The sequence below is a fragment of the Uloborus diversus genome, chromosome 4 (genome assembly GCF_026930045.1).
Source record: "Uloborus diversus isolate 005 chromosome 4, Udiv.v.3.1, whole genome shotgun sequence".
Classification (NCBI taxonomy): domain Eukaryota; kingdom Metazoa; phylum Arthropoda; class Arachnida; order Araneae; family Uloboridae; genus Uloborus; species Uloborus diversus.
The window spans coordinates 158,326,054-158,398,142 of NC_072734.1; the positions used below are offsets into that span (position 1 = coordinate 158,326,054).

At 31.9% G+C, this 72,089-nt stretch overlaps 1 protein-coding gene across 1 annotated transcript; it reads right to left on the bottom strand.

The window, feature by feature from the left end:
- Window positions 1-12,979: 12,979 nt before the first annotated feature.
- Window positions 12,980-46,292, bottom strand: LOC129221389 (dopamine receptor 1-like). Its single transcript, XM_054855861.1, has 2 exons — window positions 46,179-46,292; window positions 12,980-14,329 (listed from the first exon to the last, which is right to left on the bottom strand). Exon 2 carries the CDS (start codon window positions 14,279-14,281, stop codon window positions 13,103-13,105), a length of 1,179 nt encoding a protein of 392 aa, XP_054711836.1. The 5' UTR covers window positions 14,282-14,329; window positions 46,179-46,292; the 3' UTR covers window positions 12,980-13,102.
- Between the last annotated feature and the right edge of the window lie 25,797 nt (window positions 46,293-72,089).

The window sequence follows — 72,089 nt, forward strand, 5'->3', positions numbered from 1 at the left end:
GTCACATGTGAATCTGTCCTGCTGGAAACTTCTTCAGTGGATCGAAAACGTGAAAATCACTAGGGCGAGGTATGGACTGTAGGTGCATTTCCCTGTGAATTGCAATGGGCTAACTTTCTCTGAAAACGAATAACACTTCGCTCCTTATAAGCTGTGGACGTTTGAAGCACAACCGTCATCTTAAATGACTGATAGCAGCTCCGCTCTTCCGAGCAAAAAGCAGATTTTGCTGGTACGGCTCAAGGAACTGTCACTTCTGAGAATGTATATGTTTGCTTTGTATTCACAGACATATTTTCACAAAAAACAAATAGGCGCAAAGACCTTTTGATTTGCCCTCGTACTTGCTCAATTTCGAAAAAAGGTCTGACCGCCTGTAACAGACACCGAAAAATCAGATGGATATCAGACACCGATCTGATGATACTGTAACGGATCCGGCGCGACTTCCACTTTCTTGAAATGAAGACACAGTTCTTGATAAAAACACGGGAGCTTTATTTACACTATGTACAGGAGAAATCGTTAACAACTGCTAAATTATTCATCAGCAATTAAGAAATTATCACACAACACCGTAAACTCAACGTTTACACACGTATTTACTTCCAAATACGAAAACAACACAGCGAAATGCCTCGCAATAAACAGAGCTAATACACTCTCAGAACAAAATCTCAATCGAAACTCAACTTTTTATCCATCGCTAACGGCTTATATACACACCGAAAAGAAATCTCTCAAATATTCCACACGCTTCTGGAAAATAGTAGACCGTTATCAAATTTTATCAATGAACAGAAAGGAAATAGGGGGTCGTATACTTTAGTCATATGAAAAGGGGTTGTATATTCATTACGGGAAACTATTTACAGGTTACGTTACTACAATGATTACTATTTACAGGATTTGTAACAATACGCAGTAACAGATAGGATGAAGAAAGGATGAGTAATAGACAAAATTCCCTTTTTATCTTCAAATTGTGCAAGGTTTATTTATTTTTAGAACTAAAGCATTAATAAATTCAAATGAACATGGAGCACCAGCTGACCTCATCGTGGCTGTTCATAACCTTCCTCCACTGCCTTGTAAATAGCAACTGGTTCATAAAATTCACTCTGATATCATTAGATGGTTGTACCGTATTCAAGAGCCACAGCAATATCAGTTTTCCTCGTCTAAAAGGCTTATCATTTAAATCCAAACTTATGACTGTCTGTTACTGGTGACCTGTCTTCACGTGCTTAGCAAAATTTGCCGACTTAAAGTACCGTAGTCAAGAAAGTACGAGATGGTCAAGAAAGTACCGTGTTGTTTTCTATTACTAAGAAAAAGTTGACAGTGAAAAGATAAGTCATAACTTCGCCAGTTTTTCAGTGATTCAATTTTTTTTAAACGGTTTAGCTAAAAGTCTTGTTTTTAGAAATATAATAAATGAAAAACCGTTTGTTTGACCAATTTTTACTCATTTGAAAGCCCCTTATCCCATTTTAAGACACGATCCCACGACCTGGAATGGTAGAATTACACAACACATGGCGCGGGAAACACTACACAGTTTTAACTTGATTTGAGTTCAATTAAGAATTTGTACCAATAATATGACTTATGAGGCAGCGAGAAGTGAATTGATGTTAGTGGGCATTTTCAAGTTTTGAGTAAAGTACGTTTAAAGACGACTTCCTAGGTAGGCTTTCATTAATTTTGTTTCCTAAATCATGCTGTACAGATTTACCTACCAGCGCTACTAGTACTATCTTTTGCCCCAAGACAGAGGAGAGGTTCACCTACCATTTATACTGGTTATCTACAAATTTTTAGTTTTGCTACTTGCATCCCTTTGCTTCTCATTGCCTCATTTGTACTTCGTTGTTGGACCATTTGATTTTTTTTTTGCATTTTTGTCATCTGTTGTACGTTGGCTTTATTTGGTTTCAACTGAAAAAAAAAAATCGCAAACAAAAGTTTGAACATCGATGTTTTGATCATTTCAATATTGCATCTCTAGTCTAAAGCATTCAAAGCAAAATGTTAAAGTAATACTTAAATTCCTATAGAGACGCAGAAGGCTATCGTAATACGAACTGCTGTCAGAATATTCGAAAGGCGATTAAATACTTTTCGGAAGGAAGTTAAGAAAGCATTCCTAAAAGAAAAACTATTTCTCAAAAGTATGATCCACCTTAAAATGATAGCATTATATTCTTATGATTATTATTATTTTTTTCCTTGCTGAGAACAACTTCTAGAACAATCTCCAAGAAAATTAAGTGAAAATAAAGTTTCAAACTTTTTCTAAAAAAAGAAGAGTACCTTTTGTCAAAATATTTTTCTGCGGGAAGTATTCAAATACGAATACAAAACCAGAAGAGATAGATTTTCTATCCTGACGCGAAAATGTTCCTTACTTCAATGACATGTTTTCCAAAATAAACGATATCTTCTTTGAGCTCCCTTGAGAGGATGGCCCGAGAAGATGTCTTTCCACGGAGTGCCACTGACGTTGACTACCTGTTTGAACAATGACGCCACATTCAGCTATTGATAATGGAAGGGGAGAGATACAGAAATCATTACTCATCTCAAATGATTTCGAGAGCTTCCTGAGCCCGCGATCCTTTATGCATGCTGAATATATTTTGGAAGTATGTGATGAAATGTGTTTATAAATTTAAAGGAAGTTTCTTAGCGTAGAGTTATGTCTCACGAATAAGCGGGAAAAAACATTTGGTATTCCTTTAGAATATTTTTGACAGATTCTTTTGGTCCCCCCTCCCCGGGCAGGAGGTGCAAGGAAGTGTTCTTTTAGCCCTTTGCTGTTGAGAAGAAAATCAAAAAATGTTTATTATACATTTTTTTAAAACATATTATTATACTAATATTTTATTACACATATTTTTTTTACTAATTATTTGTACTAATTTAAAAAAAACTTCAATATTTCGGTGTTTATATAATATTTAAGTTCGTTCTTACACCCCTTGGCTTTTGAAAATAAAATTAAATTTGTTAAACGCTGAGAAACTTCAAAATACTTTAAAAAAAACTACAAAATTAATTTAAAGGAAGTTTTGTATTATAGAGTAATGTCCCAAGAATACGCGGGAAAAATACATTTGGTAATTTTCTAGAATATTTTTGCAGACCCTTGATTTTAGTAGTATACAAGTAACAAATAGAGAATATACATATAGCGGTTATTATACTGCAAGATATAAATTTCTATATTGATGGGGAAGAAGCATACACAAAAGTATTAAACGAGTTTTTAAAATTATTATTCGAAAGGAGATAGAGATAGCTAACATTTCTATAGTAAGTATGATTGTCAATAGTTAAAACTAAATAAAATAAAATAAACTCTGGTAAAACGTCTGATTGATTTTCGTTAAACTTGTAATATAACTACTTTGAAATAGGACGGAGATTTATTTTTGAAACTAAGATTTAACATTTTAAACAATTGATTGGACGGAAAATTTTCAAGCGAATGTGTTTCAAGTTTTGTACTACCTGAAAAAACAATTAAAATATTAAAATCTTTTAAAAATATCTTTCTTTAAATTCTTTTACTAGTTGTAGCGGATTTGATTTTAGTTCCTAATTTATGTGTTTACAAAAAATTAATTATTTTCATTTGAGGTCTGCGGTGGTAGAGAAAAGTGTTAAAATGACGGACTTTTTATCTGCAGTAAAACCGATTGTTAAAGACGAAAAATACCTTCTTAAACACTAACACTTTGTACTTCAATAATAAGCTGTGACAACTGACGTTGCACTTTAAAAGGGATGCAAATGTCATTGGATATACTTATGATTTTTATTTGACAAGTTGCAAAACATTAGTTACTTTATTGTTTCATCACACTTCCGCCTGTTACATTATAGGCATTAAACCTTCCAAGCATGAAATGGATATAGCGAAGACTTGCATGCATTAAAGCATTCATCTTTTGCAAGCTTTCACGCGATGCAAAAAAATAAAACTTTACCTTCTACTGCGTTTTCTCTTGCGCTGATACCATAGAGTAAAGAAATTTACATAGAGAGGCCCCGTCTATGGTGAAAAGGAGATGAAATTGAAGCCGCAACTATGGGATACAGCGTGCAACGATGATCGGGGTTATCATAACATGATCGCTTCGCGAGAATAGTTTTCACCAATCTCGCAAAGACACCGAATAAAGTAGCTGGCGGATTTGTTAGCAATTTAATTCATGTTTTATGCAATTTCAAAAACGTACTTCATAAACTTGCAACAATATCTAAACTTAAATTAACAACCAATTGAGATTCAGTAACGGAAGGTTTTGAATCAAAATGCATCTTAAGATACACTGGTGGACAATTGCTAAGGACGGATTCCAATGGGTTATGTAGTATGTCTTGCTTGGAAGCACAGGAGCGACGTACGGCCATCGATCATAATCGTACCCATACCATGACACAACTTGTAGGATACTAGTCCTTTTCTTTTATGTTTGTCGATTTGTATGTTGTACCACTCTCATGCTAGGTTAGTTGTCGTCCACAATTAGACGACAGACTGAACCTGATTTCATCTGAGAGTAGTACACAAGCCCAGTTCGACTTCTCTCCAATTGCGATGCTGAAGACATCATAACAAACGAGCGAAATACTGACTTGTTCACAATGGAATGTAACAAAACAAATTAACGGGCGTATAGTCTTACTGCATTCAAACGTCAGGCTACAGATTTTCGGGATATTTGCTTGCTAGTTGTAGCAGGGAACTGTTTTGCTACCTCAGTAGCTGTGATGCGCTGGTTCCTTTTCGTTTATAGCACTAAATACCAATCTTCTGCTGATGTCGTATTGCATACACGACCTTCCTCGTGACATTTGCTGCACATTCAATTTGTTTGAATTGATTTCTAAACTCTTGAAACAATCCTGTGGTTGACGTCAAACTCCTTGGCAACATCTAAATTTTTCTACCCTTCTTCGATGTTGCCAACCACACGGCCTCCCATAAAATTATCTAAGGGATGTTGGGAAGACATACCGAAAAATGCAAGTGCGTCAGTTAATTCTTTCCCGTCAAACTTAGATTTGAACGACAATGGTCATCACGCGCCTAATCCTTTATATCGCTTATCAGCTTATCACCGCTATCGCGTGACCAGCAACGTCTTGAGTCTAAAATTTGCATACTCACAACACGTCTTACTGTATCCCGAACTTATCTTAATTTCCATGCTTCCTTGCCTTCCATTTTGTGGTTGCTAACGCTGCTATTGCCATCCGTCCTTAGCAATTGTCCACCAGTGTATTTAGCAAGAAGTTAAGGATCTTAAGATACAGTGGTGTAACCTCTGGCTTCAATTTCTTAGTCTAACGGGACCTCTCTATGTAATTTCTTTGCTCTATGGCTGATACTGGGAAATGAATTTACATTGCGAATAATTTTTATGTGTGTTGTTTTTATTCTACTGTTCAGTGTTTCAATGTTTAACGCAAAAATAAATACAACCGTCTGAAAAATAATTAATTAAATATTTTTGCATTCAGTGTATTAACCTTGCAGGTAACTCAAAAATAAAAAGCAACCCTTTGCTTTGTTCACACAAATTGTAGTGCACAATAATTCTATTTGTACGTTACAAAGGCATATGTCACTCTCCAATGGAGTTGTTTCATCTAATCGAAAATTTGAATTTTTTTTCCTTGGAAATTTATCACTTTTTCCCCCCTGATGAAATTATGTAATAAATTTCGGCTCTAGATGTCATTTTGTCTTGTTAATATTCATTTATTGCGATTTATACTGTCTTCTGATTCACCGTGTTGCTTTCCTCGGATGACTTTTCATCCAAAAGCTCATACTTCTTTGCATTGAAAAAGGAGTTCCTTATAACTCCGAAACACGAGTCTACAGTAATTTGAAATTTTTGAGCATCAAAACGTTGTTAATTCATTCATTGGAAGTATAACAGTAACAAAATAGTTGTTTCAGATGCATGAACAGGGAGAGACTTGTGATGATATTTGAGATATTTTATTATGAATGACTCAAACAAAAGAAGAATATAGCTCTAAAAGTCAATTTTTAGCGGTATCGCCTGTGGATCCTACCCTCCATATGTATAAGCTGTCTATAAGTTTCTATTATACAATATTTTTCAAACGTCATAATGTAAATCAGAAAATAATAAGAGCACATTCAAAATTATTATACGGAGTTTTTTCTAGTATCAAAAAGGGTTTTAGACGCTTAAAACAATACAAATGAACTGTAAAATACAAATAAAAATTTTTATTTCCGAAATTGATACACAAAATGTCAATATTTACACAGAGCAAATTAACTCAAATACACAACATATATGTTTCTCTGAGATGCATTTAAGTACATAATGAACGTATGCTTAAAAATATAAAGGTAAACTTGCATTTAATTTTGATTTTCTGAAAATACTGAATAATGCAGATAAAAGTTTTTGACAACCTTAATATAATTTTTAGTTTCATAATTGATAATAAGCTCATAAATATCTATCTAACTATAATTTTCAAGCTCAAGCATTCATAATTTTAAGTCATTTACAAAGATTAGAGTATTTAAAAAATAATGTGCTATGAAGTTTTGTTTACGGCTTTTACAAAGAAAATCATTAAGGGTGCTAACCCGTAAGTCATTCATTTCACGCACTTGTACTAAAACAAATCTTGACGCATCAAATTTTAATCTAATGAAAGATCTAAATGTAAAACGCAAAACAGAGCTTTTTTTTCAAAATTTTATTCAACAAAAATGAAAATGAATTGAATTTTATGAATCGATAAAACATATTTAAAACATTAACGAATCCGACTGATTTCCTGCAAGAGTTTTTCGGCTTTTTCCGTAAAGTAATAAACTAGAAAGAATTTTCAATTTCAGAAATTCGTGAGTATACACCTCCTGAGATAACATCAAAAAAAGATTTTCGCGGTTAACCGTTGATGATAAATTAGGACCGAAGAAAAATCTGTTATTAACTTTTAATGTTGAAAATAAAATTTGCCAACGAGAGCTAGCTATGGATATAAATTCTCCATTAAGAGCGTGTTCTAAGAACTATGTATAAAGATGCTTTTGGAATTTCTCAAATAACAGTCAAGCCCGCTTATTAGAATATAAGTTAAAAGAAATATCCCGTTTTTTGTTATACATTTTCAATGTAACAAGTCGTTGCTGCCTATTTTTTTTAATCCCGTTTAAGGAAATATCTGCTAATTAGAATAATGTCTCGTGGAAAATTGGGTTCGGCTGTATATGTTTTCATGTCGAGGGGTTACTATTCCTTTGGAATTCTTGAGAAAATCGCCATTTAATTAGAAGAAAGTACACGTTTAAAAGAGTGGTCTAGTATAAGGGATAAAATGGAAAAACGCATACAGAAATCGACAAACATAATGCTTTCTGCATCAAGGCATTAATTTCTTCTACCTATTAAAAAATAAATAATAAATAAATAAATAAATAAATAATATTTAGACCTCGAAATTGGTGTTTTTGTTTTTCTTTTTTTATTCTAACCGAATATAAAAGCTCATTTGAAACCGAACATCAATTGTTTTAGAACATAAAGTATACTTTGATTGGTAAATTGAAAGTTGAAGTTGTCGTTATTCGTTGTGCATTTTTCCACACAGATAAATTTTGTGTTTGAAGTTAAAATCTATTTTTTTGCTCTATAAAAAAAATCCTCTCACCTCAGCATTAACATTATTTAGCTTTAAGCTCCATATTATTCTTCCTGAATTAGTTGATTTAAAAGGTAACCTCTCAATCATATTTCCTCTGTAAGATTTCAAATTCATTTTCTTCAGCAAGGATGATTCTTTAGTCTTATTTAAAGAAATACGCTCTATTGCAAACATAGTAAAGGTACTGCTTCAATTACAAATTTTTACAGAGCATCTTCGAGGTAGATGTTTAAAACATCTTTTAAAATTTCTGATGTATTTAATAAGAAATACATGTCTAAAATTCAAAAATAATTTTTAATACTGTCATTGGCTAAAAAATGAAAGACTATTTATATCCTTTTTACATATGAGGCAGTAAGAAGCAAAGGGATGTAAGAGGCAAAATAAAAAATTTGAAGATAACCAGTACAGATGGTAGGCGAACCTCTCCTCTGTCTTAGGGCAAGAGATGGCCTTGGTAGGTGCTGCTATACAGCATGATTAAAAAAAAATCAATGAAAGCCTACCTAGGATGTTATCTTTAAACGCGTTTTACTCATAACTTGAAAATGTCCACTTACATCCCTTTGCTTCTCACTGCCTCATTTATGATATTGCTCAAAAACATGTAAAATAAACTTGTAAAATATTTTGTAAACCAACTTCTGCAAATGTTTGCAATTTTGAGCACTTAGAAACCTATGGAGCTATATTCAGAGTAATTACAATTTTTAACTACTAAAGTTATTTTATGCCTTAACTTTAGTTTGTTGATGTTGGGAAAAAATGACGAATCTAGGTCAGTGATGAATCTTCGATTTTTCCGAGAGGAAGTAAAAATTTAAAATAGCCGCCATCACCCATTTTCCTTCAACTATCTACAGTGACTCCCAAAAAAGTGTTCGTACACCTACGAATTTTAATGAAAGTCCCCTATCCATTGGTTAAAATTAATATTTCGGAATTAGTACTTTATAAGATCTATGATCAATTTTTAACAAAACTACATGCAATTTTTTTTTTAAATTATTAAAAGTTAATTTTTTATATGTTACATTTTTAAAATTATTAAAAGTTAATTTTTTATATGTTAAATTAAGTTCAAATCTGGAGATCAAGGGGGTATTTTCTAAACTTTCGGTCAATTTTCGAGGCACTAGACACAAACGTTGAAAACCGTGCGCTTCTTATCGTTATCTTGATAAAAAAACAAAGTTGTTTCCGATAACCAAATTTTTGGCTAAGAGTTTAAAATTGTTTTTTAAAATATTTAAATAAACAGCGCAAATCATTATTTTATCAAAAAATTCCAAACTACCAAGTCTTAATGCTGATGTCCTCCCCTCACACACACTGCACCCTCACACAAGAACACCTTCACCGTCCTGATTAACTGATCCAACTAAGTTCTTAAGATTAAGTTTCTATTTTTTTCTTCTATTTGCAATTATACAACAATTTAACCAAAAATGTTGAATTCATTGTTATCTGTAAGTAAGACGTAATCTCAAAACGTTTTTAGCTTATTTATCATTGATTTTGCGACGTAAAGTTAAGCTTTCTGTTTTTCGCACGACCAAGAAAATTTTTGCGGGAAGAGATCGCATTTAATCCAGCTAATCAGAGAACTTGGCGAACAATTTTAGGTGAAAATTGAATGTAAAATGTTTCATTTAACTCTGCAGAAACGTTTACAGCACTTAAATGTGTGTTTTTCATAAATTTTTAAACTCTAAATTTCCGATCACGCTTTGTCAACTTTGCTGATTGACCTTTTCTTACCTTGTTTTCGGTACGGTTCGTTTCTTTAAAACATTTTATCAAGCACTTTACTATAGAATGGAATAAATTAACTAATTTAGAGAAATTTAAAACCAATTTTCCGCTACTCTGAGGAAAATTTCGAATGGTGTTTGCTGTTTTTTACGAATACCGGCCATTTTAAAGTAATAAGCACAATATTAAGGAATAAATAAACAAAAAATTAGATCCAAATGACTTTTAAGGGTCAACACATTACAAAAAGAATAAAAAAACGACATGTGATAATTTTAACCATGAATTTATAAGAAAATAGTTCAGTGTACGATGACTTTTGTGTCGTGTTATTTCTGTCTCTTCGTTTTTTGACCCATTTCAAAAAGAAGATCCGTCAAAATTAAAAAAAAAAACTACTGTGTTTTTTTTAGGAATGACATAGGAATGATGTGAAAAGATATTGGATTTCTATTCAAATTCAGTTTCGCGTTATTTTGGTTTTACTAAAAAATTTCAAAGTGTTCGAACACTTTTGGGAGCCACTGTATGTCAAGTTTTAATTTATACATAAGTATAAAGATAATAAAAAATAAAAACAATTTATAAAACATTAGATTAATTTGATAATGAGAAATTATTTATTTATATATTGTTCAACAACACAATTTTGAACTGTTTGATGACGTCAGAGGAAGGGAGGAGATGGAATAATAGGAAGGAGAGGAGATTTTACCTTCCTTTAGAAAAAATTTTAAAACTGAAATCAGTTTTAAGTTATGTTTGGTGACGTTAAGAAGTCGAGGGCTATTTCTGGAAGTTTTCCGAAATTGTCAAATGTTTCTAGCTCTAAAGTTTTACAAATTAAATTCTCGGCTATTTTTGGAAAATTTCAGGAAATAGGGAGCTCTTGGGGTGTCCTTCGAAAAATTTTCGACGTTGAACCACGAAAAACATAATTCTAGGCTATTTTTGGTGACGTTGAGACAGGTAGAAATTTTTGGAGAGATTCTACCGTTCTACTTTTGATGATAACAGGAGACGTAAGGAGTTCGACAGCTCTCTTCCAGATATTTTTCGGCATTGAAGTTTTAAAAGCAGCATTTCAAGCTAACTTTGGTGCCATTTAGTGAATAAAGACGGTTCGGTATATTTTCCCTTTACATTTATCCACGTCGGAGCGAGAAAATTGCAATTATTGGTTAAATGTACGCATTGATATAATTTGCATTACAAGTGTAAGCAACTTCTTACCGGCAGGATAATTAATTTTTTGATGATTATTTTATTTATGATGGTGTAACTTTAAAATATTACGATTTATTAGTGTTCTTTTTTATGCTTTTTTGTGTGAATAAAATACATGAGAAGATGCGTTTGAAATTTATGTGAAACTATAATTATTAGAAACAAAGAACAATCGACTGTAAGAGCATAGAAATTCAATATTAGAAAAAACAAAAACTCGTTAAGAAAAAAATGCAATCTTTGATTGCAAAAACTTTTATTTGTCAGAAGTAAAATCAATTTTTTTTTCTTTCATTTGTTTGAAAATTATGTGGAACTGATACTGTTACATTTTCACTCGATATATTTCTAAGATGTAGATGGAAGTTCAGGTTAAAACAGAAAATAAAAACATTACAGCGAAAATTCGAGCATACTTATTATATTTGACATTTATGCACATTTCAAAAAACATTTTCATACAATATTTTTAGTAGGAAAAGTTTTTTCATAATATTATATTCACAAAATAGTAAAGATGTTTGTAAAAATGTCAGAGGCATTTCCATTACTGTTTATAAGGGCAGAAAAGAATTATGTATAAGAAACTGTTCTATTTTTATTGCTCTATAAGCTCCTTGATGCTAATAAATAAATATACAGAAACTACTAACTGGTACTATTATGCTCTACTAGGAAAATATTTTATTTATAAATAGAAGGACAAATGGTATTAACAAATAACTCTCATTTTTGAAGCTCAAGCATCAGTCTAAACTTTTAACATGCTGGTCCCTTTGCAAACACACAACACTATCATTACTCACATTTTACGCCACATCTGGAATGTATAGATTTAAATAATGATCATTTTTTCTGAAAAGATTGTTCACAATACTGAATTTAAGGTGAAATTTGCCAACTTTTTCTGGCAAGCGTTAGCCAGTGAGGTGGTTATGTTGATTGAGTTAAATCAAGTGCTATTTTTATGAAAGCGTTATGCATTCAACAAAATGTCAAAAATATTATGTCCAATGCGTTTCCTGAAGTCCTGCTTACACTAAAAACAAATATAAGTTTATGCTTAACATTTAACATTATTATATGATTCAAATCCGAGATACGTATAAGTAATTTAACGTACAGACAATGATTAATATATTTTTTAAATTTTTGTTTCCATTGAAAGTATGTATGTATACTTAGTTGTATTGAACAGTTGTACTTCGTTGAGTTATTATCATTATACTGCCGTGGGACTGTAAAGCGCAGAATCTGCAGAAATACCTTTTCGAGATAATTGAATAAACGTGTTTTGTATTCCACTGACAATAGGAATATGTTGGAAATTGAGGTCTTTTTCTTCGTGATTTTTTTTCAGCGGAATCCAAAGGAGCATGCATATATAATAGAGCTAAAATACAATAGATGACAAAAAAAAAATGCAGATATTGTGCTTTACTTTTCCTTGTAAGTATAACTTTCTGTCGTTGTAGATTAGTAACAATTTCAGTGTAACTCAGAATATTTTTTCATCAAAAATAAAAAAAAAGCTTAGAGTTTCCAATTTGTCAATTTTCTGAAATGGTAAAATTTTATTACACAATAACTGAGTAACTGAATACGTATTGACGAAACAAAAAATTATCATAGTTTTTGCATTTCACAGCACCAACTACAATTAGAAATTCTAGTACATCTTCTATTTTAGACGTTGCAATATGAAAGTCTTTTGACGGGTGTAAACTCAAAACGACTTTTGTGACAATGTTTTGAATGTCAAAGAGTATTGGAAACATTTTGTATTTCAAGTTTCAATACATTTCGGTTTATCCCTAGTTTCGCCGACATTTCAAACTTCTTTAACCAACCCCTTAGTCTGTCAAAACCCTTTAATATATCAAAAGGTATGATTGAAAAGGAAAACCGGAGGGGGGGGGGATTTCGTGTCGGCGAAACTGAGAGACCCTTTATTTCAAATCGTAATAAAAACATAACAATGTGTTATTTTAGAGCTGACGGATTTGCTAGAATTTTGTGAGAGTAATTTTGGATGGAAAATAGCTTTGTAAATTTTAAATTAATTATTGCAACCTTTTGCTTAATAGCTTATTTTCGAGATTATTTAATGCATTCTAAGAAACATTGAATTACATACTGATTTGCCGTCTTTACTATTTTATAATTCCGTATTTAGCTCTTACGCAATTATGGCATAACATTTGAACTAAAACAGTTACGTAAAATTCTGCATTCGCATTCAAGAGCTTATTGTGTCGTTAAACTCTTTTATTTTAGACATCCGAGACATTTTTGGTTAGCACAAAATTTTAGGAAGGCAAATTTTATCTTAAACTCTAAATAATACTCATGAGGAAATTGTCATGAATAAAATTATCAATTGTTTTATTGCTGTGATATCTTAAACGTCAGATGATTTTCCAGCCCATTCACCCTGCATTTCAATCCTGTTTATTGGATCAGGGTTTAACGGAGAAGATGGCGGTCGTAGATGATTGTTGCAACCAGTTCCTTTCATGGTCCGACGGAAGTCTTGTCTATCCTGCGAAGAACCCTTGCAAATCGTCCCTGAACAGCACTCGGCTTGAATGTAGGTAAGAAGAATTCTACGAAATGCGTCTCTAAACTCTGAATTGAAAATGCTGTAAATTATAGGATTCAGAGCAGAATTGCAGTAACCAAGCCAAGAGAAAAATTTAAACACCAAGTCAGAAATACACGACTTGCAGACAGCGGCAACGATGTTGATGCAAAAGAAGGGAACCCAGCACACGAGGAACGTTCCCATAATAAAGCCTAAAGTGATGGCAGCTTTATGATCCATGTTATGATGATGATTGCTACTGTTGCAGTTTTTTGTGTTTGCTGTTTTTGTGACGGCACGAATGTTTCTAACATGCTTCTTGGCATATAAGTATAACCTTGTGTATAATGCCACCATGACCACGCATGGAGCATAAAAGCTTATTATGGAGGACACCACAGCATACACAGGTGTCAGATCAAGAGCGCACGTAGGTCGTAGTTCCTCATCCAATGATTCAGCCATTTTCTTAGGCTTGTGCCATCCCAGGCTGATGGGGAGGAAAGACACCAATGCCGACATAATCCAGATACCAGCTATGGACATCAGAACGACACGTCTAGTCATCCATCGGCCATACCGTAGTGGATCTTTTATGTGAATGAATCTGTCCAAGCTTATTGCACAGAGATTCAGAATGGATGCTGTGGAGCACATGACGTCAAATGCTACCCACGTGTCACAGAACTGTGGACCAAACATCCAGTATCCCATAAGGTCATTAGCGAGTGCAAAAGTCATGACAAGTGACGAAACTAAAAGATCGGCGACGGCCAATGATATAAGAAATAAGTTCCCCAGCTTGCGTAGTCTGCGATCTGTAGAAATGGCCAAGCACACTAACAAGTTGCCCGTGATAGCCATGAAAATGATGATGGCTAATGGAATTCCAACCAAACATTTGGTAGTAATGTCCCAGGAATCATCCAAGCCGTCATCTGTAGATTCTGACGCGTCAGACGAAGATCCATTTTGAAGGCCCAACGCTTGGAACATGGTCGAATAACTCTAACTACATCTTGAAACAGTTATCCGTGTAGTCCTCTGAAACAAAAAACACATGAATGAAAGCAAATGCTTCGAAAATGTTTATATATAAAACATTTAAAATACATAATTCGATTAATTAAATGTTCAAGTTAATGAGAAATTCAAACCAGAGAAAATAAGGAATTTAACGATTTTTATTTCGAAACAGCAATGTAATTAGGAAGTAATATTAAGAAGTAACAACATAAAAAATATTTAGTAACTACTCTTTTTGCTCGTACGCACATTGGTACAGATCCCGTGACAAAAGTTTTCTAAGTCTATTCAAGGATAGTTAAAACAGATATTTTAGTTGTAAATATACAAGGTGTCCGAAAAGTATGTGACACATAAAATATCATCATTAGGTTAAATGTGTCAAGGACTTTTCAGACGCTTAATGTAACGAATAATTTTTGAAATAGGAAGTTTAAATAGGTTGGTTACTTTGAAATCTGAGATTGCAACTTTTAGTAGCAGTATTTCCTTTACTTTGTTTAATGAAATGATACTAAAAGTAATTCAGTGTAGATTAGTTTTAAACTTCTGCCAATTTTTAAATGGAAAGTTGGGACATTTTTAATTTAAAATCTATAACTTTAGTAATGGTAGTTATTCAATTCCATGCTTAACGTGGTAAGAGCACTTGAATGATTAAAAACAAAAATGGCTGAAATTTACATGTTCCCAAGTAAAATATTCATTTAGCTTTTTTTTAAAAACAGAAACACTTGTAAAATTTATGTTATTATGTTATGAAAGTTTGTTATTATGTTATGAACATTTATGTTATTATATTATGAACATTTATGTTATTATGTTTTGAACATTTGTTATATTATTACGTAATGAAAAATTATGTTGTTATTATGAACAAACTATTATTATATTTATTCCCTAATTTTGCTTTTGCATTAAGAAATGGTTTTACTTTTAATTTAAAAAATGCATATTTTATTTTCAGAAATTAGTTTTAAATGCTAAAAAGGTACACTTAAAATAATTTTTCAGTCTAATCCAATTTATCAAGGTATTTATCTGTTAATAGAAAATTGTTGTCGATATGAAGGAAAGTAGACTTGTTTAGTTCTATGAAACAAATATTCATCTTTAATTGGTTGAAATATCTAACAACTTTATCTTATTTTTAAAACTGCAGTTTTGTTAAAAAGCAATTTTATTAATGAAAACCGTGTCTTTTTAAAATAACTTTTAGCTTATTAATTAATTTCAGAGTTGGGAAAATTTCACTTTATCACCCAAACCAATGTCCGTGAGTGTTAAATATTCGAGATATTCGAAGCTTCCCAAGTGACATAAAATGTATTTGAAATTTAAACGAACTTTCAACCATCTTGAGTTTTATCACTCCATTTCAATAACATATAATAACTTTGAAAGGCTTTCAAATTATGTTTGGAAAAATGGGAAGATAGTTTTGTAAGCTGAAGTTGGAAATAAGCTCAGACTTTATAGCCAAGAAGAAGCATAAAATTAAAATCTGAAAGTAAATAATGACTGTTATATTCGAAGCTGCATTATTTGATTTTCATAACCTTTTAAGCTCGCCATCAAATCATATGACAGATATTTTAAAGATAAAACTAGGGCACCAAGCATTCTAAATTCTACTTTCATTTATCAAAGTTTTCTCGTTTTATGAAGTTTAAACTAATCTTTATAAGTTGTTTTTTAAAAGAGCAGGCATAAATACGTTTTTCTTCTTTTTTAATGATACTCTGTCTACAGATTGTAAAATTTAATAGGATATTAAAAAAGTTTTATTAAAGTTTTATCACAGCTTTGCCTCAAACAGTATATTTTTCGTAAAGTAACTACACTTGCAAGAATTTTATGCAGAACCAGGAATCAAAACACAAAAAATAGGAATTTCAATAAAGTTACAGTAGTTTAATTTAAATATATACAGTCCGTCTCAAAAGTTCAGACACTATGCATTATTTCACATTACACTCAAAATTGTGTTTTATTTATTGAGAAAATGCATCGAGATGAATGAAATAACTGCTAATTTAGTTTCTGATTGATACTAATAACGAGGAAAAAATATAGTGTGTTTTAGTTTAAAATTCAGAAAAATCTGTAGTCTCACAAATATAGACACAAATCAGCTTTAATGCAAATTTACTGAAATTTGAAAGTGATGCTTCCATTCACGTGACGTAACGATGAAGTGTCAAAGAGATACTTAAAGTCAAAAACTGCTTTCTTCTGAAATTTTTCGTAATGCTGAGATCTTCTCAGTTAACATTGAATGAAAACGCATAACATAGCAAATGAAAGTTAAGGGCTCGAGAATAAATGTCATTGCAGCGAGTTTAAATATGTCAAATAGAAGCATTTACAGAATTCTTGCAAATAATGATAAAGTGCAACGAAACCGAAAACAAGAAGTTCCGTCTAAAACTAAACGAACCTACTTTCCCGTATACCCATACCTACTTTCTAATATCTGATCAATATTCTCAAAAGTAGCTAAAATCGCAAATTGTTTCCAACATAATTTTTTAATATTTTAAGCTGATCTCTAGGAATAAAATACGCCTCAGGCATCAAAAAAAAAAAAAAAAAAAAAAAAAAAAAAAAAAAAAAAAAAAAAAAAAAGCTTAAAAACAAGCGAAAAAATAACTAAGCAGTACCTTTTAAACAAAGCAGCTATAACCGCTTTCAAAAAGAAAAAAAAATAATTAAAATTAGTAAGATTATTTAAAAAAACATCATGTCAAGAAAAAAATCGTTTGTTTTTCCTTTGTTGCCAAAAAATATTTTTTTAATGAATTAATGTACTTTCCAAAAAAATAAAAACAATAAAATGTCAACTTAAAGAAATAATTTTCATTGTAAAAAAAAAAAAAAAATTGCCTGCTCATATCTTTATGCAGAAACATAAAGGACTTCGAGTTTATCCACCGAAAACTGAATACATAAATTAAAACTTTAGAGTGAAAATAAAAACAAGTCACATTAACAATAATTATTTCACAGTTAAAACCATGGCTTCGGAGTCGAAGTCAATCTCATTTTGGGATAAAAGAGTCAGATTCGGGAGCCGAAGGTGGAATTGATCATTTCCCTTAGAGTCTGCCACTCTAACGATGTTTATGGAGCCGGAGTCGGACTTATTTTGAGATAAAGGAGTCGGAGTTGAATATCCAAGAAACGGAGTCAGTTATTTTTCCTCTGTGTATAAATTTTTGCCAAACCTACGAAGTCAGAGTCGAAGTCGGGGAGTCTGTGTCCGACTAATTTTAGGGCACAGGAGTCGGAGTCAGGTTCCCCAAAGTTCTCAGAATCGGAGTCGGGAGTTTGTCGTCAAGAGCTATTTCCAACGAAATTTGTTTGAAGTAAATCCGCCTTTAAGTGCGGAATCTACATTGACTTTCAGTTTCCCCGTAGGCGCTAATGTTAAGGGATTTTTGAACTGGATTAAAAGGAAATTGAAAACGGAAAATTGAACGGAAAATTTTTCAGATCAAAAAGATTTTTTATATACATGTTTTTCCTCAAAAGCTTTTTCCTACAAAGTTTGTTTGAACCAAAATCGCTTCTTCAGTTCAGAATTGCTTTGAATATGCCCGTAGGCGCTAATGTTAATGTTTTTTGAACTGTTCAAAGTTAAACCAAAAATAGTTCGAATCAAAAAGTGAAATATAATAATGAGGTGTACTCGCCGAGATCTTTCGAACCAAAAAAATTTGTTCGAATCGAACTATTCACTCAAAAGTTATTGGTGGGGGGGGAGGCAGACAGACAGATCGACAAGCATTTTTTCCCATCTCAATACCCTACTTTCCAATTTTTAATTTTTCGATACTTATTTTTCGCGACATTTTCAAGATGCATTTTGCCTTCACTCATACTTTTTCCTTCTTTCTTTGACTTTTACTGGGAAAGTAGGCTAAAAACAATCTGGAAGGCCTCGTTCAACAAACAAACGATATGATAGACGTATACATCAAATGGCGTCTCAAAGGGGTGAGGGTCTCTCTTTGGGCAAGATTAAAGTAATTTTTGGACTTCAAGTTCCAAAAGACACGATCCACCGAAGAATTAGAAATTGCCCTCATCTTATTTTGAAAAAAAAAAAAATGGTTAAGAAACAAATACAACGACCAGCAACAGGCTCTTGGCCCAGCTAGGCTGGTTCTAGTCAATTTATTAGTCCCCAATGAAGATCAATGGCCCTCATAAAGCTATTCAACCCCTTGCTTATTATCACCTCTTCCGGTAAGCTGTTCCCAAGTGCCCACAATCCTACCTAAGTAGTAGTTTTTCCCTTATTTCCAGGTTAGCCTGAGATTTGAATAACTTAAAACAATGACCCCTCGTCCTGCTTTCGGTGCAAAAATTTAATCCATTAACATCATTCTTTTTTAAACACCTTTGACAGATCGTCATAAAATCAAATGATTAGAATGGGCGAAAAAACACCTGTATTTTGGAAGTAAGAGGCTTTCTGTCATATTTTCTGACCAGAAAAAGTGGAATTTCGATGTCCCGTATATTGGCATGATTTGATAAAACAACCAAGATCAATTTTTCAGCAGGCAGCAAGGTGGAAAATCTGTGATGGTGTGTGGCTCATTTGGGTTCAACGGTCAAGCATCATTAGCGATTCATGTAGAAAACCAACATCGACAAACTATCAGGAAACATTGAAAAACAATTTGTTGCCATTTTGTGACGTCATCGGTGGACCAGACTGCATATTTCGGAAGTAAGAGGCTTTCTGTCATATTTTCTGACCAGAAAAAGTGGAATTTGGATGTCCCGTATATTGGCATGATTTGATAAAACAACCAAGATCAATTTTTCAGCAGGCAGCAAGGTGGAAAATCTGTGATGGTGTGTGGCTCATTTGGGTTCAACGGTCAAGCATCATTAGCGATTCATGTGGAAAACCAACATCGACAAACTATCAGGAAACATTGAAAAACAATTTGTTGCCATTTTATGACGTCATCGGTGGACCAGACTGCATATTTCAGCAGGAAAACGCATCCATACATACATCAAATTCCACAAAAGCATGGTTCAATCGACAAAACCTTCATGCTATGGAATGTCCAGGGTTAAGTCCCGATTTAAATCCATTCGAGAATGTTTGGGGAGTTCTGAGCCGCAGGGTTTATGCAAATTCGAAGCAGTATTTCTTCTCCATCGAGGAACTGAAAACTGCCATAGGGAAAGAATGGTACAATTGAACAGGAATTGCTACAAAAACTTGTTCAATCTATAGAAAGTCGAGTTTATGATCTTACTTCTGGGAAATGAAACACGAATACGCATAAAAATTATAGTCTTTACTAATAATAAAGCTCAAAGTCTCTCTGTCTGGATCTCTGTGAAGCGCATAGCGCCTAGACCGTTCAGCCGATTTTCATGCAATTTGGCAAAGTTAGTTTGTAGCATGGAGGTGTGCACCTCGAAGCGATTTTTCGAAAATTCGATTTTGTTCTTTTTCTATTTCAATTTTAAGAACATTTTCCGGAGCAAAATTATTATAAGATGAACGAGTAAATTACGAAATTACCATGACGTGGAATGGAAGAGCAAATGAACATAGACAATTGGCGAGAAATTCGTAATCCATTATTTGTAAACATACAGGCGACCCGAGTGACCTTTTAATTTTCAACAACGGGCAAAGCCGTGCGGGTACCACTAGTTATTATATATATTTCAGCAGTTTTTCTAATTGTGACTAAACTTTTGAGACATAAAATTTCTATGATGTTTAATTCTTTTATTTAAACTTTTTGTGCATAATGCAAATGCAACTTATTATTACTTTCATCTTATTTTTTGTGCTGATAAAAAATAAATAATGAAGTAATTTTTGATCAGTTTTCAGTTTTTTATATTTAAAATGTACGTTTTGTTGGGTGATTAAACTTTTGAGACGGACTGTATATTTTATACTTTTTGAAATTCGTACATTTAGTCTTTATTATTCGCCACAACCTCATTTTACGAATCTTTTTTAATTTGGCGACGCGAATAGGAAATTTAAAATTATTTTGTCAAAAGAAAGATCGCACCTTGCATATAAAATAGTCATCATTATAATATTAGTGGAGTTCAAGTAAAAATGTACCAAACGTCACAACAAGTAACCGTTAACACATTTGCGTATTCAGCTACGGAAGAACGTAGCGAGGCATCTAGAAATGCGAATGGAATACGTGAAATACGCGAATGGAATGTTCGGCTTGGATCGAAGCATGCATGGACGCTCGCATGCACAGGAGAGATCAGAGGCTCTTACAAAGAGCGCCGTCCAAATAACCGTCTTTTTCGACGTACGAGGTTCGCTACTTGTTGAATTCCTCGAGCAAAGGGGAATCATTAACTCCGACGTGTACTGTTCTAAAGTCTAGACAGGGTTATCAAGAACAAAAGACCAGCGCTGCTTACGAAGAGTGGTTCTGCTTCATGATGAAGCGCGTCCACACGTCTCCAGGTGGTGCTGGCCAAGTTCAAGTGGGAGCAGCTTGACCATCAACCCTTAAACCCGGACATGTCTCCCTGCAATTCCATGTGTTTGATTCTTTGAAAAAGCATCTGAAAGGGAATCGCTTCAATTTGGACGACGAACTCAAGAACACTGTAAAGGACTGGGTTTCGTACGGCAACAGAAATAAGTTCAACAAGGAATCTTTCGGTTATTTAATCAGTACGATCGTGGTGTTCAGGCCTATGGGGCATACCTTGAATAAAGTCCTTATTTAGACCCATGAGTGTCTAATTTTCATTTGAGCATCCCTTGTATTAAGTCAAAACCAGAAACTGTTCAGCCCCGGAAACGGATGTGCACAAACTAAATAAAGGAATAGTTAAAATAAGTGCGATTTTGCAATTATCGTTTCTTTTGCAACTTAAGCGAAAATTTTGCATAAGATACCTATTTTTGGTGCAAAAGTTTCTAACATACTTTGAAGTTTTATAGTGGGAACATTGGTAATTAACGGTGAAGAAAAACACATGATTTAGCGGCTGGTTTTGCTTGTCAACCGCCCTTTTGAGTCTTACAAGGAGAGGTTACGGTCTCGGAAATTCAGATCGGGATGAGATTTGGCATATTAGTAGTATCCCTTAAGGGTACTCTCAGGGTAAAGTAATAAAGCGCACTAGCCATAAAATTCCGAGAAAACAGCCTTTAAAGATTTACGCGCAACTTATTAACTAGTAGAGATTGTTCGTAAACAAGCGCCCGGTGGTCATGTGGGCAGCGCGCTGGGGTTCCATGCGGTCAATCCGGGTTCAAATCCACTGCGAGTTTTTTCATTTTTGTTCATTTATAAAGTGACTATTACCGCTTTTTGCAGTTTGCAAAACTCTATTTACTATTCTCACAAACAAGTGATTACACATTTTTAGATATTATAAACTTTGACGAAGTAAATGATTTTTGCAATAAAAACATAATCAGTTTCTTTGTGGATGAGTAAGAATGTTGTTTTATTGCATATAAGCAGGTAGTCAAATTTTAAAAAAACCTAACCGTACTTATCGAGCAATGGTTTTGCTCCTTGATTCTGTTATTTGTAAATTTATCGTCTGCTGTATTTTTCATTGAATATTCAACTCTTTATTTTCCATCTATTATTGTTTGCAATGTTCATATTTGTTTTCATCATTAAATTTATTTATCGTCTGTACTGTATATTAGACTGGAACATTCTATACCGTGAAAAAGGATTTCAGTTTTTAAAATATTGTGAATCGAAATGGTCGGTTATTGAAGTAATCCTGAAACAAATAAAATCTGTTGGCAAAATGGATCAAAATTCATTGCACAAGGAATTGTTGAAGCAGAGATTAAAAGATGCGGTCGTTTATTACGAGAGCTTGCTTACTGAAAACCATTTGATTGCAGCAGAATCATCTAGTTCAATTTCTCATGAAGCAGTGTTAATGGGCGAAGAAATTTATGAACGTACTATGGATATGCTGGTTGAAAAAATATTTGTAACTGATGACGAACTTGCTCATGAAAATGAAAACTGTGAGGAGGAACCTTTTGAGCAAGTCGAAATTCAAAGCTCATCAGCTGAATACGAACCAAAAGAGGAAAAAAGAAGAGAGGTAGAGCATCTTCCTTTGGATTACAAAATTAAAGTTGTGAACATAGCAACGGCTCACCCCTCATGGAATCTACAAACCTTACAAAAAAAAGGTTAAAAAAATGAATATTTATCGCAATGGGAGAAAGAAATAAAAAATGGAGGAAATCTATTAGATCAATACGATGTAATCAATTCTTGGACATATGATCGTTTTCTAGAAGCTCGAGAGAATTATCAACAAGTTACTACTTGGAACTTGCAACAGTGGGCTTTAGCAGCAGCACGACAGTTTACAGATTTTGAATTTAAAACATCTGACAGTTGGGTAAAAAAATTTCAAAAGGAAGCATGCCATTCGTCAGCGAAAAGTCACAAAATTTGTTTCAAAAAGAGAAACTGCGACGATCGAAGAAACTTTGGCTTCTGCAGACACTTTTGTAATCCAGACGTTAAAGTTGATACCGAATTTCAAAAACGATTATGTTATCAATGCTGACCAAACTGGTAAGTAATTAAAAACTTATTTTACAATCTTCAGACCAAGGGCGGATCCAGCTTCTGGTTTAGGAGGAGGTCATTTTCGGAAAGGGAGGGGTAAAAGGGTAATTTTTGTGCGAAATGGGAAATTTTTTTTCAAAATATGTCCCAAAAATGCAATTTTATTCTATATTTGGTCATTTAAAAGATGGGTCATGACCCCCCCCCCCACAACCCTCTCTCTGGATCCGCGCCTGATTTTGACAAAATATTTTAATTCCCATTTCCTTTTTCCAGGATGTCAGTATCAGTCGGCGTACAACAGGACTTTGGCTCGAAAGGGAAGTAAAACTATTTTCGTCAAAAGGCACGACATGAATAGAGTAATGCATTCATATACAGCTCAATATTCTTTTACCCTGTCTGGAAAAGTTCTGCCCTTTGTATTTGTTTTTTTACAAAAAGCAACTGGTATTTTTGGCCCCCGAATTCAAAAAACAATTGATAAATACTAACAAAAATATAAAAATGTCATAATAACATCTTCGAAATCAGGGAAGGTAACGACAAGACTATACATCGAATTTTTAAACCGTTTGCTTGAAGTTTTATGTGGGAAAGGAAGAATTTCTATTGATTATCGACTCTTCGGGAGGACAAACAAAACCTGAACTATACGACCAAATTTTCCAGGATGATGAAAAATCTCCAACTTTTCAGTTAAAGGGATTCCACCAAAATGTACTCCACTTGTTCAACCTTGCGACGTCTATTTTTATAGACAGGTAAAGAATTTAATAAAAAATATACATAATTGCGCGTTTCTCGTTGAAAATAATAGAGAAATAAATGCCCGTGAAGACTGCATAAAAATACAATCAATTGTCCATCAACTGTCATCGCCAATTTTTGATAAAATGATTCGATATACCTGGTATACTTCTAAACATTCTGACAAAAGAGAAATTTTTCTGAATGTAAATGAAGTATGTTTTCCAACGACTCTTTCACAAAAAAGTTGATCCTGTAAGCAATCTTCCTTTATAAATTGTGCGAGATATCAAAACAGTTTTTGTTTTCCATGTTTTTATGATAAATATCATTCTGGTGTATGTATATAAATAACAACTATATTGTTAAAAATCATCTATAAATTAAGCTCCACAGTAATTTTGTAGCCTTTGTAATTCAAATTTTAACTTGTATCGATTTAATTTATCTCCATTTTCTCTATTCAAGTGCTTTACGTGTTTAAAAATTTCGCATTATCTTCAATTCAAATTGTACAAAGCTGTAACAGTTACTTTATAAATGAACAAAAAAAAAAAAAAAAAAACACTCGCAGTGGATTTGAACCCGGATCGACAGCATGGAAGCCCAGCGCGCTGCCCACATGACCGCCGGGCGCTTGTTTACGGACAATCTCTACTAGTTAATAAGTTGCGCGTAAATCTTTAAAGGCTGTTTTCTCGGAATTTTATGGCTAGTGCGCTTTATTACTTTACCCTGAGAGTACCCTTAAGGGATACTACTAATCTGCCAAATCTCATCCCGATCTGAATTTCCGAGACCGTAACCTCTCCTTGTTAGTCTTTTTTTTACTATTCTCATGTTTTTTTTTTTTTTTGCACAGAACGGAATAAATATTATTATTATTTTTTTTACACTTTTCAGTTCTTCCTTCTTTTTTTTTTTTTTTTTTCTTTTTAACGGTTTCTCTTTCTCTATTTTAAAAAATATCTTTGGTGCATTCTTTTAAAATTGCCAATACCGATTTCATTTTGTGCTTAACATTCTTGGCAATTTTGGGTTACATGTCTTTTTCCATCATTACAGCCATGAGATGTAATACATCATTCGTGGCAATCATTCAGGTGTGCATCTCAAAGCTCTTTTAAAGCGATATTGCTATTTTGTTTTATTTTTTAACGAAATTAGCCGTAATGCAGATAAAAGTGCGTCGCAAGTTAAACATTTTTTACACCAAATGAAATTCAATTTTAAAAGTAAAAACCTACACTTTGTCTAAAAGCAAATATGAAATAAAACACGGCTTCAAGAAGAAAGCTATTGGGTCGAAATAAACCGCAGAAGGTTGGGCAGTAAACACACGTAGTCGAATTTTAAGGAAAAGCTAAACTCGTTCCTACAAATACGTTTACTATGTACCCGAAACACATAAAAATACAGATGTGTATAGTAAAGAGGAATATTATTAAATCAAGTAGGAGAGAAGGTAATTATTTTCGATTACTTTCTCTAAATTTACTACTAAACAAATCGCTATGGTTTATTACTAAAATAAGTGCACCCAGTAAGGCCACTCAAAAGGTCATGGACAAATATATCGCTCATCAATGATACAATTGGCTCCTGGTTTTCATTCATCAGATAGCTTATAAAAAAGGAAAGGAGAAAGAAAAACACTCTAAGTAAAAATTTAAATTTCAATTATAATTTTTAGCAGTTTTACAAAGACAGGTGATTTAGGAACTTGGGTCCCCAAGAAGACCCTTTATGGGCAATTACCTCTAGCAGACTTGAATTCATAAAATACCAAAGAGCACGATGAAACTCAGAAAAAAGTTCTTGATATCAATGTAAAAAAAAAATTACATTAAACTAGGTTTGATAAACTCCAAAAACATAATCAAAAATTCAATATTTACTTCAATGGCAAGGAGAAAATTCAACGTCGCACTCGGCGCACTGATTATTTTTACTGTAAGTATATGTGCATTCAACAAATAATCACTTGTATTTCCTAAAAAACTTACGTACTTGTCCCAAAATGCGTCATCATCGATTCATTATTGACTTTATGTGCCCCATGCATACAGCACTCTAAAATTTTGGGACACATCTTTCATTATTTTTTTTTTATTTTTTAAATTTTGAAGTTATAGTATAATGATAGATAAATATTTGCTGGATGAGGAATAGCATACCGCTTAAAATAAAGATTTAAAGCAAAAGAATATATTCAGCTGATTTTTTTTTCAAAAAGTGTCCCACTCAGTCCCCCCCCCCCTTTTTTTCAATTCATACCGCATTCATTTGTCGATAAAGACTGTTTTATAAAGAAATAGAAACGCAATTCTAAAGTACATTTTCCAACATTACAAATAAATGAATAAATTAAAAATGATAGTATTACGTGGAAGTGGCAAAAAAAAAAAAAAAAAAAAAAAAAAACTTTTTCAGTTTGAATTTTTCGCAGTGTATTTTCATGTTAAACGATCGGAAGCTGGGATCTTTTAATATTCTTTTAGAAGAATGCGAAATACTTTGAATTCATTTTAGAGTTGAATCCTATGTTTGAAGCTCAACAACCTATACATCTCAATAATTTCCTCCTGAATTGTCATTTTCATGTGCGTCGCCCAGTACTTCGTCAAATTTTAGATTCGCAACAAATCAATTTTTATGAATGGCAAAATATTGAACACTTTATTCTTATGAAACGATTCCGAAAGCTTACATATTTTATCCTTTTACTTCAAAGCAGAGGTATTTGATTTTAAAATAAGAAGGTTTACAAGATTAGATGGGAAAAAAATCAATCTCATAGTTGCAGCATTGCTATGCTTTTCATTCAACTCCCTTATATATTCCTAAGATGTTTTATATATTTTTTTTCAATCTCTTGTAAGAAGCTCTTTACTCAATAAAAAGGATAAATTGTTTGGAAGCACAAGGGATTATTTATATGCACACTCAAAAATATTTATTTACGTTTCGAGTAATATGTTTCGAGAAATAGATTTTAAGATATTTGTGTAGTCAAATATAAAACTTAGAAAAATTCACTCTTTTGTGAAAGTTCACATTTTCTTTTCATTGAATAGTCAATTTACATTGAAGAGTAGAAATAGTTTTGAAAAAAACTCGGAAACACTTCGAACTTTGAGGAAACGTTTGTTATATCATTTTGTTTTATCTATGTTGAAACATATAAGTAGGAAATATAGTCGAAAGTGTGACGTTCCATTTTTTTTTTTGATGACTAGTTTTGTTCAATTCTTTGCGGATATTGCTTATTTCTGTTTACAAAAGTTTAACACAATTTGGTTTTAGTTAGGCAGGGAAAAGTGGGATAAACATTAACGAGTTGAGACTACTTACTTTTTTTAAAATGAACAAATTTGAAATAAGTTTCGAAAATTGCAGGACATAAAAGAACAATACTGTTTATTTTTATTTACTTATGAAACTTGCATAAATATTATTTTTTTTAATTTTAATTTTTAACAGTAAATTTGAACCTGGGGTAAAAAGAGAGAGAGAGAGAGAGGAACTTCTCAGTTTTTTTCTACGTGGCAAAATGAGGAAATATACATATATATGTTTAAATGAAATTCATTACAATTTGATAATTCAAATATTTTGGATCAAATGAATGAGTAAATAAAAGAATTAATGAATATATAATACTAAACAAATAAATTAATATATGGTAAAAACTAAATGAGTGAATACAATGATGAATGTGTATCAAAACAAGTAAATTAATTAATAAATAAGTGAATTGTTAAACGTGGAAATGCAAATGAATTCATTCATGAATGAATGCGTACGAAATTTAATAAAGGATTCAATAAATAAAAGAAATGAACTATTTCACTTTGCCCCATCCACTTTGCCTGCAAGCACTTCACTGATTGTACAAAACATTAAAAACAAAAATTAGCTTCATATTAACTGAACAAATACCACACCGAGGATTAGTGGGTCGCAACTAATAGGGGGCATGATTGCGGGAAAGTAGGACTCTATATTAAGCGGAGCAAAGGGTGGGTAGAAGAAAATGGATGTAAGTGGACATTTTTAAGTTTTGAGTAAAACACGTTTAAATTTCCAGTTCTAGGTAGGCTTCCATTGATTTTTTTTCCATAACATGCGACCCACTAATTAGTTTGCTACGCACTAATGTTCGGTGTGGTATTTCTTTTTTTTTTGAGCAATTACGATTGCTTATTGTTCTCACTTGACTGTTTTGATGTCCTATCATTTTATTTTCCCACCGCCACCCTCCGCAGCACCACCGTCGACCGGCTCCTCACGATCCTGCTCCTATAGCGAAAGCCGTCTCCAGGTTGCATCCATGTCCTACACACACACGCATACATATACAACTACACGCACACATGCACACGCACACAAACACATACACATACACAAAAACACACACACATACACACAACTACCCACACATTCATGCCTGCACACACTCAAACACACACACGCATACATACAGACACACAACTACCCACACACTCATGCCTGCACACAGACATAAACGCACATGCCTACGCACACATACAACCTACACACATACCCCTCCACACACACAAACACACGCCTACATACACACTCATGATTGCGAAAAACATGATTTGAATTCAAGAGGTCAAAATTCAAATTAATTTTTTTAAATATGAAGTTAATTTTTGTTTTTAATGTTTTGTACAATTAGTGGAGTGCTTGCAGGCAAAGTGGATGGGGCAAAGTGAAATTCTTCATTTCTTTTATTTATTCAATCCTTTATTAAATTACTTCGTTTCTTTTATTTGTTATCCTGTACAGCAGCACCTACCATTACTACTAGTACCATCTCTTGTCCTAAACAGAAAAGAGGTTCACCTACCGTTTGTACTGGCTATCTCAAAAAATTTTACTTTGGCACTTACATCCCTTTGCTTCTAACTGCCTCATATTTACTCCTTTTTAATTAATATATATTTAATAAATTCTTTTTAAGCGACATGTATTGAGATTGAAGCAAATATTTCTGTTTCAGTTTTAAAACCTGGTGACAAGCTAAATGATAGAAAACTATTTGTTTATGATCATCCCCCCCCCCCCCATATGGAACGTAATTTTATGTTGTTGTTAGTTAAGTCCAGTGGTTCACGTACTTTTATGGTGTGTTAAGTTTGAAGTCCAGTGGTTCAGTGATAGTGCTTCGTGCTTCCACGCCGCAGGCCCGTGTTCTATTCCTGGGATTGACATGGTCGACTCAGCCGTTCATCCCTTCAGTGGGACGATGGAAAGATTACCAAACGTGCTTGGGAACTGAACCCTGGGGGTTCCGCGTTCGGCTGACCATCTAACCGGAACATCTGCCTTACACCCCAAGCCCTTGGTCAGGAAAACTGAGATGGGCACAGTATGCCTTGGCCCTCATGGACTGTCGCGACACTGGGTTTGGTTTCGGTTTAATTTCATACTTTCTTCTAAAATAATTATTAACAGGAGCAAGCAGTAGTTTTTAATACACACTAAAAGTTCATTATTAAAAGAATAGCTCTCTATATACAAAGGTAAGAATGAATTTTAAGATTCTATTTATTATGAAGTGTTTTCTAAGATGAGGTAAATTGAGTCAACGCTTTGGCTTAGCTAAGTGCAACATTACTATAATTCTTTTTGACTCTGAATGAACTTTGGTCCAAGATTAATACTGAATGTTTTGCAATAAAAAAACAAAACAAATTGTTTCACATTATTTAAAACTCTAGAAAGTATTTTTATCTTGATAAAGCAAAGTTCTTTTACAATTTTAATCCCTAAATAGAAGTTTAGAATGAACAAAATGACTTTTTTTTTATAGCTGTTGAAAATATTTGTTTGAATAATAGGTAAAAAATATATGAAATTGTTGTGCATTTGTACCGTTAAATGAAACCAAGGTAAATTTGTGTCACTGTATCCTTATTTCAAAAACAATATTTATACATGATTGTTCAACTTTACCCTAATTTCAGAGCTAGCACCACTTTACTCCACCATAGGAAAAAGTGGGGATATCAAAACATGACCTTTCCAAATGCGACAATGCGGGAAAATAATCAACCAAAATTAAATGGTTCTGCTCTATGAATCTGAAATATACATGTATAAAAGGATTCAGAAATTTCATTAAAATAAACTTTTTAGTTTGAGTAAGGTTCTTTTCTAAAAACATGCCTGATTTTAGACCCACTTTCCCTCACTTGACTCAACTTAAAATGATAATAACAAGAAATTTATAATTTCATAATACCATAAATAATTTTTGACCTACAACCAAATATTACTGATTGTTATAGATAACTTTTTCCTGACTGAAACAGATTGCGTGTGTTACTAAAAAAATTAAAGTATTACCAGATAGGTGGCGCTAAATGCCGTAAACATGTCACCATTTCTTTTTGTTCTACATCCAGCTACTATTCAAGTTAGAAAAGTTGGATACTGGCTCTGACCAGAAAAATGGTTACTCGGGTGATACAGGACTATCTGAACAACTGTCGCAGAATAAATAAATAAATGAATAAAATACATTGAATAAAAATTAATTTGATCCAGATGAGTTTAACTATTTCATTTTCCTCCACGTTCCCCTACTAGCTGGTTGTTTGAAACCGTTCCCTTTGAATATGCAAAAGAAAAACCCATTTTGATATGAACTATAGTCAATCATTTTCATTAATAGCTACTACTTCTTTCCAAATCTAACAAATTTTTCTAACTTAAATTTTTCTTATAAATAGTATTTAATTAGAAATACGTATATCAATTTTTTACTATCACGCATTTATGTAGTTTGGTTAAGATTTAACATTGTGTGATTGATGTTTATATTTAAAAAATAATAATCAGGTAATAGTAATACGGTGCCCCATTTTAGAGCCCTGTAATTTTCAACTGTTCCATTAATCTATGAATGTTATCCAATTACTAGATCATAAACTAATTTTCAGTTTCATGGGTGCTCTTTATTAGGCTTCCTATATGTCTTAACTTGGATTTTTTATATGATAATCAGAAACATTAATGATCCAAATGGCCCATTATTGATATATATGTGGTCCATTACTTGTGCACTTGACGATTATTATTAACCAAACCAATATGTTTGCTTAAAAAAGTGCTTAATTGCTATTTTAGTGATGGTGCTCATAACTGTTTAAAAGCATAAAAAAGCAGCTATATTTTGCAGTTAGTTTTGTTGTTTAAGTGCCCCAACTTTGAAGGGCCCATTACTGTTAAGTATAAGATTCAGTATACCCATTACTGGAGCATAATGATGGTTAAGATGTGTTTTTCTTTTAAATTAAATTATACTTTGAATGATTTTATGCATTAATAATGATGCAGGAGGATTCGAACAGTAATCGAGAATAAACAATCTTATGAGAGAGTTATTGAAAACTTTAACTCTAACTGACTTAATGTCCTTAGGTAGTCCATCATTCGTACACCATAACATTCATGGAAATTTGCATCTTCGAATTTCGAGTGAAATCAGATACACAGTGATTTCGATACAATTTAGGACAATCCTATTATTTTCTATGCCTTATGTAGAGCTTTAAATTTTCATGATGAAATGGATTCAATTACATGCCATAGTAAATTTAAATATTAAAGTTAAGTTTCATAGCAGACTTCTCAACAACATTGATTCTAGAACGCCTGTTTAGGTTTGGAGAGGAATGATTTAATTCGATTTGTGTTCGAGCTAAATTATACCTGTTTATAATCAAACTTCTCGTAATTGCAGGGGAATTGCAACGTAGTATCTAGGGCGATTCGAAATGGAACAATGAGATTTATTTAGAGTGGCAATCTTTGAGTTATAGATTGGAGCATCGTATTATGGCGTACAATGTATGATTAGTGTAATGTTACGCTGGTTACGGATGTCAATATAATTAATGAATGTTTGTAAGTTCGAAACTGCATTCACATATTTATTTTGCGGCTATGAAAGGAATGTATTTGTTGCAGGGTATGTTAATATCCAAGTACATTAGTACAGTAGCACGCCGATGTACCAGCAAGATAAAAGCAGATATCTGCACTAGAATTTAGTTATAGTTGCGACAAATTTGTTGATACAATGGATGTAAAGCTTTATTCATGGATAACGTTTTTTACTTCCTTTTACAAAAAAGGAAGTATTGTATTCGCGAAAAAATTTTCACTCAAAAATCGGCCTTAATTTCCATTTTGCTCACCTCCAAATGAATGTTGAGTTTTTTTTCGACCCGACCACACGTACATACAATGACTCCCAAAAGTCTTCGTACACCTACGACTTTCAACGAAATAGGCCCCAATCCATTGGTTAGAATTAATATTTCGGAATAGGTATTTAATTATAAGATCTATGATCAACTTTTAACAAAACTACATGAAAAGGTTTTAAAAAATATTAAAACTTAATTTTTTAAAAATCAAAAACCAAAAAGTGTCGGAAATTTAATCTCACAAAAGTCTTCGTACACTTTATAAAATGTCTATATATTATTGAATAATATAACTTTTAATTAAGTTATTGATTAGAAGAATATCATATAGTATTCATAACACCTTTTAAACGTCTGGAAATAGATTTCATTCTTTTTCTTTCTTTTTTATGCGTAATTTCTGAGTAAGTGTTCAACCACACTTCGAGTCTCACTGTTTCTAGCTCTATTTTCGTCTTAAAGCCTTATTTTCGTAATCTAGTCTCCAGATATCTCTAAATACGTTACATTAAGTTAAAATCTGGAGATTGAGAGGGTATTTTCTAAACTGAAGGACAATTTTCGAGGCACTAGACGCAAACGTTGAAAACCGTTATCTTGATTAAAAAAAATAGAGCCGACTTCAAAATTGCTCTAAAAAGTGAAAAATAATTTTATTCTTTAAACACCATCGATAATGCTTTAAAACATAATTTTTGAAGTTGGCGCAAAAGCAAAACGTAAAATCCAGTGTAAGCATGCTTCATTCATATTTTTTTTCAGAAAAGCATCTAAAGTTACGAACGAAACATTTATATCGTTATTCAAATATGCTGTCATCAATGCATAATGCATGTGATAGTGAAGAAACTGGACCTGGTTAAATTTATAGTTGTAGTTGAGTTTTGGCTGTGAATGATTTTATCTTTTGTTTTTGCGCCAACTTCAAAAATTATGTTCAGAAGCGTTATCGATGGTGTTTAAAGAATAAAATTATTTTTCACTTTTTAGAGCAATTTTGAAGTCGGCTCTATTTTTTTTTTTTTCAAATTTTTTTTATTTCATTCTTTTTAGTGTAAATGTAGGTATTTCAGAAATAGTAAGCAGTTACCATCACGAAACTTCACCTCATTTTTTTTCCTAAAAATGCTCCATATTACTATCAACACGCTTTAAACTTTAAGTGATTGGCACTAAAAACGTATCTTTGTTCCTCTCTGGAATTCATGTGTAGTTATTTTAATTATAACCATTTATTTACTACGTTTTCCTTAACTAATTTACATTTCACAGCATCTAAGTTGCTCATGATGCAATCCTGTATTTTCTTACTTAGTCCCGATCATCCATTATTGGCATAGATGATAACGATAAAAATACTACTGTGTGTTTGTGTGTAGTTGAGGCAAACCTAATGGTAGCGTTTTGAAGGCCTAAGCAGATAATAATCACTGCATCACCTCGCTTCCAGATTAGGTTTACCCCCACTATGGAGCAATAGCACTGAAGAAGGGAAGACTTTGATCATTCACATAGGGTTACTATAAATCAGCAGGGTTACCAAAATAAAATTATTTACGCCAAAAATTAGACGACAGCGCCAGATTCCCGATTATCGAAATATCCCCTTGAAGAAACTCGATGCTTGCTTCAGAGAAGCCTTCATTCAAAATTATCATTACAATTACTATTAATAATACTGTCGTATGGCACCAAACTTTCATAACAATGAGTTTTAAATTTAATCATTTCATAGGGAAATTGCATGAAATTTATTGTTTTTTTGCCCATAACTTTTTTTCTAAAGGACAAATATGGTCAAACAAAGTAATTGGACTTAAGTTGAGCCATCCCCTATCCATTAAAAAACTAATCATCAAAATCGGTTCACTAGGTAAGACGCTGTGAGTGGACAAAAAAAAAAACATACATACATACATACGGTATGAACTGATAACCGCCTCCTTTTTGAAGTCGGTTAACAAAGTTGTTTCCAATAAATAAATTTTTGGCTAAGAGTTCAAAATTTGTTTTTAAAAATATTTAAAGGAGCAGCATGATTCATTATTTCATCAAAAAATTACAAACTACCAAGTCCTGATGCTGATATGCACCCTCACACTAGAACACCTCCACCGTCCTGATTAACTGATCCAAATAAGGTCTTAAGATTAAGTTCGTAATTTTTTCTTCTACTTACAGTTATGCACTAATTTAACCAAAAATGTTGAATTAATGTTTATCTGTAAGTAAGACATGATTTTAAAACGATTTTATTTATTTATCATAGATTTTGCGACGAAAAGCGTAAGCTTTCTGTTTTACGCTCGACCAAGAAAATTTCTGCGGGAAGAGGTCCCATTTATTCCAGCTATTCAGAGAACTTCACGAACAATTTTAGGTGAAAATTAAAAGTAAAATGCTTCATTTAACTCTGCAGAAACTTTTACAGCACTCAAATGTGTATTTTTCATAATTTTTTTAACTTTAAATCTCCGATCACGTTTCGTCAACTTTGCCGGTTGACCTTTACTTACCTTGTTTTCGGTCCGTTTCCTTTCTTTAAATTATTTTATCAAGCACTTTACTATACAACCAAATAAATTAACTAATTTAGAGACATTTCAAACCAATTTACCACTACTGTGGGAAAAAAATTCAAATTTTGAATGCTGTTTGCGGTTTTTTACGAATACCAGCCTTTTCACAGTAATAAGCACAATATTAAGCAATCAATAAACAAAAAAATTTAAGCCAAATGACTTATAAGGGTCAACACAATGCGAAAATATTAATAAAACGACATACGATAATTTTAATCATGAATTTATTCGAAAATATTTGAGTGCACGATGACTTTTGTGGCGTTTTATTTCTCTGTCTCTTCATTTTCTGACCCACTTCAAAAAGAAGATCCGTCAATATTTTGAAAAAAACCAATGGGTTGTATTTAGAATGACATAGGAATGATGTGAAAAAATATTGGACTTCATATTCGAATTCAGTTTCGAGTTATTTTGGTTTTACTAAAAAATTTCAAAGTACACTTTTGGGAGCCACTGTATGTACCTAAGAACGTATAGACGCCCAAAATACCCATTTTGAAGTTTCCCCGAATTAATTACAACGAGTTTTCTCGTCACGTCTGTATGTACGTATATATGTGTATGTGTGTATGTATCTCGCATAACTCAAAAACGGTATGTCCTAGAAAGTTGAAATTTGGTACGTAGACTCTTATAGGGGTCTAGTTGTGCAGCTCTCCGTTTGGTTGCATTCGGGTGTTTCTAAGGGGATCTTTAGCTCTTTTTTGGGGGGAAATCATTGTTAATTTCGATGCAAACTCAAGTGGTGTTATAATTTGGAGGCCGCTTGGCGATATATCGCCAGTCTTTTGGTCGCCAAGTTTTGTCGCCTACTTGGCGACCAATTTGGCGATTTTTTTTAATTTTTTTTTTAAAATTTGGTTTCAATGTGGCCATTGTTGGTGATATTTAGAGAGTTAGAGAGAGAATCACATTAAAATTGCAATAATAGGGAAATAACATTAAATTAGTGTAAAAGGAAGTCATGTCGTGCGCACATCAGCTTGTTTTAAAAAAGTTTGATTCAATAAATAGTTCATACCTGCACAAGTAGTAAACACTGCTCTAGAATCTGATACTTATGGGGAAAATAAAACAGATAAGAACACAGGCGCTAAAAGATCAGCTAAATATTAGCAGAAAACTAAGCATTGCAAATTTAACTCCATTACATTCTTTTGTAATTTTGGCAGAATTATATAACTTCATCCGTTAATTTTGTTTCCTGTACATGCGTCAACTACTGGTGGTTTTACTTAATGGGAATAGAAAATCGCCAAACAAACTAAAAAGAAAGTAAAATTAATTTGGATGGTAGTTGATAAGGATTTTGACAAGAAGATTGTCAGTGAAAGAGAACAAAGGTATTTTTAGGCAAAGGAAAGGATTTCAGCGGGTGAGTGGGATAGTAAGCGGAAAATACTAACACTTTGTTAGTACATAACCCAAAGAAGTTAGATAGAATATTAATCTACTAACAGACACTTTGAAAACATGCAAATCAACTACAACGGTTAAATGAAGTGATGCATAAAGCAGATAGTAAAAATTGTTCGAAATGAATACATCATACCGGCATTGATAAAAATTCTTTTTAAAGGGATTAATAGTTAAAAATTTTAAGCTGATTGTAATTCAAAAAAAAAAAAAAAAAAAGTCACAAGTGGTTCAGTACAATGTTCTAAACTGTTCATCATTCAAAGGAACGGCCCTTCATTTTTCAGGAGATCATGCTTCACCGTTCATTTTAGGGAGTCGGTGTTTCAGACCCTCTCGTTCATGAACGAAACATACCTAGAAAGGCGATAATGGGTTTTAAAAATGCATATGGCTCATTTTTCTCAATACTGAAATAATTCTAGCAGTAGTGCATTTTTCAAGGCAATCAAAACGAAATAATTATAGTGAAACCTAGAGTCATCGTTTTTCCCACGTTTCACGTGTTTTTGCAGCAGGTCCCAATTTTTCCATGCATTAATAATCTTAATTTAACTCCGATAGAAAGTTTGTTATTTATGATTTTCTGCATTTTACGTTTTCCCTTTGAAGTAAAAAAAAAGAAAGGAACCTTATAAAATAAGTATTATGTTTCCTTTTGTACTTTTTAAAAATTAATCCACGCTATTGAAAATTAATCTATGAGAACAGGAATGTTACTGTTCCATCCGTAGGCGTCCTTATGAGATTTACATCCGCCAATGAAGATGAAAGAGGATAACCTGAAGTATAGCCCGTCCCTTCTTTCAATATTTTTAAAGGGCTTACAAATAGTAAAAACACTATTGTCTTTCTTGTAAATTCCTCGAAAAAACTTGCGAAATATTTCAATCCTAGAAGATGCTGCATTTCTTTTGAAGTCAATGACTAAAACACACGATACTATTACGGACTATGTATTTTTAGCTTTAACACCCGGATTTGCAACTAAGTGTGTTAAACTGATCTGAAATGGTATGTACTATAATGTTCCTTTCGTAAAATATAGATATTATATACTTTAAAAGAGTTATCTTTACTACCTTTAGTTTTTTTTATTTGATATTTCTTTCTATGTATTCCTCGTATTTTACGTGTTTCAACCCAGTTCCTTGAGAAACTTAAAATCGGGGTTTCACTGTATGTCTAGAAAAACTGCCGACGGCAGAAAGTGAGCTTAAAATATTTTTGGAAATATGATATGTTTCCAGCCGTCAGAGCGACAGTTTCAAATATTTAACAACAAATGCTATTGATTAAATCCGCTATTTAAACAATACACGTTTTACGTTTTCTTTCAAGATACAAATCTTTGAAATGCCGCCAGTGCAGTTTTCTTTGTTTATATTTAAGATTTCAGGTTTCACAATGTGTACAGATGATGTTATGCAGTAAATGTATCAATGGCTCTATTCATAATCCAGCGAAATGATTTGATTCATTGTTTTTTTAAAGCGTATATGAGGGTCGTTCATTTTATGTTTTAAAATTGTTTCCGAAATGAAACTGGAGTTCAGCTGCTTGTAATTTCAGTAGCAAGTTAAAAAACCAGGAATCTTTAAGAGTTCGGAGTGTCGAATTTCTAAAGTCCGGAACATTACTATTTCATATCACATTACCTTTTCTTTTTCTAAGAAATAAGAGATAATTATCGTGACATATAGGTGCAAGTCGTAAATAGAGTTGACCTGACCTTACTAAAGAAAATAGATAAAATAGATAGAATCGAAGAAAGTTAACGTTCCAAAAACAAAAATATATTCTACTAAATTCATTAAAAAATAAACGAAAACAAGCGAGCGAACAAGGCCAACAAATGGGGTCGTTTACAAAATTTTAAAAGTAATTTTTTCTGTAAGAGCATGTCTAAAGACATAGGATCTGATTTTTTTTAAAATAATTTGACTAAGTTTAATATTTAAAAAAAATATTTTAATCTGTGCGCTTTCATTGTTTACATTTCTGCCAATGACATCACAAATAATGAAACGCCATTCACAGAACACAATATTTAATTCGCTACTTTACTTATCAACTATTACTTATCAACAATATGGTTGATAGCAAGCGTAGAGCGCAATGTTTAATTTACTTCTTGAGTATCATAAGGTGGAAACACGGTTGACAAATGTGCCGAAGTATATCATTTGTGACGTCATAAAGCCCACGCCTTATTTTCAAAATCGGACATTTAAAAAAAATAATTAAAAATCAAGCGTTGGGAAAATGGAAAATTTTTCTCGCTCCAGGGTATTTCTTTTGCTTATTCTATCAATTTAAGTGACTAAAAATAGTACTTTTGACTGAAGGAAACAACCTCATTACCTTTCTCCGTATAATTCGGCAGAAATGATACACAAGCGTCAACTTTCTTTTCTTTTCTCTTAAACATGCAGTATTTTTCGACATGAATATTTTTGTCTTTTAAAAAATGAGTTTTTTCAGAAAAAATAGAAGTTTTGAAAATCTCTGTGAAATAGTAACGATTAAAAAAACATCCAAACTTTAGAATTTCAATTGTCCGAATTCGGGAATTTCTACTGTATAATACCATATGTGTTCCATATTGATCATACAAAATAATAATTTTTCTCTCTAAAAATGCTCATGATTTTTAACCATATTTTGTACTTATAAAAAATGTCATTTGGGTCAAAATTTTCAACGCTAATTTTTTTAATTAATTTCATTTTTTAAAGTCTTCTTTTCTATTACCTTTACTGCACAGAACATCAAGTAGTTTCAACATGGACGATGTTTTAATACCTTGGATTAGTTAACAAATAGATTTCTTGTAACATCTCAATACGTGTAGGCAATCATTTTATGAATTGTTTTTTTAAAACCTTTAAAATTACCGTCTATTTAAGAGAAACTAATTTTCTTCCAAAACATATTTTTAGAAACAAATAACGAATTTGGCAAAACTTGACCAATCATTGAAATATTTAGCTGAGATAATTGGTCCGAATACACAACTTGTAGCAATCAAAAATTGTACATAAATAGCTTGATTATTTAAATTTTAATTTTATTACAGCAATTTCAATTTTTAAATTGGTATTTCATTCCAATTTGAGCTTAATGTTCGGAAAACTACTTAACCTCAACCACATTACTCGTTACTTTGGGTTGAAAGCTAAATGAGAAACTCGTAACTTTATTTTTTGTCATAAAAGCTGATTATTTATCACAGACTAAAGAAATTCTAAACAAAGGCTGTAAACAGAAATTCCAAAATCAGATAAGCATCATAGAAAGTTAGTAATGGACTTTTAGGCACGCCGGAAAATGGGCAGAAATGCAATGAAATTTGCGCCACGAAGTTCTTGAACACACTTTCAAGAAGCAAAATTTTATGGTTTCAGCTAGAACTGAATGGGCAATAAAAAAGCTCAGTAAATTTTAAGTAGACATTTTGCTGTAACAGAAAGCAATATTTTAAACATTACTCAGTGAATATTGGGCATTAAGTAATTTTATTGAGTGTAATCCTTTATCTTAATGGAACTTAGCTAAAATATATCTTTTCGACATGTGTTTCGTGGGTTTATTTGGAATAAACACAAATCCTGCCATTTTGTTTCGATTCAATTTAAAGCTTTCAAGTAGGCTTTGAAAGTCAAAATTTCATAATTGGCTTTCTTCTGCAATAAAGGAAAGATTCAGTGTTACTTCTTATCAAGAAATGATTTTAATAAATTTTAAAGGAAAATTAAATTACCATTCAGTTCAGGATTCTTTATTGTTTTCATCTTACGAACATATATCACGTTTGTACCAAACATTCTTGATTCCATAAAGCGGTTAATTCAATTAAGCGGCTAATTCAATTAAGCTGGGCGGTCATTCCAAGCTCGCCATTTTGCGAGATCGAGATTCTCGCTCACGCGATTGGTTGTGACGTAGAAATCTCGCAAAGTAGCATTCTAATCTACTCGAACTTATCTTGCGGCTAGTTTCGAGTAGATTAAAATGCTACTTTGCGACATTTTTACGTCACAACCGTTCACGTGAGCGAGAATCTCGATCTCGCAAGCTGACGAGCTTGGAATGACCGCCCTGGATTTTGTTCTGTTTCTGATGATTTGATTCATTTAAGCGGTTGATTCAACTAACCACTGATTCAATTACCGGCGTCACTTTAAAATTTATGAACAATTTCGTGGACTAATGTTTTTTCTTTTTTGTCAAGAAAAAAGAAAAATACAGGCATTAAAAAGTGTAATAAATTAATTAATGGGTCACATTTTTACTATAATTTTCTTACAACAATACTTAAATTTGAGGACAAGAAATAATAGGAATATAAGTAAACAGATCTCGAGGTAAAACCATGCATTAAAAAATACGGTCAATTTAAAAAATAAGTGAGATGTAACAAGTGGCAAATGTGTCCTCATTGTAGATATTGTTGATTTTCTTACAGCAAATTTTAAATTTGAGGACAAGAAATAGCAGGAATATAAGTAAACAGACCTCGAAGTAAAACCACGCATTAAAAAATACGGTCAGTGAGAGGTAACAAGTGTCAAATGTGTCCTCATTGTAGCGTTGCTAACCATCAAATCAAAATGAAATGGATTCTACATCGCAGAACAATATCATAAACGTAAAAACTATTCTACACTTTTACAATTATTATTGTTACTATTAATGTTTAATCAGAGCATTCAAAAAGGTAATATATGCGTTTCGAAATTTTAAAACCGTTAGTGTTTATTTAAATATATCAATTAAAAAATTGCGAAGTATGTGTTTGAAGCAAGAAATATCTCCATAGAATGTTTCATTCTGTCTTCCATTATTAATACAAGGCATGTAGGCTACATAAACCTTATCAAGCAAAACATTCACACTATTTATCATAAAAATGAATTAAGAAATATAGCTTTTAAAATACCAATCACAGTGAGAATTATAAAACTTTTTTAAATGTATAAAATTACTGCGAGAAAAAAAATCAATGCAAATTTTAAAAATAATTTATTGTTCTCTTTTTTTATAAATCTGTAGTTTTCAAAATAAATTTCCATTTATTTCATTTTGAAAAACGTTATTTATCTTAGCTATTTCATCTTGCCCCATATTTTTCTAAATATAATTCTTGAATTGGTTTAACTTTACATAAACTCTTTAGGTTAGAGGGATTAAGGATATAAATAGTTTGGAATCGTAGTAAACTTCTACGAACATTTCTTTCATCTTTTACGAAAGTAAAATCCACATTGAAAAATAATTGAAGTTTTCTTTTAAGTCAATTTTTTTTACAAAACTTTATATTTCACTAACGACATCAAAGCTTCCCATTTTCCTGAAATATAGTCATCCAATTTAGCCAAATTCAAATATAACCTTTGGTCTCATTGGAATTTGTATTCAATGGACCCCATGTTATAAAGACGAATACTTTTATATCAAGATAAATTGAAACATTAATAGCGTTATAATTCGAACCGCAGATGCAAAAAGTTTAGTTTCTACAATATTTTGAAGAAAAGCACCGTTAATTTATCGACCATAAGATATAGTTGTCAAATTTGATTGAAACATAACAAATGGTGTAAAAATGAGCAGCATTATTATTCATAGTCCACAAACAGCTGTCAGAAACGCACACAAAAAATAAATAAATAAATGTAAGTTGTAAAATAACATTAAATTAAAATCTAAAAATTGAAGCATAAAAATAAAAATACGTTGTAATAAAACATTAAATTGAATTTTACAAAAAGAAGCAGCATAAAAATGAACATAAATTTGCTTAAAATAATATGTTAGATAAATGGACATGTGCACACGTCAAGCACACCGCTTTTGAACTGTTGAAAATCAAATATGTGAATAATGTACGGTCGTCTTTGCCCCTCATTTTTAAACTATTTTTTGTTTGAGGGAATTATACATGTTGAATTTTGTGGAGTTTTACTTTAATTGGCCCCTATGCTGTTCAAAGTAAGAAAAAAATTCAAGTCAGTTTTCTGAACTTATTTTTTTTTTACGTACGACAAAAGTTTAACAATGGAATCAAAACTTGCAATGAGAAAATGTGATCAAAGTGCATTTTTTTCACGAAAATTGTAACAAACAGCTCAAACAAATGTATAAAACTTTCTACTAGGAAAAAAAAACTTTATTTTTTTTTCTAAGCTCACAGCAAAGCCAAAAAGTGTTTTCAATGTAAGACTTGAAATTTTTAAGAAACAACCTGCTATTTCTTATTAACAAAATAATATTTTACGTGAAAACGGAAAATTTCGACTAATAAGAGCAACAATAGCTTCAAAAGAATGGGAAAGAAAGTGGGACTTGTTACTTCAGGAGCTTTTGAGACAGAAACATTGTGCATTTTGAAATGGAATTTTTTAAATTCTTATTACGCTCTAATGAAGTTTTTACTGCTTTATCCGTCTTTAAAAGTTTTATTTCTTTCTACTTTGCGGATAATACATGGCAGAAAATGACCGTACAAATTTTTCTTCAAAGAGGATTCTGAAAAAAAAAAAAAAACAAAAAGATGGTTTCAAAAACTGCTTTTCTTTAGGGCACACATTTTTATTGACTCGTTCACGGACGAATTCGGGGCAGTTCAAATTGGAACTTCAAAATATGAACGAGGAGAAGTTAAAATTATAATTTCAATATATTACTGCAGTGTACGATATCTCCTAAAAGTATTAGGTTATGTAATGAAAGTAAAATAAACCCTTGTGCGAATTAATGGAATCAAGCTGAAAATTTTTAATTTTCGAATTTTTTCGCTTGTGCAATCTTTGTTTATAACAGCAGTTTAGCCTACCAGTTGATTAGGCCCTTTAAGCTCACGTTTTTTTGTCATAAATATTGTGTTTTGTTTAAGTGTTATAAATTACTACATATTATTGCTGTATTTTCTCAATCCGGTCACTTTTAATCCTTTTGTTAGCCACGGAAGAGGCAGGGCATTGTGACATTCAGTGAAAATCTGATTGCACAACAAAAGAAAAAATGATTTGTGCTTTGCTAAAAACATGGTTTAGAGACCAAGAATTCAAACAAAAGTGCAAAACTCTAGTTGCCCAGTAGAGTAAAAATGATGCTGGACAGAAAGAGGGGGGGGGGCATACTAAGTGGTGATTTTGGTTTTATAATTAAATGATGTAAATAAAGGTGGTTTTGTAAAAAAAAAAAAAGGCTTGATTCCATTAATTCGCACAAGGATGCACATAAGATGAAAAAAACTGGTTGTGTCATGAGAAAAAATATTTCTAACATCTAATTTTTCTACCAGACGATCGTAACATTCTGCGCCATTAGAGTAGTGACGCCTCTGCAACACTCAGTTTCGAAACGGTTTATTTATTTATTTTTTATTCAGGAACCACGTGCTTTTGTTTCCTTCCCGACCGAGCTCTCTTTCATAACTCTAATTACATCACATATTTTTGGAGCGTTGCGATAGTTAGCATTTAGTCAAGTTTGAACACTTTAACAGATTTTTCACTATCAATGGGCAGTTATCAAAAGTAAGTTTTCTTTTGTTCAATACATGCTTTCTAAGCTTTCTTACACTTTTGAGTTTAATGTTTCATATCTTTTTCTATAATCAATACTAGTTATGTTTAGCAGTTCCATTTAATGCTGCATTTTCATGTAATATGCATGATTTCTAATAATGGGCAATTCCATGAAATTCGAGACATCACAGAAAAAAAAAACTTCATTGTATCAGTAACCTTTTTCTTTCATATGAGGTTTTTTAACCTCATATGAAAGCTGTATTTTTATAAAACTATGCAAAAAAAGTTATAAACACATTTTTTGTAAGTTTTATAGGCAAATTTGAACAACACTACTCAGTGCCCATGTGTCGTTGTATAAGCGGCTCAAAAAGTTAATCCCTTTTTTCACTTAGAAAATTAATTGTTATGTCTACAATCTTATTTTTTATTGAAATTTATTTTACATAGGAAGAAATTAGACCAACAAAAAAACTTTAAACTGTTATAATTGTCTTTTAACATTTTTTTTTAAACTAAGCCTCATACTAATGTAACATCAGTCACAAAATTGTATAAACGTTTGCACTGCTTAAACAAAAACAAACCCAAGTTTATAAAAGTCATATTCTCTTCATTTATGATGATATCTTTAATATTAATCCCTTAAATATTTAGAAATAGTTGAATTTAATTATTTAAAACTTATTTAAAATATGTTAACATCAGTCACACAATAACATCAGTAACATTTCTCTTTTCGGTAATAAACCTCAAACAAATTGCACAATACTGCAGAAAGGCAAAAAAGGAGGCGAGATAATTAAGAAATAAAGAAAAACATGAAAATTACAAAAAGTAAAACAAAGTAGAAGCTAAAAAGAGCGGACGATAAAAAATAAATAAAATAATTTTAAAAACCTAGCATAATTACCAAAGTTAGTTCAGAATAGAACTAAAAAGTGAAATTAGATGATGAAGTAGAACAAGAGAAGAACAAATTTAAAGTATTGAAGTTGCAGGTTTAAATTATTAGCTGCATTACCCCTCTTTCAAATAATGAAACCTTGGTAAAATCTGTTAGTTATTAAAAACGCTCTTTGTTATATCTTCACAAAGGAAAACTGCAGCCGTAAAAAAAAATTTGCAACATGGAATTTGACAAACAGATACAACTAATTCTGAATGTAATACATTTGAAAAAAAGTGCTATATCATCGATACAGAAATATTTCTGAATGTCACAGCTTCATGCAAATTTCAAAGCTATCGCCATCGGACTTGCAGTCATGTTATAAAGAGTTATGTTTGAGTAATACTTTTTTTAATTCATAAGCTGCAGCAGGTGTTTAGCAACAAGACTTTTTTTTTTTGCAGTTAAGGAGGGAATCACTTTCAGCAGAGAGAACATGCTCCGAAATTGTTGACTGGAACTGGAAAACGGGTTTTTGAAGAATATGACTAAGAATTATATCACGAGAAGTTAGATGCATTGAAATTAAAAACTAAGAGTATTTAGCAACTTTCAAGACTCAAGCAGAAAAACATTGGAAATAGCATGTCAATGTGAAATGAAATTTATTATTCACATGAGAAAGGAATAAAATAATTAGCGCACTAGATGTAATAAATGCAAGAGGTATTTTTATTTTATGAAATACATCAAAAATATAACTTATAAAACTTTATTAAGGTACTTTTCTTCTAATTTAAATACAATTTTAAACAAAACATTTGCTAATTTCATTTTTAAGGAGAAATAATTTATAATTGCAGTAATTTATTGTAAATGTAACATTAGTCACAAAATCTTTGTATCGTCAGTCACGGGGGTTAAATTACTTTTATATTTTCCGTTTTTGAGTTTTTCGAATGAAATAAAGTGTTTTCATCAAGTCTAAAATCTCTACTTTAAGGGGAAAAAATCTGTTTAGATTTTACGCTATTAGTTTGAAGAGGATTTCAAATTGTATATAAGTCAATTTTCTCAATGTCTCTTCTGCGTAGCATCAGTCACGTTTTTTATTCCCCTTAATTTCACATAAAAAAATTTCCTCAAGTCTGAAAACAAGTGTGGGGACAGTGATGTACCATATCATGATATTTTAGATCAATTTCAGGAGAAACAAAGCTTAATTTCAAGACAGTGCTGAATTTGTAAGTTAAAAATAGAGTCAAGTTGTAACGTCAGCCACCGCGGACAGACCCCAATACTTGCTTTATGGAATGTCTTCAACCGCCTACGCATACAACTGCATTTCATACTTAGAAAAGTCAGTTTGACCAAAACTTTTTTTTGCAGATTCGTGTAAAATGAGAAAAATACAATGTAAAGATGCCATAAAGAGAAGATAAGTACATGTTAACAATTCCTGGTTTGCTGCGAGAAGTACTTGAAATAGTTTTACATAGATATTCAAAAAAGTTTCACTACATGGAGTTCTGTAGAAATTTCAACAAATGTGTCCAATATGACAAATTTTTTTGGAATCGCATATAAGGCGTCCATTTATTCAAGTCAAGTTGTCGTGAAATGGTCGTTAATTCCTGACGCTATTTCCACTTTGTGTGTTTTATTCAAACTTTTACATTCATAATTTGCATTCATCATTCGTACGGTTTCAACGGCAAAATGAAACTTCTTTTAAAAGTTTTAAAAGGAAACCTAGAAATTAACAATACTTAACACGAAGGATTGAAAAACAATTGTTATGATGAACCATTATAAATAAAATTTAAATTTTAAATAACAATTTAGTTACCTCAGAAGACTACATATCTGAATTATTTTTTCATCAGCGAAGTGGTTCTTTTCGATGCCATTTTACCATGAATTTTTTAACTTTATTCTTCTGTTACCTTCTATTTACTCTTCATTTATTAGGTACGTCCCATTCTAAAAAAGAAACAACAAGTTTAGAAAAACAACATGGGGTAAAACAAATAAAGTAAAGTATTAAATTCATGTAACTTAATATTAATTGCTAGAGAGAAGTCAAATCGCTTGATATCACCTGAGGGTTTTCGCTGAGGAGTCATACGAAAATAGTCAATCTATCAATCACTCAATCAACTAAATATAAATAAAATTTCAACTACCGCGGAATGTCACTAGTTGGCTATCTCTAATATTGATAAATAAATAAATTAATAAATAGTGTAATAAGGTTACTTTATGAAATTGATAAAAATTGAGACACATTAATGTGTGCAATAAATAAAATAGTATTCGATTTTTACTGATTATGACTGCTTTAGTTTTCGTCAATCGTTTCTCAATAGATATTTGCAATCGATTTCAACTTAAAATAAATTTATTTCTGAGGCACTCGTGTTTCGATATGTATTTTGTGAAGCTCGTAAAATACATTAAAATATAACGATACATTTCGAATAATGGAGAATTTTTAGCTTCCAATGTGTATAAATTTTGAAGAGCTCAAGGAATAAATACGTTTCGTCAACTTGGTTTAAACTCTTCGAAGCTGTACATTTCAATTCAAATTTCACTCAGTTATTTCCAGTTATCGTCATGATATAACCACTCTTTCGAAAGCATGCATACATAGAAACCAATTTCAGGCTGGCGCACATACCAGTATTTGTCCAATAAAACCATACAAAAACCTGAGACAAAAACCGAAAGTTTGACAATAGTTATTTTTTTGTTACTGATTGAAAGAAAGTCAAAATTGGGTGTTTACTTTTGCCAAATATTGTAAGATATGAAGTTTTTTGTTTACTTTCCGGGACATGAAATTTAGATTACTTGCTATGATATTCTGGGAAAATATCTTCCGCCCATATCCGCCATTTTGTTTTAAGAAGTTTAAAGTTGCTGAGTAAGAAAAAGCTGTGGTGTTTTTTCTCATTTCTTTGTAGATTTTTCTAAGACTGTGAAATCTTTCACCCGAGTAGAATTTTGTGATACTCCGAAAGAATTCCGAGCCATCATAGTGGATAAAAAGTTTATATTGTCAGAAGAAAAACTTAAGGAGTTAGGGAAATGTACAGATAATAATGAGTTGTGTTTTGTAGTATTAAAAAACGGACTTCAATCACAAATGGACATCTGAGAGCTATAAATAAAAACGTTTCTTGAAAAAAAAAAAAAAAAAAAAACAATGGCTCAGATCTTTTATTGTTGGCCGGAATCTGCTCAGTTGCCAGGAAGACCGTCAAAGTTCATTCAAAAGCTAAAGTGTAAAACTGCAGAACAGCGAGAGCAGGTACAGTGGTGGTAAGAAAAATTGCATTACCCGCGCAGCGAAGGGGAGGAATATCATACCGACTGCATTCAACACACAGTCAAGCATCCCGTATCCCAGATGATTTGGGGATGTATTTCTGATCAAGGAGTTGGTGGGCTTCACTTTGTGCGAGGAACATTAAACGATTAGGTGTATATTGGCATTTTAGAGGAGAAATTGCTTCCTACTATCCGGGATCACTTTACTTCAGTTCCAAACGTCATTTTCCAGGATGATTCTGCTGCGTGCCATGGGGCAAAACTGGTAAGTAACAATTTAAAAACCTTTATCCTTCCATTAGATTTAAATTGACTTGGGTTTAAGTAATTTTTTTCTCTAAACTCACATGCAGTTTCAGAAATGGAAAAATGAGCATGGGGTCAGCAATTTGCCTTGGTCCGGAAACAACCCCGATCTACGTAGAGAATTATCGGATTCCTGCTGTTAAATGTTTATTTCATAAGTTTTGCAGAATTTCACTTACATTGATTGTTAATCGGTAGACCAAAACTTCTCACATAATCCCATTGTTGTGAAAATGCGAGGGTGATGCAATTTTTTTACCAGCACTGTACCTGTTAAGGAGATGACAAGTGCAGTCGGTATAATTCAGTGTAAGACAGAAAACTGTGATAAATCCAAAATAATGAAAGAACTAAATTCCTTACCACCCGGAACAACCGAACTTTGAAAGAACAAAAATTTCCTCTATAAATATCTAACTGTTGCTTTGAAGCAGACACCTCAAGAGGTTCTCGCAATCATTACAGAGATAAACTTTACTAGGAAGCAATGGGAAGTAATTAAAATGATAAAAAAACATTTATTCTCTTTGATGTTCTATAGTAGAAATATTTTGAAGGAATTTTATCCGAATGAGAACTCCCTACGTGTAACAGATACTTCCTCCGAAATTCAGCTCCATGTATTGCGTGACTACAATCAGTTGCAAATTGTATATTTATATACTACAGGTTGTAGAACCGTTTTTAGAGCGAAAAAATGGATGGATTCCAGCAGACACAGTATTGGGAAAATTATTACAACGTAACTGAAAGCGGTGCAAATGTCTCATTTGTTTCTTTAAGGCTAGCAGTAATTATTGATGGAGCAGAGAACAAAATAACGAATTGCTATTCATTCCTATGTTAATTTTTTTTTCGACTAAACGACTATGTTTTGCATCCTATGTCTAAAACATAAACATAATCTTTTGATGCATGGTGCTGAAGTTACTTCTCAAGCAATTTCATTAATTGTTCAGTTTTTAAAGGAGGCTGTGCTAACCCGCAGTATGCCCTCCCGGTATCCCCGATTACATATTTCATGATAATATCCACGAGTGGGTTTCATAGAGACACTACGACATTCTAACTCCCACTTAAGAAGGGATAGTAAACGAAAGCAGCTCTGAAAAATAAAGTAATTTTCCCCAGAAGCAGTAAATATGACGATCGCGAGCACACAGTAATTAGTCCTTGCTGAGAAACATTTAATTGCCATAAGTGTCAAGAAGAAGAAATGATAACCATTTTCTTGGAAATATCGCTTTTCTTTCTCAAATAAGCACCTTATTGTGATCAAGCAGTCTTTTTCAATGCATTTTATGCGAAGAAAATGCATCAAATAACTTTGTCCGGCGTTTTGATAAATATACTCAATCACAAATAAAGAAAAATATTAATTTAAATTCTGAAATTTTGAAATCAAATTATGCTTTTCGCAATCACGAGTTGCGACATGACCTTACTCATTGGAGTTATTGTTGCTAGAAACGGCTCCTGTTCGCAAAAAACCTGCCCCTCCTCCTGAGCGGTTACGTGTGTATAGTGGTGTGTGTAGGCGCGCGTGCGTGCGTGCATGTGTATGCTTGTGTGTGTGTGTGCGCGTAAACCTGTGTGCATGCACGTACGCGTATGTGTGAGTTTGTTTGTGAGTGTGCATGAGCATGCGTGTGTTAGGACATGGACACCACCGACCAAGAGCAGCGGATTCCGGAGGACAGAGTGCTCAGGTCCAGAGGCCCGTGGGCGGTGGTGCAGCAGAGGTTCCTGATTCAAGCTGAAAAAGGAACCAAACGCCAAGGACGGTCAAGTGAGAACAATAAGCAATCGTGATTGCTCAAAAAAAAGTCATACAAAAAGATTGCATAAAAACAGGTTTGAGCTTGAGTTGCTGGTGCGCCACACAGGTTGCCACTTATGTGTGGCGTTCAGGAAACTCAACATGTATTTAACATTTTATTGAATGGTTTCTTTCATGTATCATCAAAAGACAATTGTTTAAAACATTTTTCTGACTTTTAAAATGCAAAAATAGCTCTAAGAATTGCGGACAAGTGGTTTGCGAGTTACGAAAGTAACCCCTTTTTAGATGCAATAAATGGAGCTTAAGGGTTAAAAAAACATCCAACGAAACATTTTCTCAGACTCCAGAAGATGGCAAAAGAACGTGTTCAGTCGAGTAGTGTGTTTACTTGTACTATATATTAAAACTTATGTGTGCATTGTAGTCAAAGAAGTTCTTTAAAGAGCCTTGAAACAGCAAATAAAGTGTTGTAATACAAGTGCTAATTGTGAATAATTTAAAAATATATAAGAGTTCGAGTACTATTCCACAATTTTTAACTTAGGTGTGTACGTCAAATAACAACAAAAGGACCAATCAACAAGAATTCCCCCCCCCCCCGCCACCTTTTTGATGAAGGATAGCAAACATTTGCTACATCGTGAAGTTATAGTCATCAGAAAGCTCTGATCAGAAAGCGTTGTCAACAAGCAGTTTGTTATCAACAGCCAAAAGTGTATCAACAGTTATTACAAAAGAGTATTTCCAAAACTGTCTTTTCTCTTGTTTTAGAGTAAACTTTATTTCTAAGAATTCACTATAGTTTTTTAACGTAAAAAAAAGTTGTTAATGTTCAAGAAAGCCTAATTTATTCATAGTTGTCGAAACTAAAAAGAAAAGTATTATTTAGTACTGTCATTTTTTCCTGCGATTTGATAACCCTAAAAAATTAAATTATGTCCTAATAACGTCATGATTAAGCTTCCGGTGTAACACCGAAAGATCGAGAGGAGGATAAAAATCCTGCTCTGCATATACTACACATGAAGCACGAACTGTGGCCAAGAGTGACCAAAAATTAGAAAATAATGACTTAGCTAGGTTCCAAATGTGAAGATTAATCTTTCTTCTTCCCATTCAAATCAATATGGAATTTTTAATAATGTTTTTTGAGTTCATCAAACGCGATTTAACATGTTTTTATATTGACGATAATGAATTCTTCAATTCTTCTTTCTAGTTTGACAGGAGGCTTTTTGAATTTTGTTTTCCAAGTTGGTCTTATTATGGTCCAATTCACCTTTTTTTAAAAATTGCTAAAAAAACTTAATTTAAACTTAAAGTTTTACCTGAAATGGTTATTTCTAAAATTTTGTACGAGTTTGATGAATTTACAAAAACGGGAATCAATTGAATTATAAATGAGCGAGATGTTTTTCCCAGACCCTTAGTTTAACTTTACTTTGTGCACTTACCTTGTTACTGTTCTATGTATTTTAATACAAATCTGTATAGCATTCAACAGCGAAAATTAAAAATTACGTCATTTTACGAGTATATGCTTTGAAATAATTTTATACCTTTGACAGTTTAAGAAACTTAATTATTAATAATGATTTTAGAGTTTTAATCGAATTATTTTAAGAAAGAGACGAATAAAAAAACGAACGAAGGACTTGCTCCCCAGAAAAAATGTCTTAAAAATATAAAAATGTGTTGTAAAATTTATTGCAGAACAATGTAAATGTGAATTTTTATTTCATTATGTACATGAAAATGATTGACGACTGAAATAACTGCTATTACGACTCCTAGATAAAAAACTTAACATTACTAAATATGTTTACATTATAAATAATGTTACTGAAAGATCACTTCATTTTAAATGAAAAAGTACATGAACCAGAATATTTCGTATTTTGTCAAACTGTTTTTGGACTTTTTACCTATGAAAAATACTAAAGAATTTTTTTTAAATATTTTACTGAGCAGGTTTTTCTTTTCCTTTCCTTCTTTATTTATTTTTATTTTAAAAATTGTGAAACTTATAAAGTAAAAAGCAGTTGTTTCTCACATAGTTGTTCCTCAGTGTTGCAACATGAAACGTCGCTTGGATGTAGGTCCTTTTTATTATTTTCTGTATTATGCAAATATTAATGGAATAAATAATATGATTTTAGTCATTAAAATATTACATTAAACTTATTAGTTTACTCGTAGTTTTTTGACCTAATTTTCCAACATCAAAACTAATTGACTCGTGGCACCATTGCGAAAGTTGGGTATATCCTAATCACAGCATTACGACGCTGCCAGGTTAGGTTTTCCCCAACTATAGACAGTAATTTTGTGCGATTTGGTAAAATTTAAGACGCACTAAACTAGGTACTCAGTCAAGAATATCATAAACATTTTAGTTTTGAATAAATGGAATAGTTGTTGATGTATATCAATTTATTCAGTTGTATTAGAAAATAATATTTTATGCTACATGTGACATGAACTGGAAAACTGCACGAAAACAACAATAAATAAATAAGTGGTTGAAGCAAGCTTCAGTAAATATTTGCTTGCAGAATCAGAGGGCAAATATTTGTTTTTGAAAAGAAAACAGAGTGAAGTACGATAAAATAACAAAAGACAGTTCCATGTTTCTGGTTAAAATGTTTCTTTCATAAAAATGTATACTATTTTGAGTGTTGTTTGATAAGCTTAAGAAACTAGTAACTAAAATATGAAAAAATAAAGTCGTTGCTAAACATTTTCAAAATTGTACCTTCAGACACACTCAGTTTAAACAGTATGTTTCAGAAAAAAATAAACTTCATTTTATCGTAATCTCAATTATCACTAGCAGTACAAAAGAATAAACTAAAATAATGGAAAAACAAATATATAAAGAGAAAACATAAAAAGAAAAAAACCTTTCGTCAAATTTAGGATTTTTTTTTGTTTACTCAAGTTTTTATACAAGGCATAGTTTTAATGATTTTTCAGCAAACAAATTCTCTCAACAGTTTAAAAAGAAAATATCTGTCTTCGCTCTTGAAAATTAAAATATAATTGCTTTATAATGAAGATGATATTAATTAAATGCACTTTTAATTATGAAACCAGATTTTTTAGGGCGTAAAAAGCAGGTTTCGTTAGTTTTTTATATTTAAGCTCATTATTTGATACGAGTAAAATTAAATATTTAAAAGGATATCAATGAGACTTTAAATAACATTCACACATTTTGTCACATGCATTATTAAAATTTTATAAACGGGATATCACTGTCACATTTCAATACTTCTGCTCATTATTTGAAATCGATAAAGAGACCGTTTATAAATTTCCAAATAATAATATATATTTGCCTATTAGTTAAATCAAACAAATATTTTTAAAACGGAATATTATTGTTTTTTCAAAACAAAATTTATTGTTTGAAATGAATAGGTGTTTTAAACTGAATCAAGTTATGTTCAAATAGGAACATTCTCTCACGCAATTATATGAGGATTTCATGCTAAGTGCCTTACCTCTATTTCTATTAATGACAACAATAACGCTGGTTGTTTAGATTTATATAGACAGGAAAGAAATACTTTCTAGAACCTTGAAAACGTATGAATTCTTTCAATATATGTACTTTTACATTTACTTTAAAAAATTGAACGCTAAAACGCATAGATGATTACAGCTAGATTGCTCTACTAAGCTTTTAACGGACTAAGAAAAATATTTTTTTTTCGTTGCTACCAATTTATTACCAATCAACAAGTTCATGACAGCTCATTTCAAGCGTAGTCATGCTTACTTACTATTCACTAGACGATCACCAGTAAGAGAAGCCCATATTTAACTTAACAGAATCTGAAAATATTACTTTTTTTGAGTCAAATTTTATTCAAAAATTCATAAAAATATGATCCTACTGAGATCCCAAGAAATTTTGCACAAATGAAGATAAAATACACAAAGATTTTTGAGAATTTATTTTACAAAAATCATTGTATGTTTTCTGAAAAATTTAAATTTTGGGCTTAAATTTAAATTTTTAAAAATAAAATCTTTTATAAAATTAGTCATGTTGCATATCATATGAAACAGCAGCAAATGCACTTTAAAATGCTTTTTACCAAATCCTTCTATCTATATTTGGTGCTGCGTTATTGTCCATTTTATGTTCAAGCATCCATGAAAAAAAGAGGGTTTTTCTAAAAATTAAAGTATCATAAATGAAAAAATAAAAAAGATAAAATGTAAAAATTTCGACTTTGGATGACCTTGAATGGTACAATCGATGAACCAAATTCCAAAGAAATACAAAAATGTGATGAAAAAACTTTGGATCACTTGACATGCAATGTAGAAGAAAATATACATTCCTTATTCCGTCCCTCCCCCATATATACATGCATGGATATATATGGGAAAGGGAATATGTAATAAATATTTAGTGGAGTTTATTTTTCTAGGAAAACATTAAAAACATCACGCTTCAGTGCTTTCCGGCACCAGAAGCTCGAAAATCGACAGGTAGCTAACCCGGCTATCATGGTAACATGACGCAGTTTTTTTCATGCTGTTTAGTTGCACTATTTACACTACTCTATCACAATTATGGACTTCAGAGCCAGACTAACAAAATTTAAAAAATAGCAATTTTCAGGTCGCTTTTTATGTAGAACCTAACTCCGCATCGAGTCATCAAAACGTAATTCTATATGCGAAAAAAAAAAAAAAACTTTATAATTATTTATTAGCATAAAAGTGCGCCAACCACAGCCTTTGTCTGCTTCTGACGAAAACTTTTTCGTTCTCCCGCAAAATAGCAATAATGTGCCTTACGTTAGTCAGGCTTTTAGGTACAGAATTAATTCCTTTGAATTGCCGGAGCATTTGCCATTTCTTGGAATTCGACTTCCTTGTTCGCTCCTATTTCACTGTCCTGAGTGCTGACTGTCTGGATTCCACCTCCTTCTTTACTGATTAAGCATTAAACTTTCTCCAGGATTTGAATATGTTGAGAAAATTATGTTAAACCTAACTATTTTTTTTTTTTTTTTGCGATCATTAATGACGATTGAACGTTTACTTTACGCTGGCAAATAGGTTGTCGCTATTCTGTTTTTCCAACTTTTAGTAGAAAGAGAACATGGACAGAGCATGAAACGGAAAAAAAAATCGAGCTCGGTGAGAATTTTTTTTTTCTCAATTCGGTACGAATCTCGACTTTTACGTTTGAAGTTACCCAGTGCAAAATCCTTTCCGCAAAATGAAAACTCGAAACTAAGAATTTTACAAAAAAACTTTGAAACAGGAGAAAAGCAACTTTATCTTGCAAAGGAATATAGAATCGCATGGAATATTATTTCTACACTTTTCAAATAAATGAGGTGTTAACCTTTATATTGTTTACTGATCCAACAGAAAACGTATCAAAGTATCTGACTTCCCTGTAAAGGAGAAAATAACCCAGTTTGATGAAATTCTCATCATTTATATCCTTTTTTCTTAAACAACTTTTATTTTAACTATAGAGGGCATAGTTGCCCAGTTCCTGTATTTAAAAAGCCATAAAAAGTTTCAGTTGTAGTTTAATCAAACATGAGTGTTCGGTTTTAACTCACTTTTAAAATTAGTAAGAAATTTGAGTGTTTAGTGTTTGCGGAATTGCCATTCCTTGAGCTTATTGCAAAAAGCTGAATCATAAATGACACCTAGCGTATACAAATCCTACTGCACTTTAATTTAGGTCAAGATCACTCAGTTTCATTATCGAGACCAATAAGTCAATATAAAGTAAGCAATTGTGCTAAAAGTCAAAATCAATGCGAATTCTTTGTAAACAGTGGATGATTAGTGAGATTCAAAGATCAGAATTCCATTGTCTTCAAATCTGCACGTTCCTCTAGAATCTGTTGAAAATTGGAAAAATCTTACTATGCTGATGGAAGAAGAGAGAGGTGTATTCAACTATCAGAGATAACACTGGATTCTTTTTCATACTGCCCCAAACAAAACGTGTCTTTAAAAGGGACAAAACTGATGGAGTGATAAAAAAAGGAAAAATTGTTAGAGAGTAAAAACACTCATAAAGTTAAAATACAAATTTGAAAAAGATTACAGTGGATGAAATTCTTTGTGCGTTTAACATTGCGATTATATTCTTATTCGTCTTAGTATCAAAGTTAATTGATTCATTTCTTACCTTGTATTCGCAAACTTGAGTAGTTTTGAAGAACTGAAAGTATAAGTGACTGCCATTCGGGAAACCCCCAAATGAGTCGTAGTTGTGACTTTAATTGTGGATTATGAAAGCAGTAATAACTACTAAATGATGCAGGATATATTCAAGCTTTGGCTGTGCAAAACATATGAAAATTTTTTGAACGAGAAAGAGAAATTATTAACGGTTTTAGACAATTTTCTGCACATCCCCAAATACTGCCGTGCTAAAAGCATAAAAGTCGTATCTGCACTTTTTGTCAAAACTGAGTTATTGTAACCAGGTGGTTCTTTGCCACATTCTTTACCGAAGTACAATGTTCTAGGGCCATTTGTCGATGTGAAATATGTTTTAAAAAACTCTGAAAAAGTTTTATCTGAATCAAATACATGGAGGCACACAACTTTAAAGGGTAATTTCTCATTTTGAACTCAATTGCAGATACCACTTTTGCGCTTAACACGGTAGAATACTGGACCAGCAGATTTATTGGAAAGAAACTAGCAAGCTATGTTTTTTGCGTCTTACTTCGACATATTTCTCAACCAGGAGAAAAAGGACTTAATCTGAAAATGATAAATGTCCTTAGTGCGAAAAAAAATTCACTTCAGTCAACAAAGAAAAAAATGGCAATTAAGTTACAGTTGTCCTATTAAACATGGGGATAGTTGGGCTGGCAGGCTAACATTAAATTATGCAGAAGAAGGCAGTTATTCAATTTTTGACTAAATATTGTTTAATTACTGTAACTCCAGCCTTTTTTAGTTTTTTTACTTACATAATTTTGCATTTTTACACTATAACACCTTTAATGAAATTCGCATGAAGAACATTGTTATTCAGAATATGCAATTTTTTCCTTCCTGCGGACAAAATATAAGATTTGATCTAGGTTTTTCCATTTCTTCTACTTTTACAACAGCAGAATATTAAGTAAATAACATGGGAGAATCTAACCCTCATCTGTATTAACTTGGTTCAAGCAACAAGGTATTTATCTTTGACTCTTAATTAATGTAGGGGAGTGTGGGCCAAAGTGAAATAGCGGGCAAAGTGAAATGGTAAAATATTTACTTTTTAGAGCCACCTATCTGGTAATATTTTAACCAAGTAGTAACACACGAAGTCTATTCCAATCTAGAAAAAACTACCCCTGAAAATCATAGAATAAGATAATGCAAGAAATTTTAAAAAATTCATATTCATAGTGTAATATTTTGTTGTAAGTCGAAAATTATTTTTGGTATTATTAAATGATAATGTTCTTATAATTAACATTTAAAATTTTTATAGAGACCTTCCAATATTTGGTGCAGTATTTATTTACTTAATATTACGCTTATTTGTATTTCAAATATTTTGTACAATTAGATAAGTACATGCGGGACAAAGTGGATGGGGCAAAGTGAAATAGTCAATTTCGTTTAATTATTCCATCATTTATTAATTCACTTACCAAAAATTGTTATTAATAACTTTATTAACTTACCTTAATTTAAATAATTCACTAATTTATTCGTTCATTCACTCAGTCATTTATTTGTCCTCATGCATATATTATTTAATTTTTTTAACTAGTCGTTTATTTTTTCAGTATCTTTTCATTTTCCAACCTTTTATTTACTGATTCATTTTATCAATATTTTTTTTATAGTCAAATTTTATTACAAAAATAATTCATTTTTCACTTTGCCCCATGAGAAAAGAAAGTGAAAAGTTTTTACTTTTTTTACAGCGAAAATTTACTGCCAAAAAAAAACTATTTCAATGCAAGTTTTATTGTAAAATACATTGTTATTTCTTTATGTAGAGAAATTTTCAAAACAAATTTCCATTTCGTTCATTTTGAAAAAGTTTAGTCATCTTAACTATTTTAATTTGCCCAATATTCCCTTACTTGTTATTAATATTTTAAAAATTGACAGAGCAAACTTGATACTGAACGAAAACTGGTATTTTCGGCTTAAAAAGTGCTCCAAATGTTTAGATCTAATTTAATCAAAAAATCATAGAAGAAAAAATTGCCCAACTAGGTCCAATCCACCCTTATATATATATATATGCACACACACACACATATATAAATTACAGAGTTATAGTTACCTTCAAGTGCTAAACTTCTAATTCAAGTGCTCACATCTAATTAAAATGATACATTTCAAAATTATAATAGTAATTAATCTTAGTAATTTGAAAAGATTGAGATATGAAAAAAATAAATAAGACGGGAAGGATTCATGTTTAAGATTTTATGATCATTAATTAAAAGAGATTTTAATTAATCTCCAAGAAAAATCAATGCTTCAGTTAAATTTTTTTAGAGTATCAAAACATCGATGTATCCTACACTACATACCTGTCAGTTAAATTGAGTTGGAAAAATTGATAACGAAAAAAAAAGGAACGGATTAAATTTATTTATTTTTTCTTTGAATTAGAAGTAGTATTTCGGATTTTAGGATATTTAACTCCTTGAATGAAAATTATTTTTAAGTTTAATAAGAGTCACGATTTGATCACACGAGATATTTTAATTTCTTATTGGAGTAAGGCCAAAACTTTCAGGTCGTTTTATTGGAACGTTCTTTGAAAAGTAAACACGAAGTTATAAAAAGGGTTTTAGAAATATTTCTTTAACCACTGAGCCAAATGTGTTGGAAATTTGTCAATGTTAGAATATTAGTATTAGGACAAATTTCATGAAACTAGGGACATCACAGTAAAAAAAAAACTTTCTTGTACCAGTAATTTTTTTCTTTCATATAAGGTGAAAAAATTTAGTTTTTTATGAAACTATGCAAAAAACGTTATAAACACATTTTTTGTAAGTTTTATAGGCAAATTTTCACAATACTACTTAGCGCCCAGTGTCGTTGTATGAGCGGTTTAAAAGTTAATCTTTTTTTCTCACTTAGAAAATTTATTGGTATGTCTACAATGTCATTTTTTATAGAAATTTAGTTTGCATAGGTAGAGATTAGAGCAACAAAGAAACTTTAAACTGTTATAATTGTCTTGTAATATTTCTTTCAAAACTAATTCTCATATTAATGTAACATCAGTCACATAATTGTATAAAAGTTTGTAAATCTAAGAGAGTAAAATAAAAAGGAAAGTTGGTAGTTTGGAAGGGGTAAATAAGCCTAACTAAAAATATGTCACTAAAAAGGGTTTAGAAACATATAAACTTCTAAACATATTTTTTTATTGTGAAGTATTTGATAACTTAGGTAAATGTGCATGTAGCTGATACTACACACACCAGAAACGGGTAACATCTTCAAAAAATAAAGGTACAGTCGGATCCCGACTTACGCGAGGGATGCGTTCCAAGACTCCTCGCGTAAGTTGAAATTTCGCGTTGTGGAAAAATGTTGTGTGTATGATTTTTTTTTAACATACCCAATCATTTTATACATTTTTAAACACCTTTTAAATTGTTTCAGATCATTTTTTCACTATATATTACCGTTTCTTACATAAAGAGCTGAATTTTTACTGTATATTTTTTAAAAAGCTGCATTATTACATAAAATGCTGTTATGATGCACAAAATCAATGATCAATGAGATAGAGAGACATAAAAATAAAACAGTACGGTATGAACAGTAGTAATAATAAAACACTGCACTGCAAAATTACTATACAGTAGATACGATAAGTTACATTTAAAGCTTAAAAATTGAAGATGATTTATGCTGCGCAATCCCTGATCGCCATTCTAATATATTTTTAAATACAGTAGCTTCGCATTTACTTTTATAGCATTTGTATCTATGATAACACTCCTCTTTTAGGGTTTCTATAATCTATGAGCAGATTCCAATTTCATATTGTTTGTATTTTGCTTAAAAACAACTCTGCGAGCTTCATATTAGTTAACTAAGGTATGAACTTATACGGATTGCCTTCTCTTGCCTTTTTGTTATACGTATGAAAGATTCACTCATACCTAATTGTCGTGCTACCTTCGACCCACTTTCTAGTTGTTCAAGCGTATCAAGAATCTCTATATTTCTTAAATTGTCGCAATTTTTCGCTTTTTGTTTCCACCTTCAAACTTAAGATGAAACAGCGTGTCTAGGTGCCGCAATATTTCATCATCTTTCATATTTAGAATAAATAAATCAAAAACATGAGGAGTGGTGATATATACATACTAATAAAGCTATGTTTATAGTGCGGTGGGTTGGGAACTTGCACAGGCAGTGATGCTGAAAGGATGAAAGTACATTCACGAAGTCAATGTTTAGGAGTCAATAACAAAGACGAAACTTAGCATCACAATTCTTTTCCAAATATTTTCGTGTTGAGAGCGAGAAATTCTCTTTAGCTCTAAAATTCGTAGCTCCTGAAAATTTCGCGTAAGTCGGATCGCGTTATAGCGGGAGTCGACTGTAATAAGACTTTCTCAACAACTAAATTCCTCTAGCCTCTAAAAAAAAAATCCCTGAAGTAGCCTTTTTCCGGAGTAACGTTACAAATACGGGAGGAGAGATTGTACCTACTTAGCAAGAAGGTTTTTATTTTCTTTTTTTTTTGGTTAAAATATTTACAAAATGACTCCTTATGCTCCACACAGTATAGCATGAGGCTTACAGATGTGTGTGCGAAATAGCACACAGATATGTTGTCAACATTGGAAAAACAAAAGTTTAGAAGATGACTGAAGGAGAAGTATACAGTCTACAAATTTATGTCCGACAGTGACAAACCATGAGGCTCAGCACACATATATTAAATCAACATAATGAAAATACAAACGTTCAACCAACTAAATAATTTTTCAATACGTCCAATTTCTCTTCTAGGCTAGTTTTAATCAGTTAAAACTGACATCCAGACAAAAATATTTTCAACTTTACGCCATTTTCAATTTTAAGGTAATGTTAAAAGATCGTACTCCCCAATGCATGCTTCAATATGAAAATAACTCTTTAATCACATCATATCTAGAGTTGCGGGATAAAAGGAAAACAATAAAAAGAATACGCAAAATGCGCTTCATTTTATCGTAATAATACGAATATCAGATTTGTAGTTTTAAAAAGAGACATTCAGTCGTTTTCCAACTAAACAGACCAGTTTCAACTAGAATTGCAATACACTACTTACGTATATTAAAAATTCACTAAATCTAGATTTAAATCGAAAATGATATTATATGAAAGTTCTAAACATCGAAATTATTTAAAAAAATGTTTGACGTAAATTAAATTGAAAATGTTATTTGTTGAAATAGAACCAATCACTCTTTGAATATATGCATGTTTTTGATGTACGTCTTGACTAATAAACGGATATAAGCGAATTTGCATTTTAAAGATATATGTTAAGAGATTTTGCAAATGTTCATTTTTTTCCCTAATGGTTACCTTTGAGCACTCATCAAACTACTGTGAAAATATATTGATACAAGTTCTAAAATAAAAAATTCTACTGATTAAACTGATAAGAGGAGGTTGGGCATAGCGGACCAAAACGTCCACTCGCAAATTTTCCGCTAGTTGACGCTATGGCGATGGCGTGGCGACAGTTTCCTAAACTAATTAGGCTAGTATCTATTATTAGTGCAATGAAATAGGTAGAACCTCCGAAGTAACTTTGCTCAGCAATTAAATTAAAAAAAGGAAAGTTTTGACCCTCTGACTTAAAATAAGTCCATTAAATTCTTAAGTGTAAGAAATTTAACCGTTTATGCCTTACAAATTTTCTATTGACCTTAGAACAGAGCACATTCCTAACTTTGAAAATATGTGCCAAAATTTATAGTTGATGTTTTTGATTTTAAATATATCTGTGGATTTACGTAATGACTTTGATGTGTGTTCACAGTCGAGTTTGTTTGTTATTTTCGTATATATTCCGAAAAATTTTACGTTAATTATGTTTTTTTTTTTTTTAAATATTTACTCCATTCCTAACATTCTGTGCTTCTTGGTAGCGAAACGTAAGGCCCATCAATAGCTGCGTATTTCGTAGTAAGCTATGTTTAACTTCACTCATATCAATAATTATCTGTTATGCTTGAAATATTTCATAATTAATGGTTGAAATATTAGTATTCATTTATTTTCTGACATTAAATACCGTGGTAAACACATTGGCCATTTTGGCCGATCGTTGAGCCTAAAATGACCACTTTGTAAGATTTTCCCCTTTTTTTAAAGAATTATGTCAAGAGAAATATACTACTGAACAACATTTGAGGCAAGGAGAAGCAAAGGAATGTAAGTGAGCACAATCCCTAAGCTTTTCCCATAGGTGGTAATTTTAAACAAGTAATCAAGTACTAGAAAATACTTGTAACTCTAACAAGGTTCCAGTCAGCTGTTTTTACCGAACTAGCAGCTCAACGGTTACTCCTATCTTCTCCGTTTTTATAATTTCAATAAATTAGCATTTATAATGATGCAAAGCCTGACCTTAACAGAAAATTACTTATTTTGCTGCACCTGCTTTTGTTAAGCGCGGCAAACGCTGATTGTCATCGTAAAATAGCGCGATTTTCCCACATAGGCAAATTTCTAATTCTTTGCTTAACTTACAGTTTCAGTTTTGCATTTAAGCAGTTAATTGTCAACTTCGAACATTTAAACTGTCGGGTAAATTTGTATTTGTCGTTTTAAAATTATGTAAACCGTTTTGGTTTTTTAATGAAATCTATTCGTAGAATATTGAAAATATATACAGGTTAAGTGAAGAAGTATACCAATTGAATATTTCTTTTGTAATTCATAGCTATTGATCTCAAAATAGCAAATAAATAAATAAATAAATAAAATAAACAATAATATGAGTGTAAAAAAATACAAACAAATAAAAAAACAAATTTAAAAAAAGTTACAATATTAATTTAAAAATATATTTAAAAAAATAAAAGAATAACAGAAAAAAATAAAAAATATAATAAAATAAAGCAAATAAAAAATAACTAAAATATAAAAAATAAAATAAAAATTAAAGTAAATAAAATAAAATAAATGAAAAATTAAAACTAAAGTAAAATAAAATAAAAAAAAAAATAAAAAAAAGAATAAATAATACAAAAACTTTAATTCGTCTCTGACAAATTCAAGTTCTCACAAACAAAAATTGCAGCCTATAGTTGTGCTAAAAGTTATAATTTATCATGCATTTCAGCTTATCGTTCTAGATTGCTCATTTTCTCTCTGATTAAATATTGTTACTAGTTCATGGATTGACAGACGATTTTGTATATTTTTCGCAGCAGTTGGCTACGTTAATGCGATGCGAACTCTTTTAGTCGCGTAAAGTATATATTTTGAAAAAAATGCAAAAAGCTACAATAAATTAATTTGAAATAAAATAGTACTCTCGTTATAAAAGCGTGGTTTCATCTAAAATAAGAACAGAACAAATTGAGGTATTTTTTGAATCTTTGATGCGTTGATTTTGCAAATGTTTCGAGTTATGTATTTTTGAAAGGTTGTAGAGGAAAAGGTATAAGCGACGAACGTTTACATTTTTGCTTCCAATGTCATTGTAGATGTAACGCATTTTCTTGCTTCAAAAAAAATTGGTTAATTTTTTAGAAAAATTGATTATTTTTGACATTTTTAATTTTTTTTATGTTAAAAAAAGGGCGTAACTTTCGTTGATATTTAACGTAAAGAACCAAGTTTTTGTGATTTTGTTTATAGTAGATATTCAACAAAGTTAAACAGAGCTTTAGACGAAATTAAACGAGCTGATGTGTGCATCAAATGACTTCCTTTTACTCCAATTTAATCTCATTTCCCCATTATTGGCAATTTTAATGTGTTTCAATTATTTACTCTCTAAATATCACGACAAATTATAACATCACTTGAGTTTACATCGAAATTACCAATGACTTCCCCCCAAAATGGGTCAAAAGACCCACTTAGAAACATCCGAATGCAACCAAAAGGGAAGGTGCAAAACTAGGTCACACTAGGAGTCTACTTACCAAATTTCAACTTTCTAGGACTTACCGTTTTTGAGTTATGCGACATAAATACACACATACGCTCATACATACATACATACATACATACATACGGATGTCACGAGAAAATTCGTTGTAATTAACTCGAGGGTTGTCTAAACGGATATTTCGGGTATCTGTAGGTCCCTTGGCATATATCCACGTGTGGTCGAGTCGAAAAAAAAACTCAACATTCATTCGGGGGTGAGAAAAATGGAAATTAAGACCGATTTTTGAGAGGAATTTTTTTCGCGAATACAACACTTCCTTTTTGTAAAAGGAAGTAAAAAAGGATTACTTGACTTTTCTGAAACAATTCCAAAGTGGATGAATTTGTCAAGAAATCGGTTGATGTCAAAGTTTTTGCCGAAGTGAAATTAGTAAATAAGTTGATTGATTTCTCAAATAAATAAATAAATAAATAAATAAATAAAAATAAAAAATATATAAAAGAATAAATAAATAAATAAAATAATAATAATAATAATATGTTAGATTCAACAGGCTTTAATTATATTTTATTTTGTGAAATTTGTTAGATGATTTGCTTTTATATACTATAAATTAATAGATAAACTATTGTTAAAGTAAAACGAAATGTTTCAAAACAAATATCAAAAAAAGATTCAACCTTACCACAAAAATATTATTCGTTCATTTTAAAAACATTCTGATTGGATACTAAGAGGTATTTTTTAAGTTATAAAAATCAATTATGTCAACAGGAAATTAATTTCCGCAGTGTTTTTCTGGCTACTTTCTGTTTTTTCATTGTTAACCCTCATTCAAATATTTCATTTGATTTTAATCTTTAGATTAGACCAACATCGTATTTCAAAGGTATTCATTAAAAAAAGGGATATTCTTTAAAGAAACAGTTTTTATATCTTTCTCATAAAAGTTTTCTAGCTTTAAACAATACCTTTCTTTTGGTGAACTTCCCTAAAAACCAATATTAAACGAAGATAACGTAAAATTCTTTCGCTAAAATACTTTTTTACTTTGCAATAATGAAACGAATTTCTACTTTTTGCTAAAGAAAAATGATCATTTGAAACCAGAGAACAAATTGGATTTTTATTGTTACATTTTTCAAAGAAAGATTAATGGTGTTAAAAAAATTAGTTTTAAAATTGTAAAAAATGATCTACCTATGTAAAAAATGATCTAATGATTTAGACATAAATATTGCTTGAAAATATACTTTTTATTACTTCGTCGTACAAAGTAAAGGAAGTATATCGAAACCTGTTCTTGTGCGGCTTTTTTTTGTGCGATTTTTTTTTGTGGTGTATGAACGTTATTTATGAAACAAGTGCGAGGTAGTATCTTCAAGTGACAACACAAGCATATCGATGGGAAGTCTTTGTGACCTCCCAAAAATTTCCTTATTTGGGAAATTTTTCAGGAGACGGCAAAATTATCATCACTTGGGTTAGATAAATAAATACCTTTGTGCTGAACAGTAATGTAAGACAAACAACGTTAGAAGAAGCACAAATTTGCAAAAACCAGCAGACAGTTCATTTTGATTTCGTTTAGAGATAACTTTTTGGGTTACTTTTTACGTGAGACTTTGTTATGCGGTCTCTATCAACCGCATATTTTTTTTTAACTGTGTTGTGAAAACAACTTTTTATAGCTACTAATAAAGTCTCGAACAATTTTTTTTGTACGTGAGTTTTTTTCTGCGGTCCCTATCCACCGTATAAAACAGGTTTGGGTGCATTACAGCCGCAAAAAATATTTTACTCAAATTTCTGCCTGAAATTCTATTTTACTCATTCACACAGTGTGTTTTTTTTTTGATCAATCACGATTGCTTATTGTTCTCATTTTACATTTTATGATGTTCCGTTCCTTTTTCAGCTTGGACCAGGGTCTCTGCAGCACCACCGCCCGCCGTCCTCCAGGCGCGGCTGTCCCCCGGTCTTGAGCTATCCGCTTCCCCTGGTCGGAGGCGTCCATATCCTACGCACACACGCATGCACACACACGCCTACACACACTCATGCCTGCGCACAGACACAAACACACACACTCATGCCTCCACACAGACACAAACATATGCCTACATACACACACACATACACGAACGCCTACACATACACGCGTACACACACAGCACTGCATACACAACACGCACACACATGCATACATACACACACGCGCGCACCCACACACGCGCATCCACCACATGCGCCTACACAAACACACACGCGCATTCATACACACACACGCTCGTGATTGCGAAAAACATAATTTGAATTCAAGATGCCAAAAATTCAATTTTTTTTTTGGCATTTACGAACGTGCATGTGCAATAAAATTTGCACTACAAAGGTATGGGTAATAAAAATATCCACTTTGACTGTACTCGAGGTAATTATCACGATTTGTTTCGTGACGTCAAAATGTACGTACGTATATACGTATGTTGCATAGCTTAAAACACTTTGCATTGAAAAAGAAACCCCGAAAAAAGTGTCTGCAGCAATCTAAAGTTTTGTGCTATTATATGTTGTTTTTTTTTTCTTTTACTTCTCTGCACGAAGATTTTTTATTATTATTATTATTATTATTTCTTAAAGGAGACTTTATTTTATCTAATACCCGATTGCGGCGTTTGTCACCAAAACAATAAATGGTAAAAAAAAACTGTAATCAAAATGAATTGTAGAAAACCAATCAATATACAAAAGGGATTGAACTGAAAAAGTGATTGGCAATGCGAAAATTTAAAAATGCAATGAAAATGCATCTTTGGTATTTAAAAGAAATTGAGGGTAAAAAAAAAATCTTAAATGATAATAGAATTCTCTGAACATCCTGATAGCTTCCTGAACTTGTTTAATTACGCAAAAGCGTGCTAAAATCAAGATACTGAAAAATAACAAAACCTCTTTTTTATGATTGATAATTTGTTATTTAGGGTTTTTTTTTTTTAAATTCACTTGAAGATTTTATGCCTTTAAAATAAAGCATTTTGTTTTAGAAGTAGAGTCTTCGTTGTAAATGTTATGCATCGCTACTACTGGTTGCTGCTTGTTTATCCTTAAAAAATACTTAAACTTTACGTAGAACTTAATTCACTGAGAAAAAAAATTGATTATTAAACAATTCACCACACATCTTCATGGCTGTCCAAAATGAATGATGATGATAAATGACGTAGATAGTTAACGTAGAACTACTGCATATTTTCTTGGTGTCTGAACAGTTTATCATAATGGGAGATGTTGTTGTAAATGTAATAAATAAAAAAAGCTGGAGCAGATAGGTTTTACCCCCTCCGAAAGGAGGATCTTAGGTCATAAAAGCTCTTAATTGTACACGGTATTAGGGTTGGCATAATAGTGCAAAAAAAACAGACTTTGGAGGGCCTTTTTTTCATTAAAAACAGTTGTCCATCCCCTGTTTTTGTAAGTTCTGTTAAACAACCTCTGTTACTGATATTAAAAAAAATTTCTTCGATTAAAGGCTGCAACATAGAAGAAAACATAGATTCATTAGCGTTTTACGTATAATGTTTTTGAGAACATCCGCCTAAAGTATTCCATACGGTGGAAATGAGTCCTTCACAACGGAGTAACTATGAGGTCTAACGCTCCTGGAAAAGTTCAAGGTTGTCACGCCCCCCCCCCCTCATTTCTTAGAAATTCAATGAAATCTATACTGTTTGCAATTTATTATGAAACATTAGTAAGATTCGTTCTTGAACAAAAGACATTACATTTTTGAGCTCTATTTATAACAATGCATTTTCTTTTTAAAAAAAGAATCAGTTTTAAATTTCATCTTTTAATTTATTGAAGACTAGTGGTACCCGCACGGCTTTGCCCTTGGTAGAAAATTAAAAGGTCTTTTGACTTGCTGCATATTTACAAAAAATGTATGGTGAATTTCTCCCCAATTGGCTGGCCCATGTTCCTCGTTATGATAACTTGGTAATTTACTCGTCCATCTTATGATAATTTTGCCCAGGAAAATGTTCTTAAAATTGGAATATAAAAAGAACAAAATCAAATTTTCGAAAACTCGCTTCGAGGTGCACACATGCTACAAACTAACTTTGTTCCAAATTTTATGAAAATCGGCCGAACGGTCTAGGTGCTATGCACGTCACAGAGATCCAGACAGAGCGACTTTCAGCTTTATTATTAGTAAAGAATATGTACACTAAACATAATATACACACTTAATAAAATAAATAAAAGAACTTTAATAGAAAATGCGAAATATTATGAAAATTTTTATGAATTGAAAACTAAAGCAAGTATAAAAGTTGTAACTTTAGTTGATCAGGTTAGTGAGATCAAGAAAGTTACTTGGCCATTTTAATACACGACTTCTTCTTTCTGTTAGCCATGCACGGGTCCATTTTAATATATGACACAAAAAGAAATCTTTCTGAAAAATTAATGTGCCACGCCGTAAATCCCCAGAGGAGGGTTTCAAGTAGTATCACGATACATCTTGATACACTGAGTAGTATACACGTCGTTTTGAGATACGTAACTGCCCTGCTTTAGCAGGAGTTATGTATTCTTGTACTATAACAGTTGTCGCAAATTTGACAGAGCATATTACACAAAATTTCTCAAAGGTTTCACTTTTTAAATGTCATTCTTAAGCTACTCTTTCGTTAACAGATGTATAAACAAAGATTTATTAGTGACTAAAACAGTTTCCTAGTCTTGTCATCGCTAGATGAGCGCCTCTTTGCCACAAGAAAACCGTGCATGTCTCCGCTCATTGCTTGCTTTCCCTCTGGGGACAGTGTTTGAATCTGCAGACTAGTTTTACAACTGACTAGTTTTAGTTGACTTCGTCACGACAACTTCAGATACTTCCTAACGCTTACTAATGTGAGAAACAGTTTTAAGTTGATTATTTTAGAGTATTAGCTTTAGTTTTCTTTTTTCTCTGGCACTTTTTCCAAGTTCTCTATCAGGGCATTCCACGGTATTTTTGACATTTATGTAGAGTCCGTAACGTGAGCTTTTTTGCCATAACTTTTTAATTTACTGTTTGATTAGCATATTATTTTATTTTGATCTTTTCCTACCACTATACAGCAGCTCAAATTAAAAATATTTGCAAATCAAACGGTAAATTAAAAAGTTATGGCAAAAAAAGTTCACGTTACGGACTCTACATAATGTCAAAAATACCGTGGAATGCCCCTATCATATTTACTGCAAATGTTTTTAATTTTTATTTGGCAGATTTTTTTACATTCCTTTGAAATCTTCGACACCGTATTATTTAAACACAGTTTCAAGTAAAAGATGCACTGTTACGATATTTGTTTTATATTATCATGGTGCTTTCTTTTTTGAGAAAGAACAATTTTCCATTACGGGGTTGAGCAAAAATCTCTATAGACCGGTCAAATTTTTCTACGGACCGGCGAAGCGCAGGTCCACCGGTTAAGAATCACAGGTTTAAGGCATGCATTTTTTCAAACGCATGTGAAAGACTTCAATACATTAGTGTTTTCACTGAAACAGGTCACTATTTTTAGAACCCTGTATTAGACAATAATAACCAGTATAGTATTAGTTGGTCTCTTTTCAAGAAAGCCGGGATGACAGGTTTACTTGATAAATAATGAACAATGAGTTGGAGAAACTATTAAAAAGTTTCGTGTGCTTTGCTCGCCAAGGGTAACAACTCGCAATACCATTACGATTATATTAGGACAAAAAAGATGGGCACAGCGTAGAATCAGAAAATTGGCTATCTGTCAGGAATTCCAGTGACATAAAGTATTGTATGAACATTGCATGTCCTTTTGAAGTATTGACAGTGAGATGGACATTGATTACATTCCATCAGAAACATGCAGGTGCCTTATATAAGGACACAAGAAGAAAAAGAATCTTAGGCCTAATTTGAAGCTTAATAAGAATAAAACCACATTGCTAGCATCAAGGCATTGCAGCAAAGAGTTTCTTAGTGATACATTTTGTCAGACATGAATACTTGATAAGATTTTATGGAAAATATGGATAAAATGCTTTTGAAGTGACATTCCAAGCCTCATCAAAACTTCAGATTTTTATCATAACACGGAAGAATGGAGACTTTTCATTGATTTGCTACTTCATATTCAAAATAAATGTTCCATGCTCGTCGAGTTGTGTGGTTCTTGGTGTCTTAATACTCCAATGAACAGTACTGCCGTGGGTAGGTAAAAGACAGTAACTGCAAATTTTTCCTTTTTTTGCACTTTTGTCATCTATTGTACGTTAGCTTTTTAGTATGAGCTTACTTATTCGGTTTCCGCTGAAAGAATATGCGAAAAAAACACCGTCCAATTCGAACATTTTCTTATTGTTAGTATTGAATCCAACACACCTTTCTTCAAATATCTCGAAAACTCATTTCTGCAGATACTGCCGTTTACCTGCCCACGGAAGAATACTACGCTGCATTTAAACACAATACAGGGAAATTAAAAGTTTTATAACGCTGATGAGGCAGTGAGAAGCAAAGGGATGTAGGTTGCAAAATTAAAAATTTGGAGATAACCTGTACAAATGGTAGGTTAACCTCTTCTCTGGGCTTTGGGGCAAGAGATTGTACTAGTAAAACCATGGTGGGTGCTGCTGTACAGCATAATTTGACAAAAAAAATAATGAAAGCCTACCTTAGGTCTGAACTTTAAGCATGTTTTACTTGAAACTTTATGAAGTCCACTATCCTTTTGCTTCTCACTGCCTCAGATGTTTGGTAAAATTTCATAAACCTATATTCTCCGTATTAAAAAACAACAACAAAGAAAATTTTTTTATCATTATTTTTATGTACTCATAAGTAACTAATGAAAGCGTAAGATTTTTTTTTTTTTTTTAATGAAGAAAAATAATAAATCAATTGATTTGCTTATTTGGTATTTATAAAACCATTTGCATCAAGGTAAAGAGTTTTGAGTAATGGCTTTTTCGAAATGAAGATAAAATTCATGGTTTCTTTGCTCCAGTTATACATCTAGTAGTGTTTAAATTCTTCCTTTTTTCGTAGCTTAATAGTTAACTTAACTCAACAAAGAGGTTTAGTGATAAGCAGCGTCGTCGTATATCCAAAATCTAATTCATTACTAATGTGAACGATTAGTTTTACCTTAACCGTCACGGAAATTATAAAGAAGAGTTTTCCATAGATATTTTGCTCTTTCTTTCCTTTTTTTAAAGTAAGCTTCTGTTCTTAAGGAAAATCCTCTGTCACTCAAAAAAAAAAAAAAAAAACAAAAACAAAAAAAAAAAAAAAAAACAAACAAAAAAAAAAAAAAATTATAAATAAATATATAAAATAAAATTAAAAATATTTTTTTACAAAACTCTTGAGTTATTCCCTAAGGTGGGTTTACTCATGCAATTAAGTATAATTTCCTTCACAGTTGTTTATTAGACCAAGAATTATTCAATATATTCGCACTATTAGAAAGCTCACGTACTTTTTACAAGGAGGAGAACAAGTCTACTTCATTCTGTTGCCACTCCCAAAGACTAATTTCGCGCCCTATCTGCACGGTTTTAATCACGTGGGTATCCATCAATCACTCTGCATGACACTCCCATTGGGTAAGGAGTGACGGGCAATCGTTCAAGATTTAGATTGGCGACGACAGTCAGGTTCTTTGAGAGAGATTTGATGCCTCGCAAGTGCTTGGCGGAAATTGAGGTTTTTTCTTACCGTAAAGATGTGATATGAACAATATGTGGAAGCGGAAAAAACATGTGTGAAATGATTAACTGCTCTTATAGAAGCAAAGTAAACACAGAAATAATTAGTACGACAATTAATTTTTAGGAAATATATAAAAAATGGAATAATTGAGGCGAAAACAAATAAAAGATTCTTAAAAGGAACACCAAGTGTGAATTAAGTAAACAAAAAGAATTTAATAATTGTATCTAAAGAGTCTATGGATAGTTATATGCATGCCTCTCTTGCCAAATCGACTAACTCCATAAAACGAAAAGTAGAGAATAGTTGTAAAGAAGATGGTGTTATCCATAATAGTGAATGGGTCCTCGTGTTACATTTTTTGCCATCACATGATCAGAAATGCACTGAACGAAAATTGTAAAATAAATTTACATGCAAAGCATTGATAAAGCACTGTAAAATGCAAAAATAAGGATTTTTTAAAAAA

What these genes read in the sequence shown, in the direction of transcription:
- LOC129221389 (XM_054855861.1), bottom strand. Translation starts at nt 14,281, where the DNA reads ATGTTCCAAGCGTTGGGCCTTCAAAATGGATCTTCGTCTGACGCGTCA.